Source organism: Schistocerca americana, chromosome 2 (genome assembly GCF_021461395.2).
Source record: "Schistocerca americana isolate TAMUIC-IGC-003095 chromosome 2, iqSchAmer2.1, whole genome shotgun sequence".
Taxonomy (NCBI): domain Eukaryota; kingdom Metazoa; phylum Arthropoda; class Insecta; order Orthoptera; family Acrididae; genus Schistocerca; species Schistocerca americana.
In genome coordinates, this window is record NC_060120.1 from 390,624,512 (window position 1) to 390,696,600 (window position 72,089).

The 72,089-nt window shown below is 45.3% G+C and overlaps 1 protein-coding gene across 1 annotated transcript; it reads right to left on the reverse strand.

The window, feature by feature from the left end:
* Positions 1–4,923: 4,923 nt before the first annotated feature.
* LOC124596037 lies at positions 4,924–46,108 on the reverse strand. The gene is made up of 3 exons (XM_047135005.1): positions 46,053–46,108; positions 33,177–33,339; positions 4,924–6,537 (listed from the first exon to the last, which is right to left on the reverse strand). The coding sequence occupies exons 2-3, from the start codon at positions 33,248–33,250 to the stop codon at positions 6,270–6,272; spliced, it is 342 nt and encodes a 113-aa protein (XP_046990961.1). The 5' UTR covers positions 33,251–33,339; positions 46,053–46,108; the 3' UTR covers positions 4,924–6,269.
* Between the last annotated feature and the right edge of the window lie 25,981 nt (positions 46,109–72,089).

Sequence of the window (72,089 nt, forward strand, 5' to 3'; positions counted from 1 at the left end):
TCAGAGACCAGGGTCATCTCCTCTTACAAAGCGAAGTTTCCCCGCGCTTGTGCTGGAGAAGTGGGATTATTGGGTAAAAGTCTTGGGCTACCGCCGGTGGGCCAGCGTCATTGGATAGTAAGAGAAGTTTTCCCGTGCTAATGCCGAAAGGGGGCTGTTGGGTATAACTTCTGTGGCTGCCATTGGAGGGCCAACGTCACTGGTTAAAATAGGATTTTTCCCGTATGCTGAAGAAGAGTTATTGGTTAAAACTCCTGTTGCTGTTGGTGGGCCCATATCATTCGGTAGAGCATGAGAGGGGAAATGTTTATCCAAAATATTATTGTCTGCAGAGGTGGATTCCAGGGCGTTGTTTCTATTGCTCGCATGGCGCGGCCGCGTATTCACATCCCTGATGGCGGGGAACCACGATGTCTGAAGACAGTAGCCGTCCTCTCTATTGAAGATACATGTGTTTTTCGAAAGTTCAATTGCTTCTCGGACTTTTCTTCTATATATTTTGGTTTCCTTATCCAGCACATGTACTTTATTGTTATCAATGTCAAGGCCACAGTTCTCGCGATGTCCCGCTACCGCCGATTTCATATTTTATTTTAGCTGCGTGTGGCACTCGTGTCCCTTAATATGTCCTGTAATAGTCCTTCCCGTTTCGTCTATATACACTTTGCTGCAGCCGCACGTGATTTCATAGACGCCCACAGTGTGGAGACAATCGGGTGCCAATAGTCTTGTACACAGACATCAGTGATCACGTTCATACTTTCAAAAATTACAGAAAGACTACCACCACTGACATATACCTGTCAATTCTCAACACCCAGTGATCCACCAACACGCTACCCTTCATCCAATGATACATCGCCTAATATCCATCGCTAGGAGTGAAGACAACTTACAAACGGAGTTAAACACAAACAAACAATACCATTAAATAATGGCTACACTCCTGCCTTAGCAAACTCCATAATGCAGAAAAAACAAAAACAAGAAGTGTTTTCTCTTCATTACCATCTACTTGACCCAACACCTCAAAACCTTACTAAATGGTGCATCATTCCATATTTACGAACAGTCTCTCTTCAACTGGCCGAAAAGCTTAAATCTAGGAACCACAGAATATTATTTTACGTGCACACATTTTTTTTGCCAAATGGTACAAAGAGCGCTTCGGCTTTGGAAAAGAATGGTATATACAAAACCACTGATAATCGTGGCAAATTGTATCGAGGCTAGTCTGGTGGGGCAATATCCACCCGCTTTAAGGAACACCATGGAAAATGGAGAATTAGGGAAGGAAGAGACTACTGTTACAGACCGCGTGCTTCGAGAAGGCCACAGCTACCAGCTATAACATGAAGTCTTACATAAAATCGACAAAGAAAGGAAGATTAACAACCTGCAATAATGGAAATTAACGAACATATGTCATCTTGTCCATGCGTAGTACTAATCATCAGACGTAATTCCGTTACTAGACACTTTTAACTGGAGATACTACTAACAATCTCATCCAGACCACTTTTTAATTTACCCCTTCCACTCAGTTTCCTCATTTTTTCCCGTCATTTCAGTTGCTAGAATTTCACTTGCAGCGTTAAAAATATTTTACTTTGTATAATCGCTGTTGCTTCATTTGCACGTTTAATCTCACATGTTATGCTGTACCTGTTTGTAATACTCGAGGTTTTAAGGACGAGATTATCCTATTCAGTCATCCCGTTGGAACATGTCTCTAACTTTTACTATATTTATTGTTCATTTACTTTTTCCTCTTAGAGCAATTGTTGTAATTTATCATATGGTTCAGCATTTAATGTGTCGCATATTTTATCTAACCTAAATAGTTTACATCCCATTTTTACTGAAAGCATCCCTCTCGCTTTAACCAAAAATTAAAAACTGTCACCTTTGGAGCCAACTGAGATAGTCTGTAGTTCATTACTGTTATAAAATGTTTGATGCCATAAAAATTTCACATACACACATATTTATCCTTGTATTTGACGATGATGTAACCACTAAAATTCGGTTTGAAAATAATAAATGTTGTAGAATATTACACCATTCTCGTTCATTTCTTTTTCATTCAGAACGTATAAAATATTCTGCCAAGAACCGATGAGCAGTTAGCTAATGCAATTACTGCTTTTATATAATATATTTCTCAGTTTACTAATGGGCCCTGCTCGTTAACCCTGCCCGTATTTTCTGTATGAGCAGTTTAAGCTTCCCAAAGAAATATACATCACGTTTCAAAATTTACAGACCACGCTATATCCGAAACAATGCTGTCTTCTACCTAGATACTTTTCTATATGCATTAATAAGGTAGCTTCCGAGAGCTCTTCAGAGCTGTAAAGTTAGTAACTCCTACTTCATGCAAGTTCACAACAGCGCATATCCGCGACTCAACTGATCTATCAGTATTCAGATTGCAATTTTGAATCATCCTGTTCAAACACTGAAACTCTGTCTTGTTATCATACATACAGAACAAGTGGGAGAATTACCTTTAGTTCCATGTTCCCATATCGTAACCTAGTTTCCTCTACATAACTGGATTTTGCACAGAATATCGAAGTCAATATGAAATCCTCGCGAAATAACTATTTTGATGGGAATTGTGATCACAATCGTCGTCGCCGTCGTCGTCGTCGTCGGTGGTGGTGGTGGTTGTTACTGTCGGCCTACAGAGAGCCTTCTTGTATTCGTTTCTAGGACAATTTTAGCAGCTCCACACTGCACCATGACACTAAGAATGTACAGTTATCTACATGACACAGCTGTTTCATTCCATACAGCCTCAGTGATCTGTCTTCCGACGTGTGTGTCCAGCTCCTGTCAGTTACCAGCTTTAGGCCTTAAGATAAAGAAATATTATCAAACGTATCTTTGTATTTTTAAATGCATATATTTTAGGCTTTAACGTTGGTGTTATTAAAAGCGATTGAAAAAAGGTTTACGTTACCAGTGACAATTTATTTCCACTACGCGCTTCAGATGTCCAAACATCTATCGCCGGTTGAATTTAAACACAACAAAAACATGTCGTATTAACTCACATGAATCGACCTGATGAGAGAGGATTCAATTTCTGAAATTCGAAGTGAAAATAAAATAAACTGTGACTAGTACCAGAAAAGTAGTTATTTCAGTTACTTAACTCTGCCACTGTACTGTGACCTGTCAAAAGTAGTAATAATGTAAGTTTGATAATACAAGAAAAATGTCCACAATATTAAGTCCTTAACTGAAATTAAAAAACAAACGCTGAAAAGTTAACGCCTGATGTTTGCGATACAAGGTACTGCATAATGAACGTCTGCAATGTTCTCAGTGCCTGATCTATGATGTTTCTGCTTCGGCGTTCACGTTAGGCACTTCTCGACTAATAAGGGTGGAGTCAACAGGAGTACGTGCAGCTAGTATACGCATACTCTACGGAAATTCTCGTCGAGGTGGCTGATAGGAGTAGCCGAATCTATGAAAAGCTAATGAGATCGACCGGTTTAAGTTTTTTTTTTTTTTTGTTTTTTTTTTTTTTTTTTTTTTTTTTTTTTTTTTTTTTTTTTTTTTTTTGCTAGTTGCCAGCGTTAGGTTAGCAGGTAACACAGTGTTTAGGCCACCTACGTCTATGAAAGGAGAAGCGCCCGCAGAGTCTTGCTGACTGAATAATTTGTGTGACTGGGAAAGAAAAACTCTTATTCATTGAGATGCTGTATGCAGTGAACACTGTTCTTTGCTGGCTGAAGTTGGTAGCGACTGCAAAACATTACATATCAGTCTGTTTACATCGATTTCTATTGATTCAGTTACTCTGTCACGTCGCCGACAGTCTTCTTACAGACGGTGTGTGGTATCTGTCAAGTGAAAGGCAGCCATCCTTAATCGCAGTAGTGACGGCAATACCGCTGGAGAGGCAAACACCTTGACATGCGCGGGAACGTCGAATTTTTTTCGGGTTCGTGCAGCAACTATTGCGAATGTATAGCAGGAAGCGTACGCTGTAGTTGTCGAGGTGCTCGCTCAGCAAACACTGCAGGTGAGTGGTATGCGACTTGCAGTCCTCAGGCAGCAGGGGGGCACTGTTAGAGAAGTCCTTAAGAGTAACTACCAAAAGGACATTTCCAGATACACTACGAAGTAATCGGATACATTCTCAAAACTTTTTCGTTGTTGAGATTTCTGCCTTGATCAAAACATGATTTCTTGATTTTCTCTATTCATCCATACAAGAAAGTACCCAGTGATGAGCAGGAAGGGCACCTGTCCCTTCTCCCTGACCCTACAAAAATGCTTTCTGAAACCGAACTCGAATCCTGTCCCACCAAACAACATGGGCAGATAAATTCAGTATGTTCGAAGAAAAAAGTTAATGAATACTAATAGTTAGTGTAGCTAGAGGCATCTGACACGCAATTTCAAAACTATTTTGTCGTTCAGAACAAAACGAAAACGAACTGTTACTGCCACCCCTCCTCCCTCGGCTCAGATGCTGAGTATGCTCCTGCGTCCTTCGATGATATTTCAACATCCTTCATTTTACTTAACGGTATATTTTGTTACGGCATCGAAGATTTTCAGGGCGGCATCTTTGTGTCAAATCTTGTCGCTGTTTATACCGCGTCAGATCAGATTTATTAGTACGAACAATCAAAAACCATCTCCCATTGCGAGAGATGCTGCTGGGGGTAGTCTCTTACGTCGGCCCCTCAAACGGATTAGGTGGAGGAAGGAGGAGCTTAGCGCCGCATTACTGATTTTCGGTATTTGTGCATGGAAATCCCACCCTCGGACCTACGTCACCGCCAACAGAAGTTAGAACTGTAAGCGACATCACAAAACCAGTCACAAACTTCAGCTCCACTGTAAAAAAAAAAAAAAAAAAAAAAAAAAAATACAGCGCTCCCAGCGTACAGTCATCCGCTGACGAGAAAGATTGTGTGTACATTCGAAGCCTCAATTTTTAATATGGAAAAACAAGCCGTCCTGGTTGCAGTGTTTAAATGTTTTACTATTTCCCAATGATGGGTTTCATCTTCGGCTTGGCTGACATTTGGTAGCGCTGAGTACGTGGGCTACTGCGCATAAAATATCCCAGCAAGTAAATCCCCAAGCTTTGAAAACACTACGTGGTGTCCGTATTAAGGCATGTGGTCTACTCCAACGCAAACAAAATGCGACAAGGTCTACAGTAAAATTTTACATTATAAATACACCGGCGGCGTAGAGCATCTTCTGGTTGCTCACATCACACTGGATGTAAACTGGTTTTAAACAAGTATGATGTGTGCGACCAAAATATGAACTGCACCTCCGGCATGTTTATGATGTAAAGCTTTACTGTAGGCCTGACGCCTTTCGGTTTGCATTAGACTGCACCACAGCCCGTTATAAGGACGTCGTGCAGTGTTTTTAAGGCTTGGGCATTTACCCGCTGGGATATTTTGTGCGTGGCATCCCACCCATTGTTGCCAAATATCGGCCAATCTGGAGATGCCTAAATGAAGGTGAAACACGTCATTGGGAAATAATTAAAAAAATCAACATTGTAACCAAGACTGTTTGTTTCTTCATACCGATATACTGGTTGATGTACCAATTCCGCTATGAACTGGAAAAGGCTCGAGTTTTAATTCCGATTTCACATGGCCTGTTGTTAATGTTGCCTTGTCGCTGTTTGTCTACTTCAGTACAGTAACGGAAGAAACAGAACGGAATAGGACGGTGGAGACATGTCGATGTATGTGATTCTTTAGTTTTTCCAGGCTTATTAGTTGACCGTAAAGTCGACGAATGTACTTTTCGGTCAATGTTTGTATGCATCCTCTGCCAAATACGTAAGTGTGAACTGCAGAGTAATTATCTGGATGTGAACAAAATGCTCTCTTAAGTAAAATACAGAGCTCCTCACTGAGCACGGTGCAATACCACCGAAATGTGTATAGGTATGGAAAGAAAAACAAATACTGTATTTTGCTCAAAGCAGAATTCTCAAGGTATATTTACTGTTCGAACAAACAAATTCTGTAAGCTTTCCGAAAGAAAAATCGCTTTCAGCATTTATTCTTCTTCCGTGCACGCTAAATTACGTGGGCTAAGAGAAAAAGGAGGCGTAGTAAACAGGAACAAGTACTTCGTACACGAGCGGAAAATGGTACAACAGGGAACCAGTGGTAGCGAATATGGTGGCAAAGCAAAGTGGAGAGGGAGGAGCGGCGGTGGCGGCAGCAGCAGTGGCAGCGGCAGCGGCGGACGGCAGAAGCAGCTCAGTCGAGGAAGAGCAGGTCCTCCATGGAGAAGCTGGCGGCGGGCCCCCCGGCGGAGGCGGCGGCGGTGCGGGGGCTGCCGCTGTGGGCGGAGGGCGCGGCGGAGGCGGCGCGGTCGCGGCTCAGCGAGTGCAGGCTTAGCAGCGAGCCGGGCGCGTCCAGCTCCACGGGCAGCGAGTCCACGTACTGCTGCACGCTGCTGTACGAGCAGCTGCGGTCGCCCGCGCGCTCGCCGCCGCCCTTCACCGCCACCGGCGGCGGGCTGCCCCTGCAACACACGCAACACCGTACTACAGCGCGCCCTCCACCTGCTCTTTTTGTCGACCTACTTACACTACTGGTCATTAAAATTGCTACACCACGAGGATGACGTGCTACAGACGCGAAATTTAACCGACAGAAAGAAGATGCTGTGATATGCTTTTCAGAGCATTCACACTAGGTTGGTGCCGGTGGTGACGCCTACAACGTGCTGACATGAGGAAAGTTTCCAACCGATTACTCATACACAAACAGCAGTTGACCGGCGTTGCCTGGTGAACGTTGTTGTGATGTCTCGTGAAAGGAGGAGAAATGCGTTCCATCACGTTTCCGACTTTGATAAAGGTCGGATTGTAGCCTACCGAAATTGCAGTTTATCGTATCGCGATATTGCTGCTCGCGTTGGTCGAGATCCAATGACTGTTAGCGGGATATGGAATCGGTGGGTTCAGGAGGGTAATACGGAACGCCGTGCTGGATCCCAACGGCCTCGTATCACTAGCAGCAGAGATGACAAGTATCCTATCCGCATGGCTGTAACGGATCGTGCAGCTACGTCTCGATCCCTGAGTCAACAAATGCGGACCTTTGCAAGATAACAACCATCTGCACGAACAGTTCGACGACGTTTGCAGCAGCATGGACTATCAGCTTGGAGACCATGGCTGCGGTTACTCTTGACGCTGCATCACAGACAGGAGCGCCTGCGATGGTGTACTCAACGACGAACCTGAGTGCACGAATGGCAAAACGTCATTTTTTCGGATGAATCCAGGTTCTGTTTGCAGTAACGTGATGGTCGCATCAGTGTTTGGCGCCATCGTGGTGAACGCGCACTGGAAGCGTGTATTCGTCATCGCCATACTGGCGTATCACCCAACGTGATGGTATGGGGTTCCATTGGTTACACTTCTCGGTCACCTCTTGTTCCCATTTACGGCAATTTGAACAGTGGACGTTACTTTTCAGATGTGTTACAACCCGTGGCTCTACCCTTCATTCGATCCCTGCGAAACCCTACATTTCAGCAGGATAATGCACGACCGCATCTTGCAGATCCTGAATACAGAAAATGTTCGACTGCTGCCCTGGCCAGCATATTCGCCAGATCTCTCACCAATTGAAAACGTCTGGTCAATGGTGGCCGAGCAACTGGCTCGTCACAATACGCCAGTCACTACTTTTGATGAACTGTGGTATCGTGTTGAAGCTGCATGGGCAGCTGTACCTGTACACGCCATCCAAGCTCTGTTTGACTCAATGCCCAGGCGTATCAAGGCCGTTATTACGGCCAGAGGTGGTTGTTCTGGGTACTGATTTCTCAGGATCCATGCACCCAAACTGGGTGAAAATGTAATCACATGTTAGTTCTAGTATAATATATTTGTCCAATGAGTACCCGCTTATCATCTGCATTTCTTCTTGGTGTAGCAATTTTAATGGCCAATAGTGTACTTATTTACTAGCCAGTAGGGATGGCGGTTATCGCTGAAACAACCGGTTTTCGGTTATATCGGTTTTCTTTTGACTCCATTTTAATTCGACTGTTCTAGCCGTTCAAAATAACCGATATCAGAAATAACCAATTTTCGTTGTTTTTATTCCTATTATTTCCTGTTATAACCGTAGAAGTCGAACGAAGACTGAAATATTTTAACTCTCTCAGTTTCGAGATACATTTGATCAAAGTATTAAATTAAATAAGCAGATCAGAGAAAACTTAGTCCGTTCACCGTTCACTTTTTTTTCGAAAAGTCAAGTGGCTGAATACTACAATAAACACCAAATATTTCGAAACTTCGCTCAAAGATCATGTTGTAATCGGGGTTCATAACACTGTCTGAGCACTAACAACTGTCAGTGCTGAAGAATGGAAACTTAGGTTGAAAACCTCTTTTCCCATCTTCATTTGTCCGTTTTCGATGGCTACAAGCAAATAAAGTCATGTTATATAGATAAGGGCAGCAGATCAGATACTTTCTATTTTTATTGTAAACTATGAATTAATTGTTGTTAAGTTTTTAATTTACTCCTATTACTATAACTTCCGTCCTCTTATTACTTCAACAAATGGCAGGCATGTTCAATCTTTCAAAGCAAATGAAGCATTGCTACGTTACTTTGTAAAATACTTCCAGATTAGGTTTGGTTCCAGTTAGATATACAGGGTGGTCAACTGATCGTGACCGGGCCAAATATCTCACGAAATAAGCGTCAAACGAAAAAACTACAAAGAACGAAGCCTGTCTAGCTTGAAGGGGGAAACCAGATGGCGCTATCGTTGGCCCGCTAGATGGCGCTGCCACAGGTCAAACGGATATCAACTGCTTTTTTAAAATAGGAACCCCCATTTTTATTACATATTCGTGTAGTACGTAAATAAGTATGAATGTTTTAGTTGGACCACTTTTTTCGCTTTGTGATAGATGGCACTGTAAGAGTCAAAAACATATGACTCACAATTTTAGACGAACAGTTGGTAACAGGTAGGTTTTTTAAATTAAAATACAGAACGTAGGTACGTTTGGACATTTTATTTCGGTTGTTCCAATGTGATACGTGTACCTTTGTGAACTTATCATTTCTGAAAACGCATGCTGTTACAGCGTGATTACATGCAAATACCACATTAATGCAATAAATTCTCAAAATGATATCCGTCAACATCAATGCATTTGGCAATACGTGTAACGACATTCCTCTCAACAGCGAGTAGTTCGCCTTCCGTAATGTTCGCGCATGCATTGACAATGCGCTGACGCATGTTATCAGGCTTCGTAGGAGGATCACGATAGCAAATATCCTTCAACTTTCCCCGCAGAAAGAAATATGGGGACATCAGATCCGGTGAACGTACGGGCCATGGTATGGTGCTTCGACGACCAATCCACCTGTCATAAAATATGCTATTCAATACCGCTTCAACCGCACGCGAGCTACGTGCCAGACATCCATCATGTTGGAAATACATCGCCATTCTGTCATGCAGTGAAACATCTTGTAGTAACATCGGTAGAACATTACGTAGGAAATCAGCATACATTGCAACATTTAGATTGCCATCGATAAAATGGGGGCCAATTATCCTTCCTCCCATACATTAACCCGCCAAGGTCGCTGATGTTCCACTTGTCGCAGCCATCGTGGATTTTCCGTTGTCCAGTACTGCATATTATGCCGGTTTACGTTACTGCTGTTGGTGAATGACGCTTCGCCGCTAAATAGAACTCGTGTAAAAAATCTGTCATCGTCCCGTAATATCTCTTGTGCCCAGTAGCAGAACTGTACACGACGTTCAAAGTCGTCGCCATGCAAATCCTGGTGCATAGAAATATGGTACGGGTGCAATCGATTTTTGATGTAGGATTGTCAACACCGACGTTTTTGAGATTCCTTATTCTCGCACAATTTGTCTACTACTGATGTGCGGATTAGCCACGACAGTAGCTAAAACACCTACTTGGGCATCATCATTTGTTGCAGGTAGTGTTTGACGTTTCACATGTGGCTGAATAATTCCTGTTTCCTTAAATAACGTAACTATCCGGCGGACGGTCCGGGCACTTGGATGATGTCGTCCAGGGTACCGAGCAGCATACGTAGCACACGGCCGTTGTACATTTTGATCACAATAGTCATACATCGACACGATATCGACCGCAATTGGTAAATGGTACATTTTAACACGGGTAATGTATCACGAAGCAAATACCGTCCTCACTGGCGGAATGTTACGTGATACCATGTACTTACACGTTTGTGACTATTACAGCGCCATCTATCACAAAGTGGAAAAAGTGGTCCAACTAAGATATTCATATTTCTTTACGTACCACACGAATATGTTATAAAAATGGGGGTTTCTATTTGGTTGTCTCTGAACACTATGGGACTTAACATCTTAGGTCATCAGTCCCCTAGAACTTAGAACTACTTAAACCTAACTAACCTATGGACATCACACACATCCATGCCCGAGGCAGGATTCGAACCTGCGACCGTAGCAGCCCGCGGTTCCGGACTGCAGGGTTTCTATTTAAATAAACGCAGTTGATATCTGTTAGACCTATGGCAGCGCCATCTAGCGGGCCAACCATAGCGCCATCTGATTTCCCCCTTGAAGCTAGACGAGTTTCGTTCTTTGTAGTTTTTTCGTTTGATGCTTATTTCGTGATATATTTGGCCCGGTCACTATCAATGGACCACCCTGTACAACGGATGCCTGGTGAAGACCGTGAGAATCTACCATATAGACCAGAAAGGACACATTTCGCACTCTGGTCAGGCACAACATCGCAAGAAGTGGCGACAAGGAGCCAAAACAGCAGACCGCGCCAGCACGCGGCACAAACGCTAAGGAAGAAAAAGAAGAAGAAGAATGCAAATTTTGCTAATAAAAGTTATTCGTTTTCTAAAAAAAAGATTTATTTAAAAACGAAAAAATATAGCACTGCTGCTGTGGCTAAGTGATATTTCCGTTTTTTAACTGATTATTAGTAAAAAAAATAACAAACACCTGTTATAGCTGAGACCAAATAAATACCGATTATTCAGAACTAAAATATCGGTATAGGTTTTAAAAATTGGTTCAAATGGCTGTGAGCACTATGGGACTTAACTTCTGAGGTCATCAGTCCCCTAGAACTTAGAACTACTTAAACCTAACTAACCTAAGGACATCACACACATCCATACCTGAGGCAGGGTTCGAACCTGCGACCGTAGCGGTCACGCGGTGCCAGACTGCAGCGTCTAGAACCGCTCGGCCACTCCGGTCGGCGGTATAGGTTTTAACCGGTAGGTTTTTCCTCTCCATACTAGACACCCACTTCGGCTTTGCATGAGTAGCACTAAGTATCTACAGTGGACTACAGCTCTGGCATAGTGGTGATGTGTAGAGTTACGATTAAACATCAGAGAATAATGTATCCTGGCTTCGCACGAGTAGGACTAGAGCTGTAAAAATACCGTATGCTACCGTACACTACCGTAAGTAAGAGAAGGCTACGACCGTTTTCTTAATAGCTTTGATCAGCTAAGATCGTATCCACTTTACCTCTATGTTAGGTGTTGTAGCGTCCGCATACGAAAGGACGTGTGAACTTATGTAAAAATCATTAACAATAATAATTATGTATGATGTACAGTATATTCTGTGTAATGTGAATTACGAGACGTATTTGGAAAGTAAGCTCCGATAAGGCGCGAAATCGAAACCACTGTGGAAATCGGGTGGAACTTTCCACAGATGTGTTGGGCAGTGTCTTTAATGTGGCTGTCGATAGCTTCACGTCGCTCTTTTCAGTTCAGAGCGCAAAGTGATCACGTAGAAATGCCTAAAACAACAGTGTCTCCCGCCAGGTATGTGGATCTGGTGAGAGAAGCTATGCAGCCCACAAAACATAAATGTCATGCGTTTCTTTCAAGACAATTTTAAACCACGTTCTGCAGGGTGCAATGAAGAGGCTCCTGCAGCTTTTTCGATGGTAAGTGTTTGATCACCCACAATACAGGGTACTGGAAAGTTTGTACAACGTCACGACAAATGTCTAAGTCCGACTGGCGTCTATTTAGAGATGTTGCTGGAAAGTGTGACTAATTGTTGCGATAAATGTTTAATTTATTTTCACTGTGGTTTTCATCTCGCGACCCATCGTACCTTACTTTCCGAACAGTTCTCGTATGTAACATTTATAATATGAGACTGTAACGCCGGAAATGCATATCCTCCTATTTCCATCTATTGTACTATTATTTTTTTCCTTATTTTTGCTACCTGAATATATGATATTTCTGTGTCTTTACATATTGTAATTGTTTTACTGTTTGTATATGTACATTTATGCACTTATGTCGATGTATAATTGGTTTTGTTTCGTAAATATTATTTGTATTTTTACGCTGGGTCTTGCCTAGGGAAAACTGCTATCGAACGATTACATCGATGGGTCGTGTGAAGAATCAAAGTGTGTAGGATCTTTGGTAGTGTTAACTCTGGCGCGTGGAGCGCGGGCAGAGGGAGTCTGGCTGGAGTAGCGAGTGGAGCAGGTGTGTGGTGTGAAGCTCCCGCGAGTTGCCGCGCTTTCGGGGTTTGGCAGCATGTAATTGCGCTCGACTTGCGATGATAGTTTCGGACATGGTGTCGCGGACGGGAAGCATTAGCTGGCGCACATCAAGAGCCCGTTTCGTCTGGTGACCGTGTCGAGAAGAAGGCGCGCCAACATCCAGCTTCTGCAACAGCGACGGCCGACAATGAGTGACTGTCGCCACCTCCTCGATCGACGGCTTCAAACCTTCAATCAACCAACAAGGAAGACTGGAAGCACGTAAAGTTTTAGAACTGTATGGCAGACCTCAGCTTTTCAAATTGTTCTATGTGCCTCGCAAAATTACAGCAACTTAGCATGAACCTTTGTTGCTCATTGTCCCAATTGCATTACCAAGCAGGGTCCCTTCCTTTTCCGAAATCAACCCGAGTGTCTTTGAAATTCAGATGCCAGCATTAAAGTACAATCATTCCATTTCACTGCTTTAATTTCAAAGTTCAGTTTAAGTATTCATAGCTGGCTACAATATTTAGATTACGCAAGCACAAATTAAGAGTACGAGTTTTGTTACCGTATTTTAGCTTACCTGTGACTGCAGCTCAGCTTGGTACGGACAAAATTTTACTATTGTTAATTGTTCAGAATCATTTAATTCAAGTTCAAAGTTAAATCTCTTATTTCTGAATTGCGTAGAGTCAAGTTGCTTTTGAAATGATTGTTGAGGTAGTCCAAGACTAACCGTTTTTTACTGAATTTCGATGTGCTTCAGAAAGAAAGCTCACTATTAACTTCAGTCACTAAATTAACTTTCGATTTTCCGGTTTTATTAATTCTTTTGCTAAAGTAAGTCAGAGTGTAGAGAAATTTATTACTTCTGACAAACTTTCAGTTTTCGCACTACACGTGTCAACCTTCAGTTGCCACGCTTCTAGTGCTAATTGTATGTGTAATAACCTTTCTTTTTCAGTTACTATAGTAATTGTCATTAGGACTGGCGACCGTAATTTCCCCCAAATCTCAAATATCTAATTACCGCTAGTTAATTGTTAACGTAACGACCGCACATTTACTTTCTTTATTAACTTTACCCCTTTTCAAAATTAATTTCCACCAGTTTCATTTGCATTTTTCCTTCCATTTAGATGTAACCCTTTCCTCCCTCTTTACCGACAGATTAACTTCGGTGACGATTGCTTTTTCCCAAATTTCCATTAGGTACACGCGGTTTAATTTTTCACTGTCATTAAGGTCGATAAGTGAGGGGGAGGTTACAAGACACACTAGTGTTCAAAAATAATAATCATTGATTATGATGTATGTTAATCGCAGAAAGAAAATCCATCTATCATCTGAGATCTTCATGCTATTCATATTACTAACAGCGCTATTAAAAAAAAGCTCGCTCTGTCTCTATTAGTAGCTGCCTCTGTGTTCGGTCGAATGTATAATTAGAAAAAAACTCTGCAGAACAAAACGTGTGTAAAAGCTCTAAATATTTTAATATATGTATTACAATTATGAGTTGAAATTATTTAATGTATATGGGTAACATTCCACGTCAAATTATCCAGCCCTTTTCAGAATTTAGCTCCGTTTGCTGCGACAGAAGGAACATCGCTGGTTAGCTGCAGCCACTGCCATTAGCGGTACATTTCAAGTTATTTGAACTTCGCGAAATATGCGTAACATAGAGTGAAGTAATTTAAACAGTTTCTCTTTCAGCACTGCTACGGACGAGAATACTTTTCAAATTAGTTTTTTTTTTCCTAGTTCATTGACTGAAAACATCCCAGGTACGCTTTGGCCTGAACTTACATACGAGTAGAAACATAGGATCTTGTTTGGAGAATTCGAACATTTCTTTTTTTTCAGTTGAAAGCACTTACATAAGGAAATCAGTTTAGTAACGTAAGATTTTCTTGTATTTTCAGCTTATTTAAGCAGGGTAACAATCCTTCATTCCCTATTATATGACAAGCTTTATACTTCTCTCCAATATACTTATACTGTACATCAAAACAAAATCTGCCAACCGGTGTGGCCGAGCGGTTCTAGGCGCTACAGTCTGGAACCGTGCGACTGCTACGGTCGCAGGTTCGAATCCTGTCTTGGGCATGGATGTGTGTGATGTCCCTAGGTTAGTTAGGTTTAAGCAGTTCTAAGTTCTAGGGGACTGATGACCTCAGAAGTTAAGTCCCATAGTGCTCAGAGCCATTTGAACCATTGGAAAACAAAATCTCGTTGTATAACTGTAAAACATTATTTACATTTCAAGAATTAATCTCATATAGAAGTGATTATAGTAATATTTGTTTTAGTCAAGTTTAAAGATTATTTTTCAAGCAATTAACGAAAAATTAAATTATATCCAGAAACAGGAGAGATAGTATAGTTTGTTCATAACTATCGGGCGTTACCTCATAACTATAGCTTTCTCTACATATGCGATCAGTGTCTTCCTTGATTCTCCAAAAAACCTGAAGCGCGAATGTCTAGAAACTGAGTGACGGTGTTAAAAGGTCAGGTAGCCTACGGCACATTTTTTTTCTACATCATTATCCTCCTGTCTGTTACTTAAGGGGCTGGCCGGGGTGGCCGAGCAGTTCTAGACCCTACAGTCTGCAACCGCGTGACCGCTACGGTCGCAGGTTCGAATCCTGCCTCGGGCATGGATGTGCGTGATGTCCTTAGGTTAGTTAGGTTTAAGTAGTTCTAAGTTCTATGGGACTGATGACCTCAGAAGTAAAGTCCCATAGTGCTCAGAGCCATTTGAACCATTTTGTTACTTAAGGATAATAAATATTTATAGCCAAATTGGAACTGTCAATGATTAATTCACACTTTATTCGAAAATCGTTGATTTGTAAAGTGAAACATACGGCTGTTGTACTAAAAATAAAGAAAAGAATACAAATCTTTCGTGCTTGAAAACTAAATTTCCTCCACAAAAATGATAAAATTTTACAGAAAACTCAAAACGAAGATATAGCGAACATTACTTCAATACTTCGTCGAACGTATATAAAACATGTCTCTGTTATTCACAAACAACTTTCGCATGTATATGGATAATAAGAGGAAACTATTGTCTTTGATCATGACGAAGAACGCTCTATTGAGTACAAAACAACAACAACTAAATATACATGCTTTTATATTTGTGCACGTAAACTGTACCTGCATCAAAAGTAATTGCTTTGCTTGCACAGAAGCGCAGAAGTTAAGCGATCAGCTATTTTTTATTACTTGTAAAACGCAGTTCATATTCTGTAAAGATATAAAATACGGAATCGCTACTACAACGGATTTGCAGTTCTAATAATGTATAAAACAAACAAGCAAACAAAGAAACAAAAAATGAAAGAGAAGTTGTCAACTCGCAGTCACACTCTTACACACTCATTTAGGTTTCTTTCCGTACCGATACTACTGGTAATCCTCCATTTAGTACGCCATTTACGTATTGCACTAAAACTACTGAACCGTGGTTATAGTAGAGCGCAGCTCCACGTAGCACTAAGTTTCTACGGCCTGATAACATATCTGGCATAATGGTAATTTAGTTTACAGACCAGTGCATAGTGTTAGGATTAAACTTCAGAGAATAACGTTAGATAGATGAATATAATCACTTTCATGCAGCTTACATTACATCAAAAAAGCCCTCAGGAGGCATGAATGTTATTTTTTCTATATCTGACTGGTCTGATACCGCGCGCCGCGGAATCTGAATCCGCGCCAGACGTCATGGACTTCGAAGACCCCTGCACCATCGCGCCGTAAGCTGTGGCGGCGCGCGCCTCCTGGCCCGCTTTTAGTGTGAGGGCGCCACAGTGGAACACGTGGTCCCAGCGGCCAGTAGCGGCGCCCCCGATAGCATACTCAAGCGCTTGCCTCCGCTCAGCCAGCCAGTCTAACCTTGCGTACTTCGGTTTACACCTCGCTTCGCGCTAGACAGCTTACATCCTTGTTCTGTGTATGAGTGGACGTATTTGTTTCCTTGTGACTCCGTTGTTCGATCTTGTTGTATTCGTTCTGTCCTTCGTTGGTGGTGTTCGTCCTCTCCCGTTGTGCTGTTGTTCGCGGGTCCCGCAGCGCTTTCCGTCATTGCCACCCCGCGACCGTCCTGGTCGCAGTTACAACATTTTGGCGACGAGGATGGAAAGGAGGCGAAGTTGGCCTGTCTGCTGGATCAACAGCAGCAGCTCATGCAGCAGCAGCAACTCCAGTTAGACATCTTACAAAAGTCGCTGCAGTTGCTAACGGACAAAGTCGATGCCCGGGACGCGTTACCGCACCAGCTTCAGAGTCCTCGGGTGTCCGATGCTGTCCCGCGTCCGCCGTCGTTTCCACCCTTTCATGACGCTAAAGAGGACTGGGAAACCTACTTACATCGGCTGAAACAACATTTCACGGCTTTTGAAGTCACAGACGACTCCTTGCAGCGGTCGTTGTTTTTGTCTTGGGCCTCTCTGGACACGTTCTTTCTTCTCCGCAAGTTGGCACCCATGTCCGATCCTGTAGCTCTCTCTTTCCAGGAGATATGCCTTTTGCTGACAAACTATTATTCCAAACGCTACCATGTAGTCGCCTCTCGGCTGGAGTTCCACCAGTACCATAAACAGCCTGGTCAATCGTATCATTCCTGGGTCACGGACTTGCAGGGTCTCAGCCGTCAATGCGATTTTACGTGCACCAATCAGCAGTGTAAGGCTTCGTATGCGGACCCCCTGATCCAGGATGTGGTGGTTCAGCTGGCTCCCGACCCTGAGGTCCGTAATGCGGCGTTGAATCTCGACAACCCCTCCTTGGAAGAGATTCTCTGCATTGCCCACTCCTTTTGAAACTGCTCAAGCGGCTAACGAGCGTCTTATGGCGCGACCACAGGTGGCAGCGATTGCGGCGTCACGGCAGGTTCCGCCCTCGCGACGTCGACGTGGCCCGGCCGACAGGGGCCAGCGCCGTCGGGACTCCTCGTGTTTCGACGTCTCTACTGCGTCGGCGCCTTCGGTCGCCCCTCGTCGCCGATCGCGCGGCCCACTTCCATCTTGCCCACAGTGCTTTACTGCCCATTCGCGGGCTGATTGTCCCCACCGCTGGAAAAAAGTGCACGCTGTGTAACAAGGAGGGCCACATCCGATCGGTTTGTCGTAGTCGCTCGACTCGATCCACTCCTGCCCCTCCTGGGCCTCAAGATACCGTCCACGCTCTGCAATTGGTCGTCGCACAGGATGACCCGTCAGCGCGGAAGCTTTCCACGGCTCCTTACTCTCTTTGTCGTCGACCATCCATCGGCTTCGAATATTTTTGGCCTGGATCCGTTTCAACTGTTTGGCTTTTCAATTTCCGACGAAGTTAAGGTCGTTTCCATGGCTGTTCCCTTTCAGGACTTGGACGATCTGTGCTCCGCTTTTGCATCGTTGTTTGCACCGGATCTCGGATGTGCTTCTGGCTTTCAGGCGCACATCATCCTACGGCCAGATGCACAGCCTCGCTTTTTCCAGGCCAGGCCCCTTCCGGTGGCCTTACAGCCAGCGGTCAAGTAGGAACTTGATCAGCTGAGGGCGATGGCGTGCTGGAACATGTAACTTACAGTGCATGCGCGACATCACTGGTGGTCATGCGAAAACCCAATGGGTCCCTTCGGCTGTGTGGGGACTTCGGCGCTACAGTCAATGCTCAGTCCCTCGTTGACACTTACCCCATTCCCCGACAGGAAGACTTTCTTGCCAAGCTTGCTGGGGGAGAGTATTTTTCCAAGATCGGCATGGCTGAGGCATACCACCAGTTGCCCTTGGATGCCGAATCTCAGAAAATCATGGTTATCAACACACGACTGTATACGTACAAGCGCCTTCCCTTTGGTGTCTCTTCGGCGCCGGCCATTTTCAAGCGATTCCTGGAGCAGCTTACACAGCCTATCCCTGCATGTGTGCATTATCTGGAAAACATATTAGTCACCGGGCGTTCCTGCCAGGAACATTTGCAAAACCTCAGCGCCTTATTTCATACTCTGCAGTCTGCTAGTCTACGCTGTCGGCTGGACAAGTGTTGTTTTTTTTTCAACCGGAAGTGGAATACTTAGGCCACTGGCTTAGCAAAGATGGCATTCGCCCTTTGGGTCGTAATGTCGCGGCCATTGAGGCCCTTCCTCGTACCAAGGACTTATCTGAACTGCACATGTTTTTGAGCAAGGTTACTTATTACTTAAAGTTCTTCCCCAGGCTGCCTCCGTTGCTCAACCCCTCAATCACTTGCGTCCCAAAGGGGTACCTTTTGTTTGCACTCCTGCCTGTGACCAGGCTTTTCTCCGTTTAAAGACGATGCTGAAGTTCACCCCTTGTCTTACTCCCTTCTCTACGGACCGCCCCTTGGTTGTGGCAGCTGATGCGTCGGCATACGGCATTGGGGCCGTCCTCGCGCACTGGGATGCCGATGGCTCCGAACAGCCCATCGCTTATGCCTCTAAGACGTTGACCCCAGCACAACGGAACTACGCCCAGATTGAAAAGGAGGCCCTGGCGACCCTGTTCGCCGTCCAAAAATTTCACACCTATCTCTTTCAGGCGAAGTTCACCCTCCTGACGGACCATAAACCCTTGGTTACACTTTTCAGACCCCACTCTCACCTTCCCGAGCGGACGGCTCAACGTCTTCAGCGCTGGGCATTGTTTTTACGTAATCACGCTTACACCATCTGGTATAAGCCCACCACCCACCATGCTAATGCGGAAGCTCTGTCACGTCTCCCAGCAGGCCCCGATCCTGCCTTTGACCAACAGGTCTTCTGCTTTCCCATTGATTCCGCCCGCCGGGATGCGCTGGACAGTCTTCCTCTTATGGCTGCTGAAGTTGCTTCGGCTACCCGTCGCGACCCTGTCTTGCGGCAGATTCTCAACTACGTGGTCCACGGGTTGCCATCCTATGTTACTTGTCGGATGCAGTCCGATTTCAGCCCCTGGCGCCACCTGTCTCACAGGCTCTCCGCGGTCGATGATGTCCTTCCGGGTGGTCGTCCCTCCGGAATTGCGGCTTCGGGTGCTCAGTTTGTTACACCGCAGGCACTGGGGTATGTCCTGTATGAAAGTTTCGGCTCGCCGGCATGTGTATTGGCTCGGCATCAATGGCGATATTGAGTGCCTGGTCCGTGGATGTACTGTCTGTGCGCATCACCAAGCAAGCGCCCCCCCCCCCCCCCCCCAGTCGTTTGCACCCTGGCCTACGCCTCGCCGGCCCTGGGATCGCATCCATATTGATTTTGCGGGTTAGTTTTTGGGGTCCATGTGGTTCCTCATCATTGATGCCTACTCCAAATACCCATATGTTTTCCGAATGGCATCCACCACCACGGAGGCTACACTCATGGCCATGGCCCTGGCCCAGGTTCTCGCCATTGAGGGCCTGCCCCACATGTTGGTCTCGGATAATGGTCCCCAATTCACAGCATCCTCCTTCCGCAACTTCTGTCAGGCCAACGGTATCTAACATATCCTTCGTCCAATGGCGCAGCGGAGAGGCTTGTCCGCACTTTTAAACACCAGTTGACTAAGGCACTCGACACATCTCCAACCACGTCGACCCTCACCCTGTTTTTGAGCACCTATCGCACTACGTCAATTGACAGACGTAGTCCGGCAGAGCCCCTTCATGGGAGGCAGCCGCGGACCCTACTCCATTTGCTGATGCCGTCCTCCTCCGGCCCCCACTCCCGGCCCTCGCAGTGTTATGCCCCTGGCACGGCCGAGTGGGCCCGCGCGTACGGCTCCAAGGTGGAATGGACACCCGTCACGGTCGTCGCGGCCCATGGGTGGCGTGCGACGTCAGTGCAGACATCGAAAGGGTTGGAGCGGCGCCATCATAATCACCTCCGCCCTCGTGCTGCCACGGGACTCGCGCCGCCGCCTCTTTCCCTACCTCCTTCGGGTAAGGACGTGGTCCTCGAGTCACCGTCCCAGCCCCCGGTAGCCGTCTCCCCGCGTACCTGCAGCCAGCCCTCTCCGCCTCCGGGTGGATCGGCGGCTCCCTCCTCCGCCCTGGACTCTGGATCGGCTGCCACGGATACCTCGGGCGTCCCTTCCTCCCCGCCACTTGCGATTGATACGCACAGTTCCTCTTCCCACTGCCGCGCACCTCGACAACGTCCGGGGCGTTTCCGCCCTACGCGCAAGTTTCAGGGGGGAGGGATCTGGTACCGCGAGCCGCGGAATTTGAATCCGCGCCAGACGTCATGGACGTCGAAGACCCATAGTGGTCTCTGCACCATCGCGCCGTACGCTGTGGCAGCGCGCGCCTCCTGGCCCGCTTTTAGTGTGAGGGCCCAACAGTGGAACAGGTGGTCCCAGCGGCCAATAGCGGCGTCCCAGATAGCGTACTTAAGCGCCTGCCTCGCACTCAGCCAGCCAGACTAATCTCGCGTACGTCGGCATTTCTGGCCAAGAGAAGTCTACTAATATGAAATACCGGCCTTAATTTGAGGAAGAAATTTCTGAGGATGTACGTCTGGAGTACAGCATTGTACGGTAGTGAAACATGGACTGTGGGAAAACCGGAACAGAAGAGAATCGAAGCATTTGAGATGTGGTGCTTTAGACGAATGTTGAAAATTAGGTGGACTGATACGGTAAGGAATGAGGAGGTTCTACGCAGAATCGGAGAGGAAAGGAATATGTGGAAAACACTGATAAGGAGAAGGGACAGGATGATAGGACATCTGCTAAGACATGAGGGAATGACTTCCATGGTACTAGAGGGAGCTGTAGAGGGCAAAAACTGTAGAGGAAGACAGAGATTGGAATACGTCAAGCAAATAATTGAGGACGTAGGGGTTGCAAGTGCTACTCTGAGATGATGAAGAGGTTAGCACAGGAAAGGAATTCGTGGCGGGCCGCATCAAACCAGTCAGTAGACTGATGACCAAAAAAAAAAAAGTCGGTTTACACCTCGCTTCGCGCTAGACAGCTTACTTCCTTGTTCTGTGTACGAGTGTTTGTTTCCTTGTGACTCCGTTGTTCGATCTTCTTGTCGTTCGTTCCGTCCTACGTTGGTCGTGTCCGTCCTCTCCCGTTGTGTTGTTGTTGTTCGCGGGCCTCTCCGTGGGTCCCGCCGCGCTTTTTGTTATTGCTACCCGGCGACCGTCAACTGGGGTCTGGAGTGATATCTTGTGTCAATAGTGGGTGCTGCGAACAGGTCTGGTTTAAAGCCCAAGCGACATAAGCCGCCATTTGAGGTGCCAAAGTAAGAGGCCTCCAGAGGTATCACAGCTGGAAGATTCACAATTAATTGTGGCCACTTGGGGCGCCGAGTTGCGAGAGGTGCCAGGGGCACATAAGTGCAACATTTGTGTACAGTGCGTATCACAATTAGCAGCGAAAAGTGACACTCGCGAAAGTATATGAGGGAAGATAACGATGATGTTTGGTTTGTAGGACGCGCAACTGCGCTGTTATCCGCGCTCGTAAAAATCCCAAGTTTTTACGAAGTCCAGTCTCGCCACTTTACCGAATGATGATCAAACGACGAGGACAACACAAACACCCAATCCCAGGGCGGAGAAAATCCCGATCCGGCCGAGAATCGAACCCTCAATCCCGTGATCCAGAGGTAGCAACGCTAGCCACTAGACCACGAGCTGCAGGGACCGAGCGGGATGGCGCAGTGGTTAGCACACTGGACTCGCATTAGGGAGGACGACGGTTCAAACCCGTCTCCAGCCATCCTGATTTAGGTTTCCCGTGATTTCCCTAAATCGTTTCAGGCCAATGCCGGGATGGTTCCTTTGAAAGGGCACGGCCGAGTTCCTTCCCAATCCTTCCCTAATCCGAGCTTGTGCTCCGTCTCTAATGACCTCGTTGTCGACGGGACGTTAAACACTAGTTTCCTCCTCCTCCTCCTCACGAGCTGCAGACGCGAGGGGAAAGGAGGGAGAGGAGGCAGTAGGGGTGAGGGAGGGGGGGGGGGGGGGCGAACGATAGGTCACTCGGGTGGAGAAATGTTGAACCGCCCAACATCTGATACGGCATGCATCGCACCTACTGCTATTATTAGACAATACAAATCTAAGCTACACTAATGTCATCTACGCTACATATGGTACAAACTTTTTTGTCATTCAGGTAACTTTTAAGTGTGAATGTTGTCGACAGTGAGGACACATGCTACGAAGGTATGATCGCACCAGTAGCACAGTCACTGGTAACTTCACTCTCACTGTCTAGTACTCCCATTTCACTCGCATTTACTCTGGGGTCCTACTCCCTGTTTTGCATATGCGTCAGTATGGAAGACTCTGACGACATCTTTCCTTTTATTCTATTAAGGATTTCTTGGAGATTTTATTTAAAACAGCGTTAATTACGTACAAAACAGAAAACAGTAGAGAATTATCGAGTACAATAGAGAATTACCGAATAAGGCAGGGCTGTTGTTAAGACATTGACCTCATATTCTGAAGGAAGGAGCTGCTCTGTTCGGCCATCCTGATTTGCGTTTTCCATCGATTTCCTAAATCTCTTAGGCAAATGCCGGGATGGTTCCTTAATCAAGGTGACGGTCGACCACGTGTTCTGTCACTGTAGGCTACCTGTTCTATCCTCTTAAACATTTTGGATAGGGGTGTATTCTCTTTGTGGAACCTGGCTTGTATCAAAGGTTTCGCAATAAACTCAACGCCGATTGTATCTTCATACCGTGGAGCATCTTATGTAATCAAATGTGCACCATTGTATCCACTAGCTGTGTTTTAAGTTCAGCAAGATCACTCGCCCATCTATTTTATTAGGTGAGTTATGCCCTGGTTCTCTGAGTAGACTCAGATAGGGTTGTTAGAAGGGTATGAAAAGGCGCCAGGTTTAATCTCCACGTAACTTATTTTCAATTCGGTAATTCTTTGACGGAGAATCTAAATTGACGAGCATAATCGTGAACGTAATCACGTCGTTTACAAGATTTGATGGGCTCTTTTAAATAAGTAATTTAGCTGTTGTAGCCCGTGTCTAAATTCATTATCGTTTTGGCTTACCTACAAGATAATTGTGTTTTAGTTTTTCATGCTACAACGATAACGGTTCATTGTAAATGAGTCAGTTAATAGCTGCACCACTAAAGAATTTTCGTCGGTCGCGCACGTTATGCTTACAGTCATTAATGTTAACAATTGAATCGACATTTGAGTAGACGAACAAGAACTACAGAAAATGTAGGTAGCTTTCTCGACTATTTCAGTTCTTTATACTACACATTTATTCATAAATCGCGTGAGGAAAAAACTTGCATCGGTAACATCTCAATCAAAATTTTGTTTCAGGTATCCGAAGTGGTGTAACGTTATTTACTCGCATTATCTGTCTTGTGCTGCTGTTCCAGTCTCTTCATACCTACCACAAATAATGCGTAAGGACCTCTGGACTGTGGTAATGGTATTTTAAACTTTTTGTGCTCGTAAAATGTTCACTCTACACTTATTTTTGGAATGTTAATTTTAGTAATCCTGATTCCTGAGAACATATACTACAACCTCCTTCTAGCTGAAGTAGGCACAGCCTCCTTTCCTGGGTTGTTCCTAATAGAACGTATTGATTAAAATGTTTATGCGTTTATTTATGTCGAACAACCCCTAATAACTCTGCAATTCTGATGATTCCAGTATCTCCTACTCCGGTTTGCCTATGGTCTACATACTTTTCCATACGTGCTAGCCTCTAGACACACACTTTCAGAAACTTGTGTTTCATTCTTGAATCAAAATTTGATAGCATTCTAATTTCTTTGTTTAGCTAGTAACGTGGACGCGTAAACTTGTACAATAGTGGCTTGTACCGACGTCATTCCTAACCTGGAAAGATTCAGTGAGTCACTAATAATAATCTAAGGTTGTATGCTACGGCATTGCATAGAAACGCTTGCCATACCATTCACACATGCCGCTGTTGTTAACTTTTGTATAGTCGACTCCTAGAAGTCTTACTCGTCTTTGTATTAAATTTCACTGGGCCTTAGTAAATAAAAATTCATGTGTTAAATCTACTTCTTCACAGAATTTTATTGTTGGAGACTTTGTTCATTCTAACTTTCCACGTATCAGTTCTCAGACCGTTAGCTTTTCCTAAGTTGCGCTCCGCAGGAATCTTTTGCCAAGTACAAGTTTATCATGAGGTTGCTTAAGGGAATCGCCTGTTCGTTAGACACTGTTGATTTTTTTGTCTGTGACGCTGTATTTTCCAATGTTTTCTGCTAATACCTCTACTTTTAAGTATAAAGCAAGGACAAGAGGAGACCTCAAAATTCCTCCACTCTCCACACTCCCACTAAAATGTGGGTAATCCCACGCATAGCGGATGTCCTCTTCGCTTCTTATGCAGTGCAGTGCTTGAACAACGGCTGCCAATCAGATTACCTCGAGTTACGGGACTATTTCAGTTTCTGTTTACTTGCGCATCTACTTTGTGACACGATTTTATGCAGTGCTGTGATGTCGAAGTCCCACATTGCTACTGTCGGCCAAGTGCAGTGCGATGTATTTATATTTAAGGAAACTAGTCATTAGCTATGTGGTACACTGTACCGCTACTGTTACACATCTACTAGCCGACAGAGTAGCCCTCCTCGCAAACACATTACGATAACGGCCCCAAATCAACATTACGACCAATGCTTGACAACGATCACCCTCAAGAGCCATCACGCTCAAATCGTGCAAACCAGACAGTAATATGAGGTGGTTTACTGGCGAGATATCTGATGTTATCCTGCGAGTCATTATCATATAAACAAGGCGTTATCTCTCTGCTTGTCAATAAGCTTATAGCACCGTATTTGTAGCAACAGTCAACGTCCTTTGGCAACAAGGGAAGAGCATGTGTGCCAACTGGACATAGGAAATTACTGCTTAAACAAATATCTATATGAATAACTGAGCCGGCCGGAGTGGCCGTGCGGTTCTAGGCGCTAGAGTCTGGAACCGCGAGACCGCTACGGTCGCAGGTCCGAATCCTGCCTCGGGCATGGATGTGTGTGATGTCCTTAGGTTAGTTAGGTTTAAGTAGTTCTAAGTTCTAGGGGACTGATGACCACAGCAGTTGAGTCCCATAGTGCTCAGAGCCATTTGAACCATTTGAATAACTGAGTGGCCAATCGGTAACTTCCCGGGAGCAAACCAACGTTATAAGTGCGTAGGATTTCAAAGCCGGTGTCAATCTGAATGAAATGTTTTTGAACACCTAAATGGATTTTGACCTAACAAAACAACGATGTTTCAATGATTTACATAAAGTACGTATTCGGTAGAACTGATTGTTTAGTTCAATGTTCTCTGTTCTAAATAGCAAGTACGTGAGTTCCTGTTTGCTTGCAAACCAAACGAGTTAGATAATAATGTTTGTTCGCTGAAGCTGTCTGGCACAGAGTAGCAGCTGTCTAGAAAATACTATCGAAAGGTACTTAGGTCGTTTGATTGTGGTTGGTCCTGCGACGTTATACTGATTTTTACTTTTTCATGAACATTTACAAAGAGTTGTAGGTAGAATATACGTGTGAAACACCCACATCAAAAGCTACGGCCTGCTATACAAATGACATCTCGCAACAGAAAAATGTAGGTAAATTTTAGATTATGCAGTACAGAATATAAGACGTACCACTTCCTTTCTTTGTTATTGCCACCTGATTTGAAAGTTCGTTCATGACCTCTCTATCTCCGAGTTTCAGTATTCAGCTCTTAATCGCTGTCTTTGACTATAGCTATATGTTATTTATTTATTGCTGCTAGCAAACTAAAGGTGTAGTCTCGTTGCGTATTTCAGGTCGTATAACACGAAATGTAATTGTAGAGATATTAAAGCATGTCTTCATACAATCGTTATTCGGCGTTGAATAAAATTTCTACAGCTAAAATAATTCATCCTAAGCACACATTTTCTAATCGCTTAAAACTAAATATCAGTATTATATTACGTTTAGTAGATGCGCCATTTTATATAGGAATTCTGAACTAGTATTCCTGCAACGACAGGTGGCCATGTACTCAGAATCTATATTCAATGATTCAAGAAGAACTAAGTACAACTACAGACTATAACCATATGCTATATTATTTCAATCAGATTACTAATGGTTTACTCTGTCCACTGCACATTATCGAGTCCTCTGGAAGACTTTCGGAGAATAATTTTTTTCCTCGCTCTGAGCGGCTTATCAGGAAAGTTTTCCTGGCACAACACTGTCGCCTCTACGACCTCCGAGCATCCAATGCCGCGTCCCCACCGCACTCAACAGAATTCACTTCATTTCTCCTCCAACGTCACGGGAGAGCTAGGCAACGAATGCCCGACTTGGTCCCATGGACTCACAGAAATTGTCTTTTGTCCCTGACGTTCCGTAGAATCTCGACTACTCGCATCGTCTTGATCTTGACATAACTCCTAGTTATGTTTCTCAATGTGCGGAAGTTAAAACTTCCTGGACCCTAATTACTAATCAACTGCTTTGAGTGCTACTGACTTCATTTCCTTGCTCGAGACATCGTATACTTTGACATTTATATAGTTTACCTTTAGATATACACTACTGGCCATTAAAATTGCTACAACAAGAAGAAATGCAGATGATAGACGGGTATTCATTGGACAAATATATTATACTAGAACTGATATGTGATTACATTTTCAAGCAATTTGGGTGCATAGATCCTGAGAAATCAGTACCCAGAACAACCACCTCTGGCCGTAATAACGGACTTGATACCCCTGGGCATTGAGTCAAACTGGGCTTGGATGGCGTGTACAGGTACAGCTGCCCATGCAGCTTCAACACGATACCACAGTGCATCAAGAGTAGTGACTGGCGTATTGGGACGAGCCAGTTGCTCGGCCACCATTGACCAGACGTTTTCAATTGGTGAGAGATCTGGAGAATGTGCTGGCCAGCGCGGCAGTCGAACATTTTCTGTATCCAGAAAGGCCCGTACAGGACCTGCAACATGCGGTCGTGCGTTATGCTGCTCAAATGTAGGGTTTCGCAGGGATCGAATGAAGGGTAGAGCCACGGGTTGTAACACATCTGCAATGTAACGTCCACTGTTCAAAGTGTCGTCAATGCGAACATGAGGTGACCGAGACGTGTAAGCAATGGCACCCCATACCATCACGCCGGTTGATACGCCAGTATGGCGATGACGAATACACGCTCCCAATGTGCGTTCACCGCGATGTCGCCAAACACTGATGCGACCATCATGACGCTGTAAACAGAACCTGAATTCATCCGAAAAACGACGTTTTGCCATTCCCGCATCCAGGTTCGTCGTTGAGTACACACCATCGCAGGCGCTTCTGTCTGTCATGCAGCGTCAAGGGTAACCGCCGCCATGGTCTCCGAGCTGATAGTCCATGCTGCTGCAAACGTCGTCGAACTGTTCGTGCAGAAGGCTGTTGTCTTGCAAACGTCCCCATCTGTTGACTCAGGGATCGAGACGTGGCTGCACGTTTCGTTACAGCCATGCCGATAATATGCCTGTCATCTCGACTGCTAGTGGTACGAGGCCGTTGGGATCCAGGACGGCGTTCCGTATTACCCTCCTGAACCCACCGATTCCATATTCTGCTAACAGTCATTGGATCTCGACCAACGCAATGTCGCGATACGATAAACCCCAATCGCGATAGGCTACAATCCGACCTTTATCAAAGTGGGAAACGTGATGGTACGCATATCTCCTCCTTAGACGAGGCATCACAACAACGTTTCACCAGGCAACGCCGATCAACTGCTGTTTGTGTATGAGGAATCGATTGTAAACTTTCCTCATGGTCAGCACGTTGTAGGTGTCACCACCGGCGCCAACCTTGTGTGAATGCTCTGAAAAGCTAATCATTTGCATATCACAGCAAGTTCTTCCTGTCGGGTACATTTCGCGTCTGTAGCAAGTCATCTTCGTGGTGTAGCAATTTTAACTGCCAGTAGTGTATTATTCGCTAGAATAGCAAGTAACCGCCAAATTTCTTCATTACTGGCTATGCCACAAACACTACCTGATCTTATGCACACGGCCTCAATGTATTGATCACATTTAAATAAAATATGTTGAGGTACCCAACCAATCCCCAGTTGCACGCCTGTGTTAATTCTACATAAATACTCGTATTGTGAATATTCCTATGGAAGGTTGAAATCTTTCACGAACGCTCGGTAAAAATCCACGCACCCGCCGTGGAGTACTTTCTGTGCCTCAATCAAGTTGCCATTCATCAGGAATCCATTCATTTAATTGTTTGTCGGTGATGTACTGACCAGTTAAGTCTTTTACTTTTCTTAGATTACCTCTAGATCTAGTGAAAAGCTGCTAAATGTCGCTTTTTCCTGTGTTACCCGAAGAGAGCATTACAAACCCACATTGAACTCATACTAACAGTCTGTTCTCTCATTCGGGTGGAGCCGGGTTCAAATCCATTTCTGACCGTCCAGATTTAAGTTTCCCGTAGGTTTCCTAAATCTCTTTAGGTGAAGACTATCCATTCTTTCCTATTTCTATCTATTTCTGTTATTTTCTTCTATTTCGTCTGCTATCCTCGTCTCGCGATTCCTCACTATTCTCCATTCCAGTCATCTTCCTCCCCAGATTTCATTCCTTCTGCATCGCTGCCTTACATGTCTGTTATTTGTCATTACTCACATTCGACAAACATTCAATGAGGAATTTACTTAGCTGTGTTAATTAGACCGGTATCTCAGAAATATTATATATTCATTAGGATATGAACATCATTTACTACTCACATACTATACATACTATAATGCTAACTTATTAAAGATGTCTGTTTGGATATAAAACTGAAAGTCTTAATGCCGCCAGATAAAATAAATACACAAGTGGAAAATCTCTCTATTTCACGAAAATGTATGTAAGTATGCATGTATGTTCCATTTATCCTCCTAAGCTACTGGATCGATTTCAGCCAAATTTGATACATATATCACTTGCAGTCGGCAAAGATGCACTGTGAAGGAAGAACGACCTACATTCCATACGGGTGGGGATAAGAAATGGGTGACACTGAAGCATAGCTCTGGAACACCTAGAGCAAATTCAACCTTTTTGTTAGCCACATTTCTACAAAAATGCTGTGGGAGTAAGATTCCTCAATACCGCCAGGAAAAGGGGTCTAGATGAGAAGAGGTGAAGTAAAAAGGCTCGAAAACGACCTGTTGGTATTTATTTCCCGTAATTAGTTGACGTGGAATACGCTAAAAAGTATGAAGTGCAGTTTCTCTCTTATTTGTGCTGTTCAGTTTTTCAACAAGATCGCAAGAATGACCACTAAAGTGAGACAATAATTTTGTGAACGTGTTTCGTGACCTTAAATCAGCCCATACGGTTGATAAATTTAACAGCCTCTCAGGAGTCGTGTGGTGTAAAACAGCACAGAATCAGATTCACATCTGCGCAATTTATGTCACTTATGCATATGTTCAACACCTCCTGCTAAGCCTGTGAACTGATTTCAACTGAACTTGATACACATATTACTTACTGTCTGGAATGAAATACTGTGGGGTAAAAACCAACAACCTCACGCTGGGTGAATGGGGGGGGGGGGGGGGGGGAGGGAGGAGTAGGGGCTGAGAATTAGAGACACAACACAAGCTTGATAAAAGGTTGGGTAAAAAGTAAGTGAGCAAGTTTGCCGCATTATGTGCACAGGAACTATACAAGTATCTGTCGTTAGCGGTTAAGAGAAAAAACAGAGGCTAAAAAAGGGTGCCTGAACGGGTATTTGAACCTCCGACCACCAGAGTTTAGGTCATCATCGGTGCGTAGTTTTTAGGGAGAAAAAGAAATATGTTTTAGTTGTGCACCTGAGAGTAACGAAGCTGTTCGACTTGAATTACACACTTTGAGGTGATAAAGGAATTAAATCCTCGAAACACACGTATTGTCTTTGGAACTTCGCCAAAGGGTGTTATGAAAAGTGCTATGCTCGTAAATTTTAACTAACTTCCTGTTTAAGTTAGACAAAGCAGATTTCCATCTTAGCAGCCATGTAAAAATACATAATCTCTGCTTATGAGGACATGAACAGAATAGCCCTTATTGTGTAAAAGATAATTACGTGCTAACACGCAACCGTCATGGTGGACTGTGTAATGATATTGGCTCTGTTTGTTAGTGCCTTCGCAAACATGGTTTCCCCTGGACGGAGCCGCTTCGTATTCTCTTAACGCGTTACAGTCGATGGAAACCATTTGACAATTTTTTAGAAGGAACGAAATTTCAGATAGGCGGTTACATTTCATTTAAACATTCCAGGTCTCAATGTTTGCGACTTCTGTCCGTCATAACAATGTAACAGAAACATGTACAGCAAACGTCCTGCACTGAAAAATGAGGAATGACCGCGAAATCAGTGGCTTTTATCGGAACATGATACAGCAAGCTTTTCATAATTCGATAAGGACTTAATCAGAATATGTGCGCCGAAATGAAATACATCCAATCAGTTAATACGACATCTTTGAAATGAGTGGAAAATTGTCTTCAAACTGTTCTCTTTTGCAGGACACTGAGCAGGCAGTCCCTGCTCGGTAAACACGAGAAAATCAGAAACAGTAAGTGCTGAAATGTGCAACAAAATGAAAATGAGCGAGAGAGAGTGAGATTATGTCAAATGATGCCACAGCAGCGGTAGAACTTTTAACGTTACCTGAGTGGCAGGATGACGGGTATCAGTGAGATGTTTATTAATCATTAACAACACGCCCAGGCTTTGCACGGACAGCACTAAGCCATCTATCTCAAAGCGAAAAAAGTGGTCCAACTAAAACATTCATATATCTTTACGTACTACACGAATATGTAATAAAAAATGGGGGGTTCCTATCTAAAAAAACGCAGTTGATGTCCGTTTGACCTATGGCAGCGCCATCTAGCGGGCCAACCATAGCGCCATCTGCTTTCCCCCTTCAAGCTAGACAAGTTTCTTTCTTTGTAGTTTTTTCGTTTGACGCTTATTTCGTGAGATATATGGCCCAGTCACTATCAATGAACCACCCTGTATACTGTGACAATCCGATGGAAGGGTTTCGGCTTGGCGAATGCTGGGAGAAGACTATCTGCCATCACGTGTAGTGCTTACAGAGGAGTATGGAGGAAGTAGTATTACGGTATGGGAGTGTATCATGCGGTTACAGGCGATCATTGTAGGCAAAACCATCCCTTCCTTCCGTCTCCTCGACTTCTATGACACCATCTATGGCCATCCCCTCCCCCACGCAGATCCTCTACGACCTTATTCCATTACCACACCTCCTCCTTTTCCTCGAACAGATACGGATCATCTACACCTCCCGTAAACTAGATCCCCCTCACCCACTTGTCTCTCCCATCCTCTTCCACCCCTGTCCGCTGCCGCGCCTGTATTCCCACGTTCCACCTGCTCTCCATCTCTCCACTCTCCTTACCCTCTCCCAAGGTGGCTTCCGCCAGCTCCTCCTGCCTGATGATGCCCTCCTCCCCTCCATCTACCCCTCCTATCAACTTTGATCCTCCTCTTCCACTTCCCACGTTTTTTTCCTCAGGGCAGCCTCCCTCCCTTCCCTCCCTCCTTCCTTCCTCCCTCCTCCACCTCTGGGCTTTCCCTACCCCCATACCTTCCTTCCTCCCCCCATCTCCTCTGCCACTGGCATCTCCTCTCTCCCCTCTCCCTCCTCCCCCACCTTTTTCCCCTTTTGGCAGGTCCCCAGACTCCCACACGTTAAGTGAACATTAGCGCGCCGGAGATCATCGCCATCGGTTTTGTGTGTATGTCGTCGTATTTGTGCTTCAGTGTTTTTCGCCGCCCACACTCCATCGTTTACGTGTGTCATCTCCATCATCAGTATTCGTGTACAGTGCTAACAGTTTCTTTGGTTTTCTTTCCGTGTGAGCGACTTCGTGTTATTTCGTTACTATGTCTACTGGTTTTTGTCCCCCGTTATGGTATGTTCATTCTGTGTCACCATTGTTTTCTCTTGCACAACCTGTGGCTGAAGAGCGGCGTACTGTTGCCGCTGCCAACCCACCTTGTGTAAGGGGTAAAATGACAATAAAGAAAAAAATCGCGCGGTTAGAGTATGTCCTCCCGATTGCGCTTAAGGAAGCGCTACATGTGGAAGGGCACGAATAAATTTCGCAGCATTGTCTACCGTGCACAGTGCAGGAAAAATTTGGAGATGATGATTATATCAGTGTGACAATACACCCTGTTATAAAGCAACATCTGTAAGACAGTGGTCTGTGAACAGTAACATTCTCGAAATGGACTGATCCGCCGAGATTTACGACCTCAATTCAACAGAAGACCTATGGAATGAGTTACAAAGTTGACTTCGCTCCAGACCCCAGCGTCCTCCTCTGGTGTCATCTCTTTAGGTAGAACGGATAGAAAGGACAGCCATTGCCCTACACACATTCACACATCTCATTGTAAGTGTTTCGAGCAAAGTTCAAACCATGGTAAAGGTGAAGGGAGGCAACCACATTAATCTCTAGTAACAGGTATCCTGATGCGGTTGATCAGACAATGTAGGTTTTAATCTCCAGTCACAGTGGGGATTGTAGAGCGGGCCTCACCTGGCGGCGTTCCAATCGGGGTCTGGCTTGGAGTGCCTGTTGCAGGCGAGGACGATGGCCAGCACGGCGAGCATGAAGGTGAGGTTGACGGCGCAGGTAGCGGCCACCACGAGCAGCACCTCGCTGCCGCCGTAGCACGCGCCCGACACGGCGCGCTGCTCGCCTGCCAACATACGCCGCACACACTCAGTCCAGCTGCAGGCGTCGCAGCAGCTTCTGGCTGTGTCAACTATCGGAACATATCACAATATACACTGAAGGGCCAAAGAAACTGGTACACCTGCCTAATATCGCACTGCCCCCCTACCCTGCGAACACATAGAACGACGTGGCATGGACTCGACTGGTGTCTGAAGTAGTGCTGGAGGCAATTGACACCATGAATCCTGCAGGGCTGTCCATAGATCCATAGCAGTACGAGAGGATGGAGATGTCTTCTGAACATCACGTTGCAAGGCATCCCAGATATGCACACTCCGTCGTTAGGCCACAAGTGGCCCATCGTGACCATCCGACCGCCGTGTCAACCTCAGCTGAGGATGCGGATAGGAGGGGCATGTGCACACCGCTCTCGCGGCCGTTATAATGGTTTTCTTTGACCGGAGCCGCTACTACTCGTTCGAGTGTTGAGTACACCCCGAAAAATGACAACAGGGCGTGGCGACCCGGATGGTTACCAACCCAAGTGCCGGCCACTCCCGACAGTGCTTAACTTCGGTGACCTGACGGGGACCGGTGTAGCCACTGCGGCAAGGCAGTTGCCCATCCCAGATATGCTCAATTATATTCATGTCTGGGAAGTTTGCTGGCCAGCGGAACTCAGAAGAGTGTTTCTGGAGCAGCTCTGTAGCAATTCTAGGCGTGTGGAGCGTCGCATTGACCTTCTGGAGCTGCCCATATCCGTCTAAATGCGCAATGGACACGAATGTATGCAAGTGACCAGACAGGATCCTTACGTACATGTCACCTGTCACAGTCGTGTCTAGACCTATCAGGGATCCCATATCACTCCAACTGCACTCGCCCCACACCATAAAATTAAATGTTCGTGAGGGGGGTACCAGGTTGAGATTCATTGGGAGAGTCCTTAGAAAATGTAGTCCATCAACAAAGGAGGTGGCTTACAAAACACTCGTTCGACCTATACTTGAGTATTGCTCATCAGTGTGGGATCCGTACCAGATCGGGTTGACGGAGGAGATAGAGAGGATCCAAAGAAGAGCGGCGCGTTTCGTCACAGGGTTATTTGGTAAGCGTGATAGCGTTACGGAGATGTTTAGCAAACTCAAGTGGCAGACTCTGCAAGAGAGGTGCTCTACATCGCGGTGTAGCTTGCTGTCCATGTTTCGAGAGGGTGCGTTTCTGGATGAGGTATCGAATATATTGCTTCCCCCTGCTTCTACCTCCCGAGGAGATCACGAATGTAAAATTAGAGAGATTCAAGCGCGCACGGAGGCTTTCCGGCAGTCGTTCTTCCCGCGAACCATACGCGACTGTAACAGAAAAGCGATGTAATGACAGTGGCATGTAAAGTGCCCTCCGCCACACACCGTTGGGTGGCTTGCGGTGTATAAATGTAGATGTAGATTACAGAGCCTTTACCAGCTTGAACAGTCCCCTGATTACAAGTGGGGTCCATGGATTCATACAGTTGTCTCCATACCCATACGTGTCCATCCGCTCGATACAATACGAAACGAGACTCGTCCGACCGGGCAACATGTTTCCAGTTACCAACAACCCAATGTTGGTATGACGGGCCCAGGCGAGGCGTAAAGCTTTGTGTCGGGCTGTGATCAATGGTACATGAGTGGACTTTCGGCTCCGAAAGTCCATATCGATGATGTTTCGTTGAATGGATCGCACGCTGACACTTGATGACCCAGCACTGAAATCGGCAGCAATTTGCGGGACGTTTCCACCTCTGTCAAGTTGAACGATTCTCTTCGGTCGTCATTGGTCCCGTTCGTGCAGGATCTCTTTCCGGCCGCAGCGATGTCGGAGATTTGATATTTTACCGGATTCCTGATATTCACTATACTCTCGTGAAATCGTCGTACAGTAAAATCTCCACTTCATCGCGATCTCGGAGATGCTGTGTCCCATCGCTCGTGCGCCGACTATAACACCACGATCAAACTCACTTAAATCTTGATAACTTGCCATTGTAGCAGCATTAACTGATCTAACAACTGCGCCAGACACTTGTCGTCTTCTATGGGCGTTGCCGACCGCAGTGCCGTATTCTGCCTGTTTATGTATCTCTGTATTTGAATACACATTCCTATACCAGTCTATTTCGCGCTTCATTGTTTTCCACATTGCTGTTTGTTTCGCTAAAAATAAGAACGAGTGTTTCGTGCTTTTAGCAATACTCTGGGGCGTTGAAACTGACGGTTCTCGAAGACGGTCTGTATACACGCGGTGTCCCAGGAGAAATGGTCAGTATCTAGGGATATGACAGGAACGATCATTTGAAGCAAGAAACTACTATGGGCACGCGCCCTATTTCGAATGGTTTCATGTGCAGAGTGATCCAAAAGTCCGTTATTTTTTGAAAATGCACTAATTCACCGAATAACGTACATAGAGGGGTAAAACTTGACACACATGCTTGAAATGGAATGAAGTTTTATTGAAACCAAAAACGAGCGCACAAACCGGCCAAGAGAGAGCGCCGGACAACAACACGTCAGTGACGCTGCATAAGAATCGTGTGTAAGATGAACTGTAGTGAGTGAGGGAGTCAGATGTGCCAGCAATAGTGGCATGTTGACTTCACCAGAAAAGGTACTGTTAGTGAAGCTTTGCTATCAGAATGGAGTATCCGCAACTACAGCCTTACGATCCTATTGCCACAAGATGGGTAGTCAAACGAGTAAAGATCCTGTGACAAGTGTTGTGAAGAAAATGATCACGATGTTCAAAGCTGCGGGTTATTTAGAGGATCGGGCCCATATATGGTGACCAGACACGAGTACTCCTGCTGCTCGGTCAGTTCAGGAAGCAATGGAGACTTGAGCGGTTCATCTCCATGTGGTCAAGTCAGAGCTCGTGAATACCGAAGTCGCTTCGGCATTCCATGCATTACTGTTTGGAGAGCACTAAGGCGTAGCCTCCAGTGCTATCCGTACTAAATCCAACGTCATTATGAACTGTTAGTCACCGACTTTGTGACGCGGAGAACGTTTGCGGTGTGGCCACTTCAAAAACTGGGGGAAAATAACGATTGTTTGAGGACCGACGAAGTCCATTTTACATTCTGAGGATTAGTCAACACCCACAACTATGTAATCTGAGCTACCAAAAATCCTACAGTTGTTGCGTAAACTCCATTGCATGACGAGAAAGTCACGGCATGGTGTGGATTTACTACAACAGTTGTGATCGGAAATGCATGGTGCTGCTTTTCGAACTGTCATCATGACGGGTGCGAGGTACGCCGATATGTTACAGAATCGCATCCTCCCTAGCCGGTAATAGTTCATCATACCTACCGATATGCTGTACAGTGCTGTTCACAACATTGGCCCTCGATTACAAGAATTGTTAATCAAAATACCCACGCGTGTACTGCCGGTCTACAGTGTCCAACGGGCACAATATTTCGGCGAACATACATGTCACCATCACCAGATGAACTGACGGACTGAGCTCCTGTGAACGTGCCGGCAAGGAGATCCGTACGCTATGGCTGCTCAGAGGAAACTGGGTTCGGTCGGGTGCGTGGCTTCTTCGCGAAGAAACTTGTCTTCGAGTAAAGCGGAGTTCACAACATATACATGTTTTGCCTCCTATTTATTCTGGTGGTGCGTCTTCTAGAGGTGATTGGCTTCCGGTTGGTTCCACTCTGTCTTCTTCTTCAGTGACAGCCTATGCCGTAAGGATCTGGGGCCAGCGTGCGTTGGCATTGCGCCGTATCTTCTGCCCCAGAGAGCGTATGTACCGGTTCTCGGATTGCCGCGCCTGTTCGTAGAAGCGGCGGGCAACCATACGGACGTGGTCCTTGACTTTGCGGACCTCAGCGAGGTCGTGCAGTGGTCCAGATGGGAAGTCCCGCGGCAGGTGCAGCGCGAGGCGGAGAGCCCTGTTCTGCAGATATTGTAGTTTCTTCAGGTGGTCGTCTGCCGCATTCCCCCAGACGACAGCCGCGTAATCGAAGACAGGGCGGATTAGCGCCCTGTACAACGTGACGCCCAGTCGCGGAGGAAGAGTCGACGTCGGGTTGAGCAGGGGGTAGAGCTGGAGAAGTCGACCCCTTGCTTTGTTTACGACGCCCTTCACGTGTGGGCCCCAGGTGAGGCGGCGATCTATGGTGACCCCAAGATACTGCGCTGTCGGTCGCCAGTTGACAGGACTGCCTCCAACGACGAGTGGGGGCAGAGCGGCTGGGATGACACGACGGGTTGCAATGAAAAATTGCGTCTTGGCGCCATTGAACTGCAGTTTCCACTTGACGGCCCAATCGGCTAGGGTGACGACAGCGTGCTGCAACCTCTGGCGAAGTGTGTCCGCGCGCATACTTCGTGAGTAGAGCGCAGTGTCGTCGGCGTACAGTGCTAGATGCACACGAGGGACCGTCGGCGTATCAGCCGTGTAGAGCGTGTACAGGATCGGCCCCAAGACCGAACCTTGTGGCACGCCTGCTCTGATGGGACGGACTGTCGACAGGCCAGTTTCTGCACGGACGTGAAAAGTCCGTCCATCGAGGAAGGACCGTAGCAGACGGATGTGGGATCCAGGGACCCCCATTTCGAGAAGTTTGAAGAGCAGCCCATCGTGCCAGACGCTGTCAAAAGCGCGCGAGACATCAAGGAAGACTGCTCCGAAGTATTCGCGCCTCTCCAGGGAATCGAAGGCTTCTACCACGAGTTGTAGAAGTTGGTGCTCCGTAGAGTGGCCCTTACGGAAGCCGAACTGGGCATCTGGGAGTAGAGCTTCGGCGGTGACGTGTTGCTGTAGCCTCTTCAGGTAGATGCGCTCGAAAACTTTCGAGATGGCAAGCAGCAGACTAATCGGGCGATAGCTCTTCGGCTGCCGGAGATCTTTTCCCATCTTAGGAATAGCCACAATCTCAGCATGCTTCCACTGCAGGGGAAAGTGACCGGTGCGAAAGATCTTGTTGAATATTGCAGCCAGGTGAGTAGAGGCGACCTCAGGCAGTTGTTTCAGCATGGCAGTGGAGACGTCGTCAGGGCCTGCAGCTCTCTTTGGATTGAGGGCCTTCAGAGCCGCCGAGACTTCTTCAGGAGTTGTGGCCTCGATATCATCATCGCCCTCCGTTCCCAGATAGCGAGGGAGCCGGTCAGCGACCATCTCTTCATGTTCTGCGTCCAGTGGATCCTCTACAGGCTTGAAGTTCTCTCCAAAAACATCGGCGAGGGCATCAGCCATCGCGTTTGGTTCACAGACAGTTCCGGTTGCAGTTCGGAGAGGCGGCATACGCTGCGTTCGCCGTAGGAAGTGTTTCGCGGTCCTCCAGGCAGACCCGTCGTCAAGCTGAAGAGTCGCCACACGGCTAGCCCACTCCCAGTTGCGGTGATTGTCCACAGCCACCGTGATTTCGCGCCGCATACGGTTGAGTTGCCGTTTGGTGGCGGGGTTCCGTGTACGCTGCCATTCGCGGTACACTCTGTTCTTCTCGGCAATTTGTGCAAGGTGAGCGGGGGGCAGCTGTCGAGAGTGGTCCTGGCGCTCGCGTCTGGGCGGAGCCGCCTCATTGACTGCGGCGAGGGCGGCGAGGGCGGCGTCTGTGAAGTGGAGGAGGGAATCTTCAGCTTCTGCGTCGTCTACAGGTGGCATCCCAGCTAGGGACTCGGTCACGGTGTGGCGAAAGAGATCCCAGTTGACTCCAGAGAGTGACACCCCACGCCTGGGTAACTGCGGTGGGTCGAGGTCGACGTCAAAAACAACTGGCACATGGTCAGAGGAGAGAACATTCCGTGTCGAGGCGAGGATGCGGTGCGGAATGCCTTTCACGACCGCGAAGTCGACGATGTCCGGTTGTCCATTAGCGGGGAAGATGGTGGGATCATAGGGACCCACTACCACGGCGTCATTGCGATCCACGATTCGGAGGACGCGGCGTCCGTCTCTGTTGGTGAGTCGTGAACGCCAAGCGACGTGCTTGGAGTTGTAGTTTCCAGCGATGAACAGCTTGCCTCCGATGGAGAGAAGAGATTCTAAGTCCGCATCTACCCAAGGATGCGACGGTGGTTTGTAGATGGCAATGAAAGTTATGGCTCCCGCTGACGTGTGCGCGACAACTCCAATCGCCTCCAGAGTCACGAGCGGCGGCAGTTGAATCTGGTGGTGACGGATCCCATTCCGTATGTAGATGGCCATTCCTCCGCCGGCAGTTGGCCTGTCAGCACGGTAACAGGAGTAGTTCGGCGCTTTGACTGCAATGCCTGGTTTAAGGCGGGTTTCGCTGAGCAGACAGATGTCCACGGCTTCATCACGAAGAAATTGACGAAATTCGCCAGCTTGTGTGCGTGGACAGAGGGTGTTCCACGCGACGACCGTGAGTCCTCTAACACTTCCCATAATGAGTAGTGGAGGAGCGTCTGGTGGCTGCCGGAGCGGCAATCTTCTGTGCAGCGGTCAGGTGCTGCGTGAGGACATCAAGCAGTTTTGTTGTGCTCGCCACAAGTGCGGTGAGTTGAGTAATCAGACTGGCGATGTCCGTGGCGGAGGCGGCAGGAGCCGTATTTTCTCTGGCGCCGATGGAAGTGGCCACCTCTTCGCCATTGTATGTGGCTTCTTCTGGGGCGTTGGTTGTGCGACCCCCCGTCTTGCGCCGGCCGCCGCGGCGTTGGGGGCGTGCACCAGACGTCACGGGTAGGGCAGCAGAGGAGGGGCCCGATTCCGGGTCCGACGAATTCTGCACAGGTGGAGTGGCGTAGTTTAGTAGTGGATGTCGTGCCCCTGCGTCTTCAAAAACATCGCGGATGTGGGAGTCTTCATTGCGGCGACGTGCCTGTGGGCCTGCATGGTCGGCGTCATCGCTGTTGGGTCGGCGGGGCGCCAGTCCTCTGGCGACAACCGTGGCGTGGGAGATTGTAGGTTCAGCCTTGGCAGACCTCTTCTGTTTCGCGGCGACTGGCTGGCCTCGCTGACGAGCACTGGTGCGTCTCCAAGCTTCACAGCCGCGGTAGATGGCAACGTGAGCGCCCTCACAGAGAGCGCACGTTGGCTGCTGCTTCCGAGGGATGGGGCAGTCCTTCGCTGGGTGTGCACCGGCGCACTTCACACATTTTTCAGGCATGGAGCAATGCCGGGCGACATGGTTGATGCCCTGGCACCGGTAGCACTGAACAGGGCCTCTCTTGGCGCGCAAGTCTTGTGTGGTCACCGAGACGTTGGCGAGTCGGGTGGGCTGGTAGAGCTTCCTGTTCTCGATTGTATCGGTTGCGATGACGAGAAACAGGGGCATGTAGTCACGTGATTTGGGCTGCTTCATCTTGACCACAGTTCTGACACTGAAGTCGAGCTCTTCGAGTTCTTCTTTAATGTGATCCGGCTCCATGTTGAAGGGCAGATGCCGGATGACAATCTTCAGGACGCGGTCCGGTGTGGTGGCGTGAGTGAAGAAAGGGATTGCCCTTTCAGACGCCTCCTGCGTCACGCGTCGGTAGTCGTCTGCTGAGCGCAGCGTAATCTTGTACATGTCTCGTCCGGCGACCTTCACATTGTAGACTGCCGTCATCCAGCTATTGAGAAGCTGTTGCAGCTGTCGGAAGGTCCCTTCGTATTTCAGAACGATCGGCGGAAGTGGCGCATCCCGCCTTGGCGCCGTGGAAGGGCGCGGCGGTTCCTCTGGGGCATCCTCAAGGGCAGCAAAAGTGTTGGCAGTGGATGCCGGCTCGTGAGTGGACAGCACCCGTCGTCGCGCTGTATGGCGTCGCTTCGGGCGAGTGAATCCGTCAGCATCGTCAGCAGGCGTTCGTTTCGATCGCTTCTCAGCCGGTGAGCTGCGCCCGCCGGTAGGGGCTGTATCTTCTTCTCTTCTGCTTTTGCCGGATTGCCGACGAGGTGGTGGTACGGCAGACGGCTCGTCTTCTTCCGACTCCGGAAGCGGAACTGTAAGCGATATCCATCATGTCCTCATTCGTTGCGTGGTCCGTCATAAGTGGGGGGCCAGATGGGGCCGCCGACGTAGCAAGCTCCGCCGGACGGCGATCTGCCACACCCTTCGCAGTACGTAGCTCCGTTCGCTTCGACATCTCTCGCGCGAATCGTGCGTTTTGGGGTTCGGTCGCGGCGGCGGCCGATTTAAATACCCTCCGCCAGCGGCGCGCTCCCTCCGCCGTCCGCGCCCCGCGCCACGGTCGCGGGAACAGATTGCGACGGCGTCTGAGATGACGTCGGTGTGATGGCTCTGCCCGCCGTGGTCCTCACAACTATACGTTTGCTCGATTTACTCTTTATTAACCCAATCGCTGGTTCCCAAGCCTTGCTAAGATTATAGCCACAGTCACGGTTTATGAGGTCGTCATTGGTGCGAATTTCGATGGCCTCTCTAACAACGCTGTCCCAGTATCTCGACGTCTGTACCAGGATCCTCGTGCGTTCATACTCCATAGCGTGATTTTTCCGACAAACAATGTTCAACGACCGCCGACTTGCTCGGATACATCAGTCGAGTGTGCCTCTGGTGTTCACGGCATCGATCCTCGACGGTACGCAGCGTCTGACCAATATACGACTTGCCACATTGACACGGAATCTGGTACACGCCGGCCTTCCTCAAACCGAGTTCATCTTTGGCGCTCCCCACCAGTGCACGAGTTTTATTCGGAGGACAAAACACAGTTCCGACCCGGTGTTTCTTCAAAATGCGGGCGATTTTCCCCGAGAGTGCGCCTATATGTGGAATAAACGCAGTGCCTACCTCCTCCCTCGTGATTTCATCCATTACCACGGGTTGTGCTGTAGTGGTTGCGTGGAGAGCACGTTGAATCTGCCACTCTGAGTACCCATTTTTTCGAAATACAGTACTCAGATGTTCCAATTCCTGGGGTAGACACTCTGCGTCAGAGATAGTGCGCGCCCTATGTACTAGAGTGTTAAGTACCCCATTCCTCTGTGAAGGGTGGTGGCAGCTGTCTGTGTGCAAATACAGATCAGTGTGCGTTGTCTTCCGATACACCCCATGACCTAGGGTGCCGTCAGCCCTTCTCTTGACCAAGACGTCAAGGAAAGGTAATTTACCCTCCGTTTCAGTCTCCATAGTGAATTTGATGTTGGGGTGTATGGAGTTTAGATGTGTAAGGAAGTCAAGGAGTTTATCCATACCATGTGGCCAGATGACGAACGTGTCGTCCACGTAACGGAAAAAGTAAGTAGGTTTCCATTCGGATGACGACAGGGCTTCCTCCTCGAAGTTCTCCATGTACAAATTCGCTACCACCGGTGAGAGTGGGCTACCCATGGCGACTCCCTCCGTTTGTTCGTAGTATTCTCCATTAAAAAGAAAATACGTGGAAGTCAAGACATGCCTAAAAAGTTCAGTGTTCTTCTCGTCAAACTTCTGACTAATCAATTCTAGTGACTCTCGCAGGGGACCCTCATAAACACGGAAACGACGTTAAAACTCACCATGATATCTGACTCATTCAACCTGAAGCTATCAAGGCGTTTAACAAAATCCACGGAATTACGGATGTGATGAGGGCATTTACCCCCACAAGGACTTAATATTCTAGTCAGGTATTTGGCCAACAAATATGTAGGTGCCCTGATGTTGCTGACAATGGGGCGTAATGGTACCCCCTCTTTGTGAACCTTCGGGAGTCCATATAGCCTAGGCGGTACCGGACCTTGGGGTAACAATTTCTTAGCGTCACCCTCGGGTAAATCTGCGTCCTTGGGAAGCGACCTCGTCTTGTTCTCCACCTTCTTTGTAGGGTCAACGCTGATCTTCCGGTAGGAATCGTCATTTAGCAGGCTCTGCATCTTGTCAGTGTAGTCCTTATGGGAGACAACAACTGTAGCATTGCCTTTGTCAGCCGGTAAGACAACAATTTCAGAGCGCTCCCTCAGATCACGAATGTCCGTCCTCTCTTTACTGGTGATATTTGACTTCATCGGCTTGGATTTCGTCAACGCACGACAAGTTTCACGACGTATTTCCTCAGCTGATTCAGGCGGAAGTCGAGCTGCAACCTGTTCAACAGCATTAACAATTTCTGCGACCGGAGTGAACTTGGAGGTGGGAGCGAAGTTGAGACCTTTCTGCAAAACCGAGACCGCATCATCACTCAACACCATGCCACTCAAATTTATGACAGTCTTGCACGGAACCTGCAGAGATGGTTTGTCAAGGAGGCGTGAGAACTTAGCTGTTTGACGTCCCGTTGCGTTCTTATGGGCGGAATCAGCTGCAACCCAGGTGACACCATCAATCCAATCCCAGGAAAAAGAAGTGAAATTACTAGCCAGTTGCAAATGTAGTTTGAGTAATTCCTGTGAGATAAACTCAAGGCTCCCGCGGGTGAATTGCACTCTCTCACGTACCAATGCGAGGCTGGCTCGTTTCTTGGTTCTCTTGGCTGCTGCAGAATCGATGTGATGCATAACGTTAGCAAAATTTGGAACAACATTCTCGGAACGACAGCTCTTTAGAAAGGCAGAAGTACTTAGCAAACGACGTCTACGGTGGCGCAACTTTTCAAATTACTTCATGCTCCGGTACATCTCCTTCCCGTGAAGGTGTATGATGTGTTTCTTGAGTTTCTCCCGGCGTATTTGTTAATCAAAATATCCACGGGTGTACTGCCGGTCTACAGTGTCCAACGGGCACAATATTTCGGCGATCATACATGTCGCCATCATTAGGTGAACTGACGGACTGAGCTCCTGTGAACGTGCTGGTACGCAGATCCGTACGCTATGGCTGCTCAGAGGGAACTGGGTTCGGTCGCGGCGGCGGGCCACTACGAATACAGTGTGTGGACATACAAGGTGAGAATGTGGGTCTCGCGGGAGGCGTGCGTAAGATAGTCCCTGCAGTCACGCTATCCTCTGTGCCCTCTGTGGCTCAGATGGATAGAGCGTCTGTCATGTAAGCAGGAGATCCCGGGTTCGAGTCCCGGTCGGGGCACACATTTTCACCTTTCCCCATTGATATATATTAACGCTCGTTAGCAGCTGAATGTATTAATATAATTCTAATTTCGTTGTAGACGGCTGCAAGTCATCAATGGTGTCTGTTCTTGCGGAGATGTCCGAAAGAACAGAAACCATATCCATGTAAGTGTAACTCCGTGAATTTCCGCATATTATTAGTACAAGATGCACTTGTCATCCTTCTGAAGTGAAGTACTGGAATACGGCCATATTAATACGTTTACAGTATTATTTAAATGATTTTATTCTTCGACTCTCCGTAAGCACAACACATAAAAATGACTGTAAGTGGGCCAAAAATATGTAAGTCTTCACAGTCAAAAGACTGTAGTAAGGGAAACAAAATAAAGGGGTGTTTTAATCCTTCCAATGACAGCTACAGTGGCAGAATGTAATCATTCAGGCACTGTTAAGTACGCTAGCTGATCAAAAGTATCCGGATATCCAAATGCGGAGATGATCACCGGATATCACGACAGGCGGACTCATCAGCATATAAAAAGGTTCAGTGATTTAGAACTTGGATTAGTCACTGGATGTCACATGAGTTACAAATCCATGAAGGACATTTCAACCTGTCTAAAGGTGCCCAAGTGGACTGTGGGTGATGTGACTGTGAAGTGCGAATGAGGAGGAACAGACACAGCTAAACCAAGACCAAAGAGACCTCATGTACTCGCGGACAGCTATGGTCGAACATTGCGTAGGGTGGTTTTAAGAAGCGCATGAGATCAGTGGAAGTAGTCACTCCTCAGTTCCAGAGTACTGCCATCAGTCCGGCTAACGTATTTACCGTGCGTAGGAAATTAAAAACAATGGGCTTGTGGTAGATCATAAGCCAGACATTTCTGTCGTCAAAACTAAGCGGCCCTTGAGGTGGTGTAAAGACCGACGCCAATGGACAGTGACTGACCGGACACACGTGATTTGGAGTGAGGAATCGCTTTGCATTGTAGCAATCGGATGTAAGAGTTTGAGTTTGGCGAATGCGCCGGCCGGAGTGGCTGTGCGGTTCTAGGCGCTACAGTCTGGAACCGAGCGACCGCTACGGTCACCGGTTCGAATCCTGCCTCGGGCATGGATGTGTGATGTCCTTAGGTTAGTTAGGTTTAATTAGTTCTAAGTTCTAGGCGGCTGATGACCTCAGGAGTTAATTGGCATAGTGCTCAGAGCCATTTGAAGCCATTTGGCGAATGCCTGGAGAACGTTTCCTGTATCTTGTGTAGTGCTAAAAGTGAGGTATGGTGGTATTAGGGATTGGGTATTTTTCGTGGTTGGAGTGTGGTTCTCTCATCGTGCTTATGGAAACGTTTGATGCACAAAAATATGAACAAATTTTACAGAAATGAGTATTGTGTACAGTAGACGAACAGTGGGGAGACGATGATTGTATAATCTCAACAATGCAGCTTATCATAAAGCACCTAGGAGGCAATGGTTTGTGGACATTACCATTACTGAATTGGACTTTCCTGCCGAGAGACCCGAACTGTACCCGAGGGAACGCCGTTAGAGTGAGTTACGACATCGATGTCGCTCCAAACCCTGCGTCCAACCTCACTGCCTCACGGTTTCGGCTATTGAAGAAGAATGGACGGCCATTCCTCTACACTTCACTGAAAGTGCCTCCAGCAGAGTTCAAGCCGTCATAAAGGTGGACACACACTAATGGCCAATAATAGGTGTCCGGTTAGTTTTGATCAGACAGTGTAGTTGGCAGCCTGGGCCAGAGGCAAGCAACATTACCCGGCTCGTGACTGTAGGCGGTGGTGGTGGCCGCGTCAGAGCCGGTGTCGATGTCGGGCGCGACGGCGGCAGCGGCGACGGCGACGACCGGGGCGGCGGTGGCGGCAGCTGCGGCCGCGGCTGCGGTCGGCGCGCCGGGGGCGGCTTGGGTGGGGGCGGGGGCGGGGCGGCCCTGGTGCTGGTGCTGGTGGTGGCGCGCCTTGCCGTGGCGCACGCGGTGCGGCTCCGCGCCGCCCTCGCCGCCGTCGGGCACGCCGGACAGGTGGCGCGCCACCCTGCACACAGGCGCACCAACCTCTCAGCAACAACACAGCGCTGCGACAAGGTGACGATTACTGAACTACATGAAAAAAAAAGTAGATTAGTTACAAACTACGGCGTGCGAGCACATTATTCAACATGTATACGGCACTTAAGATATTCGTATTCAGGTTATGACATGTTCGATATGCCTGCCATCATTGGCGACGATGTGACGCAGATGCATAGCGAAATTCTGCATGACCTGCTGAATCATCATTACATCGATGCTGTCGATGACCAGCTGAATGGCTGTTTTCAGCTCAGCAATGGTTTTGAGTTTACTGCTGTACACTTTGTCTTTAATATAGCCCCACAAAAAGGAGTCACGTGTGTCCAGATCCGGAGCATATGGTGGCCAATCGAGGCCCATGCCAGGGGCCTCTGGGTACACCAGTGCCAGAATTCGCTCCCTAAAGTGCTCCTCCAAGACATCACTCTCCTGTTTCGATGGGAGTCGAGCTGCGTCTTGCAGGAACCACATCTTGTCGAGATCAGGGTGACTTTGGATAATGGGGAGGAAATCATCTTCCAAACCCTTCATTTACCGTTCGGTAGTCACCGTGCCGTTAAGGGATATCGCATCGGTTATTCCGTGACTGGACATTGCACACAACACATTTACCCATTGAGGCTGAAGAGACTCTCGATCGCGAAATGCAAATTCTCAGTCCCCAAAATGCACCAATGTTGCTTATTGACGAACCCATCCAAATGAAAGTGGGCTTCGTCGCTAAGCCAAATCATACTAATTCTTGAAAGAGATGTTTTCACTCTGCAGCAGAGTGTGAGCTGATATGAAACTTCCTGGCAGATTAAAGCTGTGGGCCGGACCGAGACTCGAACTCAGGACCTTTCGCAGGAGAGCTTCTGTAAAGTCTGGAAGGTAGGAGACGAGGTACTGGCAAAAGTAGAGCTGTGAGGACGGGGCGTGAGTCGTGCTTGGTAGCTCAGTTGGTAGAGCATTTGCCCGCGAAAGGCAAAGGTCCCGAGTTCGAGTCTCGGTCCGGCACACAGTTTTAATCTGCCAGGAAGTTTCATACTAATTCGTAGCGTGCATCGCGGCCAACTTGCAGTTTGAACGTCCTAATTCAGAAGTTATCACGATTTTATTTCATTTAGCTCAGTCATCGTCCCCAGTATCTTCTTTCGCATCACGCCACTGTGTAGCAGTTGTATCCCCAAGAATGGGGTGACTGGCTAGAAACTACAAGGCATTTCAAGAACGCTTATGTCTTTTCTCAACACTGCGCATTTTATACGGATGGGGGTAAATGGTAATTTACGCATTGAAATGAAATATTAACGCTGGCGCCAGTTGTAACTTGCGGGTTTATGAAGTTGCCTGTAGGAGACTCCCAGGTGGAGCTAGCTCGTTCGTTCGTTCGTTCATTACTCAATGTAAGTCGAGTCGACATAGAGATACCATGCGAATAAAAGACTTTTAAATTGCAATAGTTTACAACTACTATGCAACACATGTGTCGGAAGGTATATAGGAAAAACCAACACAACATTCGACAACCGATGTAAATAACATAGCAGACCATGGGAATCTGGTACAAGGTATTCAACTTCTAGAGAATATTTAAGAGAAATGAATCAAAAGCCTACTACAATAGAGAAATATATCAAAATAGTTAGAACAAACAATGAAAGACATTGCTAACTTTAGAGGAAACATTTACAAAACAACCATCAGAAAAGAAGCTACTACTAAACTACCAAGCGAATATGACCAACCACTCACTGTTTGCACTAACTGACTATGTAACAGACTAGCGAACCCGGCAATGCTTCGCAACAGCTACATATGTTCGGAAATTGTATATAGGTCCTAATCTCCTCCTCCATCTCTCTTTGCCCATCTTCTCCTCGTCTCTCTCTCTGTCTATGTCCTCCTTCTACCTCTCTCTGTCCATTCCCCCCCCCCCTTCCCCTCGCTATCTATCTCCTCTTCCCATCTCTCTATCTCACTTTAAGCCTTGTTTATTGAAACCACAGTTGGGAAATGAAGACAAACTGAATGGGTAAATCGCTTGTTATCATTAATACGGAGTGTTCAAAAAAGCTCTCCGCAGCGCCGTATGATCGTTAGCCGCGCGTGCTCTATGCCGCAGTGAATATAACGAAATGAAACTCAGTGAAATACAAGTTATTAATTTATTGAATATTCATTTTTACTTACAAGTTTTCAAATTAAATCGTGAAAGTATCACCCTGTTTTTGAATACACAATTCAGCTCGTCTAATCACGTTTCCAAACAAAAGCTGTAACATTCCTTCTGTAACAGAAGCACTGAAAGTGGATATTGCAGTTTTCAGTTGGATTTTGGATGGTTTTTATAGTCAGTTGCTTTCGCTGCACCCCAGAAGAAAAAGTCAGGTGGTGTTAGGTCAGGCGATCGAGGAGGCCAAAGTCCCTGTGAGATCATGCGATCACCAAAAACATCAGCAGGCACTGACATTGAAACGCGAGCAGTATGCGCGGTTGCACCATCTTGTTGAAAATAACCGTTCAGTATTTCACTTAACACAAGTTCTGCAATGAATGGGTACAGAATATCACTGCAGTATTGTTGAGCGTTTGTTGTTTCGTTGAAAAATCCAGGCAGGCGAACAATCATAACGGCACGCGCAGCTGATAATCAAACGGCACTGCGGAGAGAATTTTGAACACCCCGTATAAAGTGGTGGGTGAGAGACCTCTTACGCTGCATGATGTGTGATGATAGTAACTTTAACGACAATTTTTCTCATAGTTTTAATCTGTGACCGGCTAGGACTGCAAAGTTTCCATGATAGTTTTCTAATCATAAGTCGATAAGCTATAAATACAACATTCGTTATTCCTCTTAAACATAGAAAACAAAACAACACACCGTTTTGTACATAATTTTCGTTTTAAATTATATATTAGGAGGAAGAATATATGTGGAAGAAAAAATTTGTCCAATGGTTTAAATGCTCTCATAGTTAAGCTAAAACTGACTGCTGGAATACAAACGAAACCTTGCATTTTCACAGAGCAGTATTTTCTTTCTCGCAGTCACTTTTAAAAGGAAAACCGTACATTACTGTTTATAAAAGTGCGCTTTGGCGTTCGAATAGTACTGTGTAACAACTTGAAATAAATTGCAGAAGGACTCCTAACAAAGTTTCTCCGTAATATGTTGGATGTAAGCCAGTTTCAGTCCGAAAGTTTATATGAGCATCGTCTAAAAATCTGAAGTAAACTGATCAAGAACTTTTCGACATTTCTGGTAACAATGTTAAACGACAACTTGTCTTTAAACAGATTACATCAACACGTATAGTCAAACAAAAAAAACAAGTGAAAGTTTGCAACACTTGCAAACAGAAATGGCACACTACACCCAGATAATGGCAGTTAAAGTGTTATGCTACGGAAACACATTGACTACAAGAAAAAAAAAATGGCTCTGAGCACTATGGGACTTAACAGCTGTGGTCATCAGTCCCCTAGAACTTAGAACTACGTAAACCTAACTAACCTAAGGACATCACACACATCCATGCCCGAGGCAGGATTCGAACCTGCGACCGTAGCAGTCGCGCGGTTCCGGACTGCGCGCCTAGAACCGCGGCCGGCGACTACAAGAAAAATTGGAGGCTTTCGACCGGTTTTCCACATGAGGGAGGGCTACTTGGTTTTCAAAGGATGAATTGAACGCTGATCTGTAAGTACCTTTCTATTTAATTATGAAAAATTCCTATGAACTGTTTGAAATATACAACCAATATGTGACAACGAAAACGTCCTATAATATTCCAGGACACTCGCTAAAGATGGCTTGGCGAAAAGCGTATGAATGCATAAAAAATTAAAACGCAACTTGCAAAAGTGTTATTCTTGATACCGCTGCAATTTATAAACAGCTGCTGCAAAAATGACCACCACAAGAAACTTGTTTAAAGGCGTCTATCTTTCTATGTTTCGGTGGGTGCAGTCCATTTGCAGCTGTGCGGCATTGTTTCCGTCTAGAGGACGGCTGTGCACTTCCTACAGGTTTTTTGGGGGGGGGGAGGGAGGGGACTTGTGACGGACTCTGCATAAGTGCCTCCTTTTCCAATAACTGCAGAAAATAAAGTAACAGAACACAAGCAAGATGTGGGACGGCTTTTACTATCGTATGGAAGTTTGAGAATAAGGTGGAGGGCACATTGAAAATTTTATAGGTTAAATGAAAACTTCGATCCTAAACGTAATTTAGAAAAGGACCACAGCCTTGAAAATTCCTGGCTTTTTAAAACTATGTGCCGGACAGCGACTCGAACCAGGGACCTTCCCTTTCGTGATCAAGTGCTCTACTAACTAAGCTGTGCAAACACGCCTCGAGCCCTACCTCCGTCAGGTCCCAGGTTCGAAGTCTAATCCGACAAACAGCTTTCATGTGCCAGGAAGTTTGAAATCGGCGCACCCTCCGCCGCAGAGTGAATATTCAATCTGGAAGTACGTATTTCAACTTGTACAGGGTGGGGCAAATAAAAGTGGCCCAGATGAGTGCATACGATTGGTCGTGAATTTGTGGCAGCATTAGTGGGAGAGGAAAAGACCTACACTACTTCCTACAAGATGGAGCAGCTGCCCATACAGCCGGCCGAACCTTAAAGCACATTTACTCTATGTTCTAACCTGGCAGAGTAGTCAGCAGAGGTCAGTCTGGTCGCGGCCCCAGCTTGATGTGTTAGTGTGCGATTGCTTTGTGTGGGAAGCCTTCAAGTCTAAGGTGTATCACAACAATCCTAATAGTCTTTCAAGAACTGCAACAGCACATTTCGGATGAGACTGCAATAATTCTAGCAGTCCAGCTTCGATGCTGATCAGGGCTCAGAAGTGCCAAGAGATGAATGGTGGTGAGTTTCAACATATGCTAATGGAAACTGGCTGTACCTAACGACGTGACCAAGTTAGCTCCTGGACAGCCGGGTCTAATATTCTCTTTGTCGAGTAAAGATGAACGCAGAATTCAAGTTTATTTACAAATCATAGATGAATCTCTCAATTTCCATTCCAGCTGTGTGTCACCGAAACATATTTTTTTATTGTCCAGTGGGCCACTGCCTGTTTCCTTTTGAGATGTGCAAATACGTTTACTGATATAAAGGGTGTTCAGTTTATCTGAAGACGTTGAAATATCTCGATAACTTCTCATCGGATCCAAACAATTTATGATAAAAATTTATTCGTCTCGACGGAGGGAGGGGGGGGGGGGGGGGGAGGGAGCTAACACATCCAATAACACCAAACTATATTTCCCATCCTATCCCGAATGTGTGTGTGTGTGGAGAGGGGGAGGGGGCGAGGGGGGGGGGGGGGGGAGAGGGCGGAGAGCGTGGAAAGTTTGAAATCTTAAATGGGAACCCTAGTTTTTATTAGAGATTCGGATTCTACAGAAAAAAATACGCAAGTTTTGTCTGAAACATTTTTTTTTTTCGTTTCGCGGCAGATGGCGCTATAAATGGAAAAGTCAAAATGGGTAGAAAATCATATGTTTCAAAATGCTATTCACTGACTTTAGAATTAACCCCCATCTCCATACTGCAGGAAACCCCATTCTCAAAATTGTATTCCTCCGACAAAACGAAAAGGGGACAGCCTTGTGAACGCGTAGCGAACTACGACTAATCGCAACAGGCAGTGTAGTAAATGTTGTGAAGAGTAACGGTACTATAACACTCCGTTGTGGTACCGTCAAGTTACTTTTATCTATAAAGATTCCACTCCATTAAGAATGCTCTGTTTGCTAGGAACTCAAGCCGCAAATCTCGTCTGATATTCCGCACGCACGTATTTATCCACTAGGTGACAGTGCAGAATTGTATCGAAGGCTTTCTGGAGTTCCAAGAATAAAGCGTCAACGGGCGGTGGTATGCACTGCCTTCCGAGTGTCGCACACGAAAAGGGAAACTGGGATCTATACATTCGTTGTTTGCAGATTCCACATTGAATCTACAGAGGAGATTTTAAGTCTCGAGAAGTGTACTACGCAGTCATAAAATATTTTGGGTCTAATGTTTTTAGGTAACTATTCCGTAAAAGATTTACTAACCAGACTGAATAAAATATGCCCCACTATTGATGGCACAAATGTGCTAAACCGTTACAGCAAGAAAATATTGTTGTTTCCATAATCAGACAGATCCCAGTTCCCACAATTTAATTTCCAAACATGGTTGGGGCCAGCCAGTCATAAACCAAATGCCAGTGACGCTTAATGGCGGGTAGGGGACGGGGAGAAATGTTAATAGTGGCAGGTATCGACGGGGCAGCGAGAGGCAGCAGTGGCCAGCAAATTCCATTAGGGAGGCGTGTTGGTAGTGGAGGCGGAGGCGCCTAAGGCGGCGGCGGCGGCGGCGGCAGGCAGGGACTTCCTTTGAGCGGCTTACGACTGTCACGGCGCAGCGCGGCCTGTCCTACACAAAGCCCTCCTCCGCTATCAAAGGCGCCGAGTCAGCTGCTGAATTTTCCCCGGCAATCGGCAGCAGACTGCCACGACGAAAATTCCGAAAACTGAGCGAAATGAGCTGTATGAACTGAAAGTAGTCGGGAAGCCTTGGGAAGCCTTTTCACTTTTCTTCTTCAGTCCGAAAACATAAAAGTAACGTCCGTAAGTATAGGGAATGACTGTATCTAAACACACATCTTTTTCATTTGCTGAAATTTACATTTGACATACTGACTAAGACAGGTTGTGTTTCCACTATACTGAATTGTTCATCTACTTAAATTGAAACTAATTCGATTTATCTGCGCATTAAGAACGCTGCAGCTTTGTATCCCAGGTGGTTGTTTAGTAGCTACTCACCGAGGTACAGCGTGGGCTGTAATCATCACATGACAGCGAAACTTGGTAGATATTCTAATATGTTAGTGCGAAACCGATTCACGCTGAAAAAAAAAAAAAGTTCCAAATTTGACCATCAGGTACAAATTTGGTGCTGCGAATGTAAGAAAGTCGTAGACAATTGAAATGTAGTGTGGCACTACCGTAACGTGAAGCTTTCCACAAGGTGGAAAAAAAATAGAAGAAAATTAATGTAAACAATGACTGAACGAGAACAGCCGACTGAAAATGAATCTGTCGGTTCGAAACAGGTAACGGCGTTTTTTGCCTAAATAAATGGCATTATTAACAGTGACTGATTGCTGTTATCTTTTTTTGCAAAAATCAACTTACAGTTGAACTTATTTATGAACTTTGTGGGACATTATTCGATAGCGCTACCGCCGCGTGGAGTGGCGGCGCGGTTTAAGGCGCCATGTCACGGATTGCACGGCCCCTCCCGCCGGAGATGCAAGTCCTCCCTCGGGCATGATTGCGTGTCTTGTTCTTAGCATAAGTTAGTTTAAATAGTGTGTATAGGGACGATGACCTCAGCAGTTTCGTCCCTTGGGAATTCACACACATTTGAACATTTGATAATCCCACCCACTGAATATACGAGTATACATAGCGCTCTCAGCTATGACCTGTTGTAGGACGGACAGTGATTGCAGCAGACAAACCATCAAGGGGTGATTGAATAATATTCAGTGGGTGGGGTTATCAAATGTTCAAATGTGTGTGAATTCCCAAGGGACAAAACTGCTGAGGTCATCGTCCCTATACACATTATTTAAACTATCAGTAGATGGGGTTTCACTAGGCATGGCCTGCACCTCAATAGGTATGGGAAGGGGAGGCTGGCTAAGCTTATACGTGACAGTGTAGTGGGTGGTGGTGGTGGTAGTGGTATCACTCATGGAAAAATTCCTGTAGTAGTTGGTGTTAGACCTGCACCTTTTTTTAGACTGAAGTCAGCTGATAGGTATAGCTGCTTAAAGAAAGTGCTTCTAACTAAGGGCTCACCGCCAGAGGATGTAATGTTTCCAAGTAGAGAAGGAATTAGCATATTTCATCAAAATATAAGAGGTATTAGAGATAAAGTTAGTGAACTGCTAATAGATGTTAACTCTGAAATTATTGGTATATCAGAGCACCACTTAAATAATTTGATGATTCAGAGACTTCCTTTACCAGGCTACAGATTAGCTGGCTGTTTCTCAAGGAGTTCCTTCCGGGGTGGGGGAGTGACTCTGTATTTAAAAAACAGTATTTCATTTGAGTACATAGACGTATCACGACACTGCACTGAACAGATATTTGAAAGTTGTGCAGCATTAGTTGAATTTAGTGAAACTAAACTTCTAATTGCTGTTGTTTATAGGTCCCCTAACTCCGACTTCAGAGCATTTTTGCTTAAGCTACAGAGCGTTCTTGATTCACTTTGTAGGAAGTACCAGAAAGTAGTTACATGTGGTGACTTCAATATTAATTTTGTACATGATTGTGCAAGAAAAAGGATGTTGGTAGATCTCCTAAATTCATATGATCTGATGCAAACTGTGTTTTTTCCAACTAGGGTGCAGTGGAACAGTTGCACAGTCATAGACAATATTTTTATTCATTCTTCATTACTAGATGGGCATTCTGTTAGTAAAAGGGTGAACGGCCTTTCAGACCATGATGCACAAATTTTAACATTAAAAGGTTTTTGTACTCAAACCAATGTCGTATTTAATTACAAACTACGTAGTAAAATTAATCTAACAGCAATAGAGAGTTTTTCAAAACCTGTCAAGGAACAAGAGTGGCAAGATGTTTATAGTGCCGATAATATAGATGATAAATACAATGCTTTCCATAACACATTTCTCATGCTCTTTGAGAGTTGCTTTCCATTAGAACATTCTAAACGGGGTACTAGCAGTAATGGACAGCCCGGTTGGCTGACTAGTGGGATAAGGATATCATGTAGAACAAAGCGGGAATTATATCAAAATGTTAGAAGTAGTCACAATCAAGCTACAGTAGCCCATTACAAACAGTATTGTAAGGTGCTTAAAAATGTTATTAGCAAGGCAAAAAGTATGTGGTATGCAAATAGAATAGCTAATTCACAGGATAAAATTAAAGCCATATGGTCAGTTGTCAAGGAAGTTTGCAGTAATAATATTTCTGTTACTGATAAATCAGATATGTGTACAGTATTTAACAACCATTTTCTGAGCATTCCCAGTGAATTAAATAAAAATTTAGTTTCTACAGGAAATCATATAAATTTCTTAGCAAATACCTTTCTGAGATTGACTTCTGAAATACTCCTCTGCGATACAGACAAGAGGGAGATTGAGTCAATAATTAAATCACTGAAGACTAAGGACTCTCAAGGTTATGATGGAGTGTGTAGTAGAATATTAAAGTACTGTGCTGCACATGTTAGCCCTGTATTTAGCCATATTTGTAATTTTTCTTTAGGAATGGTCAGTTTCCTGAGCGATTAAAGTACTCAGTAGTAAAGCCGCTTTATAAAAAGGGAGAAAGGGATAATGTAGATAATTTTAGACCTATTTCTATGCCATCAGTGTTTGCAAAAGTTATCGAAAAGGCTATGTATGTAAGGTTAATTGATCATTTTATATCACACGATTTGCTATCAAATGTACAGTTCGGCTTTAGAAGTCGTTTGACAACTGAAAATGCTATATTCTCTTTTCTCTGTGAGGTACTGGATTCGCTAAACAAAAAGATTCGAACGCTTGGCGTATTTTTTGATTTAACAAAGGCATTTGACTGTGTTGATCTCACAATATTGCTCCAGAAGTTGGACCATTACGGAATAAGGGGAGTAGCTCACAAATGGTTCACCTCTTACTTTAGCAACAGGCAGCAAAAGGTCATTATTCACAATGTTGATAACGGCTCCGATGTGGGATCTGAGTGGGGTACTGTAAAGTGGGGGGTGCCCCAGGGATTAGTGTTGGGACCGCTCCTGTTCCTTATTTATATAAATGATATGCCCTCTAGTATTATGGGTAACTGTAAAATATTTCTGTTTGCTGATGACACTAGCTTGGTAGTAAAGGATGTTGTGTGCAACATTGACTCGGTTTCAAGTAGTGCAGTACATGACCTCAGTTCATGGCTTGTAGAAAATAAACTAACGTTAAATCACAGTAAGACTCAGTTTTTACAGTTCCTAACACACAATTCAACAATACCTGACGTTTTAATCTCACAGAACGGGCATATGATTAGTGAAACTGAACAATTGACATTCCTAGGTGTTCAGATAGATAGTAAGCTGTCGTGGAAAGCCCACGTTCAGGATCTTGTTCAAAGACTTAATACTGCCATTTTCACTATTCGAACGGTATCGAAAGTGAGTGATACTTCGACACGTAAATTAGTCTACTTTGCTTATTTTCATTCACTTATGTCGTATGGTATTATGTTTTAGGGTAACTCTTCCCATTCTAGAAGGATATTTTTGGCTCAGAAACGGGCGGTTCGGGCAATAAGTGGTGTGAGTTCACGAACCTCTTGTCGACCTCTGTTCACGAGTCTGGGTATTTTGACATTGGCTTCTCAATATGTATATTCCTTATTGTCGTTTCTTGTTATCAATATTAGTTTATTTCCAACAATGAGCAGCTTTCACTCGGTTAATACTCGGCAGAAATCAAACCTCCATTTGGATCGGACTTCCTTAACTCTTGTGCAAAAAGGTGTGCAGTATACTGCTGCATCCATTTTCAATAAGCTGCCACGCGAATTCAAAAATCTTAGCAGTAATCCACGCGCTTTCAAATCGAAACTGAAGAGTTTACTCATGGGTCACTCCTTCTATTCTGTCGAGGAGTTCCTTGAAAAATTAAGCTGATTCTCATTGTATTGCTGATAGCGTTTGCTTAAACTTATAGACTGATTTTCTTTCAGGTTCATGAACATTTATTTTTATCTGTTATTACTTTTATGTTGTAAGTTCATGTACTGACACGTTCCATGACCTTGGAGATTTGCTCCTCAATTTGGCCCTACGGAACTTGACATGCTGGCCGAAGTGGCCGTGCGGTTAAAGGCGCTGCAGTCTGGAACCGCAAGACCGCTACGGTCGCAGGTTCGAATCCTGCCTCGGGCATGGATGTTTGTGATGTCCTTAGGTTAGTTAGGTTTAACTAGTTCTAAGTTCTAGGGGACTAATGACCTCAGCAGTTGAGTCCCATAGTGCTCAGAGCCATTTGAACCATTTGAACTTGACATGTAAATAAAAAATAAATAAGTGTGGTGGTGGTGGTTAGTGTTTAACGTCCCGTCGACAACGAGGTCATTAGAGACGGAGCGCAAGCTCGGGTTAGGGAAGGATTGGGAAGGAAATCGGCCGTGCCCTTTCAAAGGAACCATCCCGGCATTTGCCTGAAACGATTTAGGGAAATCACGGAAAACCTAAATCAGGATGGCCGGAGACGGGATTGAACCGTCGTCCTCCCGAATGCGAGTCCAGTGTGCTAACCACTGCGCCACCTCGCTCGGTTAAATAAGTGTGTTGTATGACAGGTAGGTATTAGCAAACGTATGAACACATCTCACTTCTTTAAGTTCGTAATATACGATTATAGGCTAAACAGTTTGGCTTGATGGATTGAAAATGGTTGGTACGATTGAATAACGCAACAAACCATATTACCATATAGGCGCTTACAAGTGTGACAGCAATATTTAGCTAAAAACATTTATTTACTTATGTGTTTATCATATGGTTTTTTAAGCGCAATATTAAATAAAATACCACCAATAACACATCTAATTTACAGACAGACATTTAAATATTTTAATACAATCAATTGCATAGTTTATTGCCATCAAGAAATCGTCGAGAGTTCCACGGTACGGTCTGCTGGGTCATTCTGTAACAATGTGGCGAACGGCTTACCTGTCTGTTCCACAATAGATTTTCGCAGATGGAGTCTTACCCCATCCGTGAAGAGAGTCCGCGCTTCTGTCATGACTGGCGAGAATTCTGTTAACCGTTGTCCATGTCCTGCGCGATGAGTCGTGGGCAGAGGGTTTCTTTCTCATGCAGGGCATGTTCTGGCAATGTGGAGGGAAAGTCTCTGTCCAGTCTCGTTGCCATGAGACCGTTATGTTGAACTGAGACGTGTGCAGTTTCATGGCTCTTTTCACTAGTGGTTTCCATAATCGAAGCCGGTTTCTTTCTACGGTAACTGCATCTTGATGGATTGCGAGTTGCTGTGTATGCCTTTACATTCACGGGGAGAAGCTGCTTTTCGTCGAAGATTGTGACTGTACTTAAGAAACTGTAATTAGTAATGACTACTTATTTCAGCATTATCTCATATCAATAGAAAGGACGTACAATGATTCATTTAGCAATATTACACACGGGTCTGATTTCGGTCGTGCGACCAACATTGATTTGACGACGATTTGAGAAAAATGATGAGGCCAAAACAATTTTAGTTGCAGACATAAGGGCAAAGAGAGCAGTTATGTAGAGAAATGGCATACTTTCGTATTGCTAAGTGAAACAGAGTGCTTAAAACATTCATTGGTTTCACAAGACTATATCTTCAACATGAGTAAAGATAGAAACTTGCAGTGAATTTTAACCAACGACTCGAAATTAGAAGTTTACATTCAAGTCAGCCGTTTTTTCGTCTAGGTCTTCCTGCAATTGCGAGATCGCGTGGAAAATATCATTTTGAAGCACCATTGTATTGGTAACTGTAAGAACACTTCTTAATAATGAACTACCTGAACGATGGATTGGTCATAATGGATGTAGGATCTCTGCGTTGCCCTATTGTCCTCCAAGATCGCCTGATTTCAGGGTATGTGATTTTATATTTGTGGGGATTTGTGAAAGACTCCGTCTACGTTACTCGTCTTACAACTACTTCCGGTCGGCGGAGATATCACATAGCAACAGTAGAGTAAGCCGTTAACTGCAGACGTCTTCGCAACAGTTTTGTTATCATCTGATGTTGGTCGTGCTTTCAGCGGAGGGCATATTGCACATAAAACATTGATCACAAAACTTTGATTTCTGAACTTAATTGCTAAAAAACCCAAGATTGTAACTGCATTCAATTTTATTTTTTTGGGGGGGTGGGGGGCTTTCGAGAAGTTCCTGATTGAGATACACGCTCCCATTGAACACGTAGACGCCAGTGAAGCAGGAATCACTCTTTATTCGGTAGAACGTAGTCCTAAGACAGCGATACTAAGATCTCGGATACCTGTTGGTATTCAGAAGAATGGCGAATATTACATCAATATAGTCTGTGTACCTTTCATAATCTGCAGGTGCAACACGTCTGTGATCGATGTTCGATGATTGAAATTTTATTTACGGTCACTGGTAACTGATAATAATTTTACTACTGTGATTCTTTATAGAAAATCTTGTTAGACATGCAGTCATCACTGACTATGAAGATCGAAAATTATAGGAACGAATTTTTTTAACATAGCTTACTTTTAGATGCGTAGTATCCTATGATCGATAATCGGTTAGTTGGATCTGTAGGTAGTTTTCCTGTAGATTGAGTTTCAACTGTTACTGTAAGACAGTCCTTTAACCTCAAGACTACGAACGTTGTTTCAGTATGACGAACTCCTTTTATTCTGCGCCTCAGTTAACACAGCAAATAGATTTAAGATTCACTGAAAGGCAAACCCACCGCGACAGTCTTGTGAATTGGCTGTGAAGGCCGCTCGATGTAACCCTAATAACTTTTTGTCTGTGGATTCTGGAATAAAGCGAACAACTTGATTTCATTATGAGCAATGCCGTTCCTCATAAAATCCCAGGAAGACGTTTGCTATATAGGTTCACGTAAGTATATGAAGAGCGTTCCAAATTGGCTTGATAACACCGTTTACATTTCATAAAATTTAGATCAAGTTGGTGTAATTTATTAACTTATATTTCTTGCTGCAAAACGTGCTTCCGTATATTATTTGTGTGCACTTGATCATATTATGACCTTTACTTTTATGCACAAAATTCAAAAAACTTCAATTACCGACCTACTGAAAATAGGACTCATGATAATTTTTAAGAACCGAAATTGTCAACACTGACTCTTACTGTAAAATTTGGGGCCCCTGCTTAAATAAACGTTTTACTGATATTATCCTGTAATTCCTTCGTAATAGCATAAGATAAAACAGTTTATAAACAATAGCTGAATTCCATTGGAAAGCAATGTAGGCGTCGGGATATTTACCGAAAGCAGGCAACCGCCCAGTTGATTTCACTCTTAGCAGATTGTCTGCTACGCTTTCGGTGCGTATTTTAAAGGACTGGGATATGGCTTGAATCGTGGCTTAGCACAGCCTCAAGACCCACAATTGGAAACTTATGTCAGTCGGTTTGTCGCTTGTGGCGCCATTTGGAAAAGGAGAGACAGATTATTATTGGCTCTCTCCAGCACAATAGCAGTTGACGTCATTCGGCGCTAAAATTAGTTTCCTGCTGAACTAATCAGGTAGCCGTCGTTTATTAGCCATATGCCGCCGGAAATAAGTTTCGCAGGATATCCGGGAATTCTTCAATTGATATTGCCGGTCTTATTCAGGGCTATGAACGTTTTATCACAATGATTATTGCATGCGTCCACATGAATATCTAGTTTTGTTCTATTGTTTTGGGCTGACAAATTTTGAAGTGGCCGAAACGTTGTGTCACAGTTTTCATCGAAGTATTTGTAATGAGAAAGCAATACTTGACGTTTCTGGAGACATTTCTTTTTGTGCTTATAACCCATCACTGAAAAGCTGTTTTACTTCTAAAGAATTACTTCCGTCCTCGTCAACTTCTTTGCACTGTATGCCAGCAATGAGATACGTTCAGAGAACGCACGCTATTGGCAAAAAAGGCAAAGCACAAACACATTTGAAAACACTAACTCATTCTGCCAGAACGCTACTAACTATTTACTATACAGACCAACGAGAGACTTAAGCATATTCGGTAATCTACTGTTACTTTATTTCATTTTATTTCAAATCGCACCGAGTATCTTCTCCTTCTTATTCTTATTCTTTTCCCTCGGCGTTGCGTGTTTTGGCTGTGTCGGCGACAGCGAAGCTACTTTCGTCTGGCCACAACTGTGGGTTCTTTGATTGCTCGGTGACACTGGAATACATGAAATATTATTTAACTTACTACAAAATGAATAAAAGGTTTACTTAACTTTGACACAATTCTTTGCCCCAGAAGCACTGGCTAATTTACAGGTGGCATGGACTAGCAAAGCATCACTTGATGCACTAAGTAACAAACTTTTTACATGAAATGGCATGTTCAACATTCACGGTATAACATTACAATTTAATCTGAAACTTTACAATCGTTTGTCCTCTACTATGATGTTGACTTCTGTAGCTAATGTCTCTGAATGCGGCAGAGCTCTTGCTAGCTCGACACTATATTGACCTCAGCATGAGGGTGCTGTTATGCTGAGAGAGGAGGCGTGGCCTTCGGGAGCGCCTCCCATACGTTGTTGAGGATTGCAGTGCACCTTCGCTAGCGCCTATGGTATTTCGAACTTTGATGTGGCCATGCGATCTCTGTACAGTGCCATAGCCTTCCTTATGACACTATCTCCCCCCTACCCCCCTCTTTCGGACGTAATTTGTATTTCCTATTAGCATTCGGAGTAAATCTCATATTGAAGTTTGAGAACGTTTTCGAAATCTATGCGCAGTGTGGCCCTGCGTGGGAACGTGGGTACCAGCACGGTATTAACCTAGTTAGATGTGGCAAACCACCTAAAAATAACATATACGCTGGTCAGCTCCCAGTCTTTGTAGTTTATGCACGTGGCTCATTCGATTCGTAAAGGCACGTCTCCCCGAATCCCGGAAAAAGCGCGTTAACACAGTCGACTATCCATGCGGGCCATATCACACTCACTATATCGGTTGAGAAATTAGCCCGCAATAAATATTAAAAGTGACCCACTTGCTGCGTTGAAGTAAACACGTTGATGAGAATTCTTTTAAACAGTTGTTCTCGTGTCACAGGCACTATTCGTCAAAGAAAGTTAAAACCTGGGATTACAGAGCAAGTCCATTAATGCTCCGTACCATCCGAGGGAGAGGATGTCTCGTCCTGTTGTTGGTGTGTTAAACGTCTCAGGCTGGCTGTGGATTTCATTTTACATTCTACCTTTCCACAAGAGAAAACCACATTTGCATCCAGTTAGTTGAGTAATGGCGCTGATGATCTCGCTATTGAGCGCCCTATACACACCACCACCACCAGCAGACATGTGGTGCATTCGGATGTGACAGTGGCCCGATGTTGGACTGCATATGAACATGGTAGGAAGCATACTTGCTCTAAAGGCTTCAGTCGTCCATGTCTAACAACCATAAGAAAAGATAATCAAATTAAGCACCAGGCACATCGTAACACCATCACATCTGTGCCTGCCTTCGACAACAAGTGATTCTCTGCAACATTCTGTGTCATCCCGCACCATTGGTGGGGGTCAGTAGCAGCCGAACTAGGGAATTACCGTCCCATTCGTAGGCTGCCGTTAAGACGCTGACACAGACGGCTGCATTTGGAGTGTGGAAGCACAAACTGCTGATGAATGTCGTCCCATTGCGTTCAACGACAAATAATGGCTCTGCATTACCCTCGATGACCATCTTTGGCGAGTATGGCACCGACCTGGGGAGAGGTCCCATTCTTCCAATACCTCGTAGAGGCTCCACGGCGTTACTCCTAACATCGTGCTGTGATTATCAATCGGGTATGACTTCGGGTCATGGCTGGCTGTGACTATGGAAACTGTGAGGGCACAACGGTACGCCACGGACAGGACAATGATCGCACAAACATGGCACTCGTGTCTATGAACTCCCTGCGATGATGTTGAGGTAGTCCCGTGCACAGCAAAATTCCCAGATCGGTTTCCGACGGAACATGTGGGTGACTAGATAAGGCGTCAACACCGTCCCAGTGGCAGTGTCCAGGACGTCAATGAGCCGTGACAAGAGCTGTGGGCCAGACTTGGCTGACGAGAGGATACAACGGCATTATGACGCCCTTCTCAACCGAACCAGTGCATACAGCCAGGCCAGAGGAATTGCAACATCATACCGGTAATTAGAGTCACACTCCCAAGTTCTTTGCAAATTTCACTCGATTTTGTAATAACTGAAATAACATCAAATAACCTCCAAACTCGTGGAGTTTCGTTCCGTTTCCTCGTCCCCTCCTGCGTTTTTCACTGTTTTTATTAGGCACCGTTTTCTGGCTCATAATTTCTAACAGCATTTCCATTTTTAAATAAAAGTATAAAACAGTCGTTAGTACTAGTCATATTCGGACGACTGATATTACAATTACAAGACATTACAACGTAACGAACTTCTTTTTCACACTTAGCTATTGTGATTATGTTAATCAGTTGGAAATGTTTTGTATTTAACAGCGTTCGCAAATAATATGATCTGCAAAGACCATTTTTTGTCATTTTTGTTGATAATTTTGTCGCACTGCTTTAGGAAACTGATGTCCGGACATTGAGCTTCAAATCCTTTAATACGTTCACGCTGGCGCTGGGAATTCTGTTTCTCGCTGTCTGACGACTCCATGCTTCCCTTCATCTGGAGGCGGTACTCTCCCTGTGTCTCGCCGTGGACCGGCAGTCGTATTTAAACATCCTGGGTTACTGTTTCAACATACTGAGCCTTCGTTTTGAAAGTGGCGTGAGTCCATTCTTTTAAAACAACGAGTTATCACAAAACTAATTTTACACTAATCCCAAATTATGTGAACTCATTTTTTCAGAGCGAGAGAGGGGGGAGAGAGAGGCTGTCGTTGACATGTCATACAAATTTGATTCACAGTTGTTGGTTGCGCCTGCCAGATAGGTAATACATCACAAGTTGGTGTATTTCTGGTAGCATAAGTCGTAGAGCAGAGCGTGAGCCATTGGTGGTATATGCCAATCGGATCGGAGAACCTAGTGTGAGCCGCAGTGAACGTTTTAAGCATATAGAATATCGAAGAGGACCACTCCATAAAGTCACCCTGGAAGATATTTTATCTAACCTTCCGTAGGGTAACAGTAAACGTACACCAAAGTAATCCATTTTGGACACAATAAACGTGTGCCAACGTATCTATATTAATAGACGGCTGAAATTGTCACCTCGTCTATCAGATGCGGAATGCGTACCTAACAGTGCCCAGGGAAACGAAAATTTGATTTTCGGTATGTCATAATTATTCACGGATTACTGTTATAATCTACTCATTAAGAGACATAATACTGCGTTAAAGGTTCAACATAAAATGCAAATATTGAAGTTAGAAACTGTGTGTATGTCTTTAGGCAGTCTAAGTCACAGCACGCAGTTTACTGAGAGTATGTTCACCACCATTCCAGAAAGTTATTTAAATTAGAAACCGTGAATATGTCTTTAGACAGCGTAGATCACAGCGTGCAAATTACCGAGGGTATATTCACCCAGCATTTGACAACGAGAGAACTTAGCGAATTCCAACAAAATTTAAAGGTGATTTCAAAACTTTTCTGAACTTTATCTCGCCTACAGCTCCACAAAATAATGGAAAGAATACACATTATCGCTCACTAAACGGGAGTTCGATTTTTTAAAGAATTCTGAGACTGATCGAAACATTGATATTCGACGTCTTTGGATGTTGCTCCAGACGTAGATGGATGTGATCTGATAACATAGTGGGGTGATGGATACATAAACTGTATTTTTTGGTCGGCGATATACGCACCACGTAAAAAAAGGTCGTGCTTGGAGAAACACTTAATGCGTTTTTTTGCACATTGTGCTTCACCTTGTTTACCGACGGCCGTTTCCTTCCTCAGCTACGGGACACGACGAACAACCACCAGAGTGGAAGTAGGATGAAGTGTTTGAGAATTCCACAGCACGAGAGGCCGGGACAAACTTTACAGATTCGCTCACATAAAGCGAAGATATGATTCGCGCATAAACTCGAAGTCTCCTTCAAGAAACGCACGGCCCGGTTGGAGAGTTCCCCGTCCTGAAAGTGTCTCCTACATGCTAGGAAGGAGCAGTGAATGGCGTAAGAGTGCTGGGACGTCCATGATGACCGGAGACTGAACGTCGCGCAAGACCCAGCCGTGCCGTTTTGGAGACGCCTTCTCAGGAGTTGACGAGTGATGCTTCGCCTCGGGTCAACGTTTCCGTGTTCGATACCGCGGTGATTTCATCAAACAGACAAAGCCCGCTACGTGTGTTAGCCGAGACTTTGTGGAAAGAACTGACAGTTAAATTCTCATACAATTCTGGTAATGGTCTCTAAAAAGTTTCGCTTTTCATCGGGCAAATTAATTCAGAATTTAAAAAATATGAGTATTGTTTATTAGCGAATATTGTTTTACAAGTCTGTGGTGACCGGCTTAATTAATTACTGTGTAGGGAATCTGAAACAGGATCATCCGATTTTGCAGCACTGTGTCTTCTACATGAATGAAAACAGAAACGTAAAGTGAATTGTAACTTACGCCTACGACTACAAAGTTATCTTCTACTCTGTATATTAGCAACTGTTTACGGTAATCTTCACAAGCACCTCTCGGATTTCCTTAACGAAATTTGGTCATACTCGCTGATCGGAACTGGATATGTGTACTTCAAGCACCCACATCCATTCATAATTAGTGATCACAAGGACAGAGAAACAGGTTAGCATAACATGTAAAATATGAAAATTATTCTATTCGAAATAACTAGCTCTGCCTAGAAAAAAGTAAGAGTATCATGGCACAAACTAGGAGCCTACTATACAGTGTGCACTGCATGAATTCATGCCTTGAAAAACAGCGAGGTGTGTTTGATCATACTGGTACTGAAACAGAACACGATGTATTGGCGCTAAAATACGAAATCTACATTCGACAGTTCTTTCACTTAAAAAAGCTGAAGTTTCTCTTTCCGATCTCCGCCTGAACAAAATAAAATGTTACAGAAATAAGTGATCGTTGAACAGAAATTTAACAGAAGTCAGATGGTAACGAGGTCAGAATGATCCCTTTGGAAAGGCTCAAACGGTTCAAATGGCTCTGAGCACTATGGGACTTAACATTTGAGGTCATCAGTCCCCTAGAACTTAGAACTACTTAAGCCTAACTAACCTAAGGACATCACACACATCCATGCCCGAGACAGCATACGAACCTGCAACCGTAGCAGACGCGCGGTTCCGGACTGAGGCGCCTAGAACCGCTCGGCTACCACGGCCGGCCTTTGGAAAGGCCACGCGTGATTCCGTACATTAGCTTGAACCGAGTCTCGATTCTAAGTTTTGAGATACCTTTCTTTAGAGAGAAGGTCACTGAAAACGGTCAAGCAAATTAGATTCTACACCATTTATGCGTAAGAATATCCCTCTCTCCCTGGAGCACCGGGCCTTCTGTTGCAATTATTAATTGTCGTTGCAGTTGTTCGGAAGAGACGAAGGACAAATGTGCATCCCTCACACTAAATGGTTTTACATTCATGCTACATGAATTTTACTACATAAAATTTTTTTCAGAGACAGAAAAGTTGCCCTATAAGAACTAACATGGATACTGGAAGCCCTCCCCCCGATTTTCAAAAGGCTGTCGGTATGCAGCTCAGGTTGATACCTTCTTTCTTGGGGTACAGACAGCCTAATAAAGAAAACACACACCTACGGGACATTGGATCCGATGTGTGAACGGGATGAAGGTGTTATGTAAGCCAGAAGACTGTCACGGCAGTTCTGATTGATGATAAAATCTTCTGAATCGTCAGGCTACGTCATTTTCCTCTTCAAACTTCTCCACTGGTCGACGTTTCAATCCCTCTGTTGGTATCTTCTTCAGGATTCCATTGTTGCCTTGTGGATGACAACACAGTCAAAATACAGTGTCGCGTTCACTTGTATGAGGTCATTTTCACGCGCTAAGTGGTAGTATTAGTAGTAGTAGTAGTAGTAGTAGTAGTGGTGGTGGTAGTAGTAGTAGTGGTGGTGGTGGTGGTAGTAGTAGGAATACCAGCGGTAGCGTTAATCACCTGTAGGTATTTTTACAAGGATACTCGACATGTCTTGGTATTACAATTTAAGAACAAGAAAAACATTAATATACACGTGCATTGACATACTTACAGGTCTGGTTAGACAAAGATGGGACAGGTAGTCGGCCGTGGGAACCATCGCGACGTTTACCTAAACTAATTTAGCGAAACTACGGAGAAACTAAATGAGGATGGCCAGATGAAAACTGGAGCCTCCACCCTCCCAAACACAATGGCAGTCTAAAACAGTGCCTCATCACTCGGTGTATCCCTAGTGTACAACACAGTTTTACAAAGAAATAATTTAATAATATAAAAGGCTAGTGCTATGTTGTTCATTCTTTCCTCAATCCCAGTCACTGCACACACTACACACATTTTTTCATAACGTAACACTACACAAACTATCAACTGATTTTTGGATCATAGCAATGATCCCTGGTTTCTGTTTTGTGTACCCCAACTTGCCGTTTGCTAGCCCGTAAAACAGAGTCAGCATCCCTCAACAACGAATGATTTCTTGAGTTCAGAAAGAGGACAAGAAATTAATACTGTGCATTACATTGATTTGGGAATACGTTTTTTCCAGAAAAGAAATGAAGTAAAACAGTGTGTGAACTTGTTACGTGAAGTAATATATGCTTTACCATCGTTATTGTTATTTATGTGTGTTTCACTTATTTACCAAATCCGCAACTTTGTCTTTTCTAAGTAAACCTTCGCTACATAGAATGTATTGCTTCGCAAGTACTTATCAACAGCCTTCTGAAATAAGTTCGTTTTAGTAATCTCCGTGGACAGTCTGATATAGAGTTTTACGCCTTGGTAGAAAATTCTGTTTCAAGGTTTGCGTTTATTCTTTCTTGGCAAATGGGAAGACAGTGTAGTTCTTGTTCCACGGTTGTGAACAGAGTTGTGTATAACTGATTGGTAAATGTACTCACATGGTGTACCTAAAAATCCCCAGAGTTTTGAGCATATCTTTACAATGAGGTCGACTATCATTTTTAGTTGTTATTCTTATTATTATTGTTTGAAAACTGTTTTTATATATTGTGCATTTGTTTCCCAGAAACGAATTCTATAGCAGACAATTGAGTGTGCATGTGAATACTATGTAACTGAATCACACAATCTATTACACCCTGATGACAGGAATCTAAAGGCATGAAATACTGCTGACATTCTGTTTGCAAGTATCTTTGTATGTTCACGTAACTTCAGCTGAGAATCAATATTCATTCCTAGAAATTTTGTGATTGTCAGCAGTCTATAGGGATGTCATCTACAATTAAATTAACAGTGTCATTTTCTCTTTTCAATCTGAAATTCAAAGCATCTGTTTTCTTTATGTTCAATGTCACTTTATTGCAGCTTGACCAATTGTAAACTACTTCGCGGGTTTCATTTGCTGTTCCCCATGCCTAATACTGTAGGGAAAGTCATTGATGTACATCAGGAACAGCATATGCCCTGATATGCTACCCTCAGGAACTCGTATACTAATGTATTTTGGTTACCGTAAGTGTTTTACTAAAAATTTAGACTTTTTTGAGATATGGGTTATCTCTGCTCTTTGTACCCTGTCTTTTAGGTATGATATGAACCAATCATTACCCTACACCTCACATTCCTAATGCTTCTAGCTTATTTACTAGAATCTTATGGTAACAGTATCAAAAGTCTTACAAAGATCTAAAAATTTGCCTGTAACCAACTCATCTTTTAAGAGAGCATCAGCTGTTATTTTGCGAATTCTGCTATGGCTCATTCTGTACTACTACCACTTCGGAAACCAAACAGAGATTCGCCTAAAAGGTTTCAGTTCCTCCAGACACGTCACAGAATTTTAAACTCTTGACCAAAATCGTCTCATGATCAGTCAAAATAGAGAGCAGATCTCCAGCTAAATTTGCTTCTTCCCACTTCTCATATTATAAAATGCACTCTGTTAAAATTTGTCGTACAGTGATTTGCACGCTGCAACTGTCACATACTGGTGGGTGTTCTCGCTGGAGTAAAACGTCATTCATCACGGGACAGTGTCTAATCCGGGGCGGGTCAGAGTCACTTCACCCTGTCGAGGTGATCGACATGAGCAATGCCACGGCTGGATCGTTGTCTTCACCATCTGCAGCTTTTCGTCCCGCACTGCCAGCCATTCCTCCTCCTCCCACAACTACATGGATCTCCGACTCACCACCGAAGTGACAGACCGCAGGGGAATGGCACTTATTATCCCGTCTTGCTCGCCGCAAGTGTCCTTGGTAGCTTGGTCAGCCTGTTCATTTTTCAAAATTCTCACATGCCACAACACCCAGCAAAACGATACACACACCCCCCCCCCCCCCCCCCACTCACATTTTAAGGAAATGCAGTTGGCCATGCATTAGCTGGACCATTTTCTCTGCTGGGTACATGTACTGCGACGACTGTAGGTCACTAATGGAATCGGAACAGACAAGAAAATGTTCGACTCATCTGTTCGAGTTCCAGTATTTTAGGATCACGTGGAGCTCCGCAGTAAATACAGTATGTTTACAGGAAAGACGAATCCTGAAGACATCGTTGAGCAACATTACTGACTGGATAAGTGAGTTCCCTTGTTGGCTTCAATCAGTGTACATAATTGTAAAACTGATATGCCTACATAAAACGTTAAAATACAGAGAGTGAAACGCAAATGAAATATGGCGTGCAGATTTCTTACAGTGTCTAATTCTAAGATAATTTTTGGCCTCTGTGGGAGCCAAGGTGAAGATCTGCTCCAACCTTAGTGTAAAACTTGAAAACCAGCCACACCCGCCTCTGAAAAGCAATACTTTTTGCGAATCCTGTAGTGCCTCGACACCGTTCTAGATTATAGGCCTAAAAAGCCCTTCCATTGCTGGCCGAGGAACAGTATAGTGCGCAAGTGTGAATGATGTGGATAGTGTCTTATAGGCTTGGCGCAGCGTGAGGAGTTTTCGCTTGATGTGAAGCGGCGGCTCACTAGCCTCAGTGCGAAGGCTCGGTATGGAGCTGGCTCTAGAGGCCCCAGAGGCCAGCCGAATTACTTCACATTGCACTCGTCCAATATTTATAAATAAGAGGGTCGTGCAGACCCACACACCGTGCACCCATGAGCAAGCCGAGATCGCATGAAGCTCCTGTAAAACTGGAAAAGACGAGTTCCGTCTGCTCCCCATAAGCTTTGGCTAAGACATTGTAAAATACTGAATGCTTTTAGGAACCGTCTCTTCAGATCCAGAAGGTGTAGTAACCAAGTAAGTTTAGTCAAATGTGAGGCCCAGAAACTACAAAAGTCTTTAAAATTAAAAACAGCGTCCCTCTTCCTTAACTCGGGAAAGTGTAAAACAGAACGTGAACGGTTAAAACGAACGCACACAGACTTCTCGGTGGAAAAACTAAAAACCGTCTTCTCCTCCCATACCTCCAGCCGTCGAATAATCAGTTGCAGCTGAAAAGTATTCGTTGCAAGGCTCAAAGACGAATGAGAGACCAAGAGGTCGTCAACAGACAATAAACACTGGACAGGATGTTTAAAACCACGACGTTATACTATTAATAGCTGGGGCAAAGACAGTCACACTGAATACAATACCATGAGGGACGCCGTTCTCCTGCTCATAGCGATCACAGAAGACGTCACCTACTCGCTATCTAAAATAGTGTGGTGAGAGGAAGGACCGTATAAAGATGGGAAGATGTCCTCGATTCATGAAACTGCGCCGGCTGGGGTGGCCGAGCGGTTCTAGGCGCTTCAGTCTGGAACCGCGCGACAGCAACGGTCGCAGGTTCGAATCCTGCCTCGGGCATGGATGTTTGTGATGTCCTTAGATTAGTTAGGTTTAAGTAGTTCTAAGTTCTAGGGGACTGATGACCTCAGCTGTTAAGTCCCATAGTGCTTAGAGCCATTTGAACCATGAAAATGCATAGTATGCCTCCAAGTAATATTGTAGGGTTTCTCGATGGAAAAAAATATACCCATTAAGTGATGCCAGTGGAGGAAAACCTGTTGTACAGTCATTTCTGGGAGGACAATGTTACCAAAGGAGGGGAGAAATATCTCCTGAACCCACACTGAAAGCGACTACGGAGCTGGCTGGATTCTATGATCCAGACAAGGGCCCACAGTTGACCATTCACTCCAAAGTCTTTCCCGCGAAACTAGTAAGGACAACACTAAGCTCACTTCTCTGGTATGTGTGGTTCTCCCAGATTCTAAACTTAGAGATAAAATTGCCTCTCGCCACGAGTCGGGAAAGTTTCCTGGCGCCCAAGTGACATTAAACCGAGGAGGATTTCTTCGCTCCGCCCTGTGAGATGCCGTAACATACTATAATTGACCCTATCATGACCCGGTGACATCTCACGATCTGTAGATAACGCAAAAGCCAGCTCCAACATGAGAAGGGACAGTTGCGACTCTCAGCAATGATTCTATAGAGGCGGAAAGCTGAATCCTGCCTGGGAGTGGCCATAACTGTGGCAAAATATGCCGCCATAGTCTGGTCAGTGTCATACGGGTTGGTCTGGAGACTTTCTTTCTCCTGTACACCAGCCACTGGACAGCTACCTCCTCTTTGAGAAACCCTCCTGATGTCTCCCGTACGACTGTACTCTTAGTGAAATGAAATTATTGACACAATCTCTTTTTGTTGTCTCTATAATTAGGCGACTTTAACCTTAGCTACCCAAAAGGCTGCAGTGTCCTTGGACATACGCAAAATTGCTCGCCTAGTCCTGATCGCAGAATGGCATTCATCACACCACCAAGAGACAGGCTGCTTTTTAA

Excerpts from the sequence above, each read along its gene's own strand:
- LOC124596037 (XM_047135005.1), bottom strand. The coding sequence starts at position 33,250 with ATGCTCGCCGTGCTGGCCATCGTCCTCGCCTGCAACAGGCACTCCAAG. Across the intron at positions 6,538-33,176 it reads CCCGATTGGAACGCCGCCAG|GGGCAGCCCGCCGCCGGTGG; the intron begins GTGAGGCCCGCT and ends CGTGTGTTGCAG.